This window comes from Buteo buteo, chromosome 2 (genome assembly GCF_964188355.1).
Source record: "Buteo buteo chromosome 2, bButBut1.hap1.1, whole genome shotgun sequence".
Taxonomy (NCBI): domain Eukaryota; kingdom Metazoa; phylum Chordata; class Aves; order Accipitriformes; family Accipitridae; genus Buteo; species Buteo buteo.
This window is the reverse complement of record NC_134172.1, coordinates 68,515,131-68,582,535: the sequence shown is the minus strand read 5'-3', so window position 1 is coordinate 68,582,535 and position 67,405 is coordinate 68,515,131. Positions and strand designations below refer to the sequence as shown.

The following is a 67,405-nucleotide window of genomic DNA, read 5'->3' as shown; positions in this document are numbered from 1 at the left end:
AGGCAGCGGGAGTGCACTGGTGGGCAAAGCCCTTGTTTAATGGGTGTTTCTTGGCCGAATTTCCCTGCAGCTCCCCTGTGCCATCTCCGAGGTGGTGTTTGTGCTGCCAGCCAAGGAAAGGGTCCAGTGCCTGCTTCCCCGTCTGCTTCCTGGCCTCCTGGGTGAGATCAGCAAGGCGCTGGGTGAGGTGATGCTGCCTGCCCCTCTCAGATACCAGAGAGGGCTCTTCTTCAGCGCATCAAGGAGGGAAGACAAGCTGCGCAGGTAAGGAGCAGGAGGGGCAGGGAAGTTGGGGAGCTTTACTTCCCCAGCCAGCTGTGTTCATTTGTGGCGCTGAGGGAGCGCTTGGGCCTGCCCTGTTTCCTACGCGTGGCAGCAGGTTGCCAGGGCTGGCTCGACTTCTCTTCTTTCCTGGAGAAATGTCCGTTCCCAGAGAGGAAGGAGTCACGGGGTTGGCATCGCCGGTTGCTCTCGTCCTGCCTGGTGTGCAACCCCGGTGGCAGGGCGTCCTTCTTCTCCCTCCGCGGACTGGGGAGAGACCCTGCGTGGGAATGGTCGGGCCGAGCAGCCTGCGGATGGGGGAGAAGACCCTTCCCGGCCCGGGGGCTGTGGCCCAGCTCTGGCCATGGCCGTCTGTGGTTTGGCATGGTGGAGACTTAGCTCGTGTAATCTGTGGCCTGGCAGCGTGTGGCCGCAGGGCTTGGCTGCAGCAGTGGTGTTCCTGCCTTTAAAATTTATAGGCGGACGGAGCCGTTGTGTCGCGTCCTCGTAGCGCCAGGCAGGCTCTGCCCCTGCTCCTGGTCCTCCAGGGTTGGGGGAAACTGGGGCTGTCTCATAGAATGCTGGTAAGAAGAGCCCTTAGGGAGCACCTTGGGCATCTGGCATCGAGGGAGCACGGGGACCCTGGGTTTCCTCCTGCTGTCAGTGGCCTGAGGCATGGCAAAGGATGAAAATGTCCATTTTCATGGGCGTGGAGTTTGGGATGAGTGAACCAACACCTGCCGAGGCAGCGGAGCCTTTTAGCTCTGCTACAGACAAATCTTCCCTGGACGTGCTGCAACCTGAGATGTCTTTGGGCTTGCTTTTTCCCAGCCCTTACTGTGAGGCTCTAGAGCTGGTGCTGAGCAGATGCATGGAGAAGAGATGGCTGCTGCTGCTATGGAGGCAGGGAGCGTGGGTATTCCTCAGAAACCCACAGGCTCACGCTGATGGCGTGTGTCTCCTGACGAGGTGAGGTCCTCTTCTTGCGTCTCACCTTCTTGTGGGTGTCTGTGCCCGGGGAAATGGCTGCCAGGGCCATTCCCATGTGTGCAGGGAGCTGGGGAAGTTTGGGGTCGTGGCCGGCGTCCTTGCCGCGTGACCGTGAGTTGCCTTCTCTGTGTGCAGTGTCCTGCTTCGCAACCAGCTGGTCACAAGGGGTGTGATATGGGCCCTCTCCCAGTGGCTGAACTCCCCCTCGGAAAACCTGCAGCTCACAGCGACAGCTTTCTTTGCTGAGGTGAGGCAACAGGAGGGGAAGGAAGGGTGCAGAGGGCTTCTCTCAGAAAACTGCTGCTTGGGACGCCTCTTTCTGAAGGAAGAAGGTGCCAGAAGAGAGCGTCACCATCCAAGGGATCCAACGGATCCTCGTTTCTACGAAGCCCGTTCGCGTGGAGTGCCTCGACTTAGGTGGCACTCACGGGCATATTGCTTTATTGCAGCTGATGGAGGATCCGGCAGTCATGGAGAAGTCGTCCCTGGAAAGGGTCCTAGGTGTCTTGCTGGAGAAATCCCAGCACGGAATCGGCGCCGTGCGGCAGATGGCAGTGAGAGGCCTGGGCAACGCCGTCAGGGGAGCACCCAAGGAGGTGAGACCAACTTTTGCCCTTTCTGACTGCAGCCCCTCACCGGCAAGAGCCTGGTGAAGAGCGGCAAGGGGCTTCGGCAGCTTGGGCAGGCTAGTAAAGGCAAACGGGGCTCTTTCCTGAGACCACACTCCTTCGCCTGATGTCAACAGGGTGGCAAGGGGGAAACCTGGTGCCCAACAAGGCTTGCTGGGCTGAGATGGCCTCTGAGCGGGTTTCTAGCCACTGCAGCCCTTGGCTGCTGAAGGGATCCTGACCAAAGCCCATTGCCCGCCGAGGAGTTTAGAGAGCCACCTAACAGTTGACCTGAGGAGACCCAAGCCTGTGCTGCTCTGTGCACATCCCGTCCCTTGGCCTCAGGAGGAGCTTAGCAAGCTCGCTGCGACCGAGGAGCCTGCGGGCAGCTCCCCCATGTACCAGCGACTATGCCGCCTGCATGGCCTCGTAGGAAAATCCTGTAACAGCTCAAATGGCCAAAATGGCCTTACCCTTCCCATAGGCGGTGTCTGCACAGCACCCTGCGTCGGGATTGGAGGGGCATTCGGTGCTGTTTTGCAGGGTTCCTAGCATCTGAAGGGACTATCTATATTAGTCTTTCTTTCTAGCGCTAGCTCTGATAAATATCGATGTTGAGAGGTATTTCACAGAGTCTGAGTGCCTTTGTGAGGGGCTCATGACGGGACAGCACCTCCTGGTGCAAAACATCAGCCATGGTAAAGAGAAGCCATTCGGGTCAGGACTAGCGAGAAGCCTGTGGGTGTCTTTGGCTTTGCAGGTGCAGAAGCACAAGGCGGCCATCCTGGAGGTGCTGCAGAGGGGCCTGGAGAACACCACGTGTCCTGTGGTGGCTGCCGAGAGCATGCTGGCGCTGGCGGAGGCGGTGAGGAAGCTGAAGGCAGAGGGCTTGGGGTCTGCCTTCAAAGATATTGCCAGGTCCACCAAGATGTTCTTTGAGGCGGTGAGTGAAATAACTTTCTCCTGCTTGTCTGAGAGGTAGTGGGGTGGGCTGGGACCTCCCCATGCTGCGGGGAGGGTCTCTGCTGGCGGAATGTCTGCTTCGAGCCTTTTTCCCCAGTGTTGCGCGGGTAGGGTGGGTTGTGCTGTGAAGTGCCCGTGTTTCCCCCAGGACAACAGGGTCTCTCACGTGCCCCTGTGGTTTCTCGGGCTTTAGACAGCTCCCCTGCCAGAAAGGATGCTCGGGTGCCCTGAGACTCCCCGTAGATTGGGAGTCACACTCGGACTCACGACCTACGTGGCAGGGAAGGAGTCTGGATGAGGCAACCTTCTTTCCAAACCTGGGTCCCGAAACATAGTTTTCCAAAGAACTGTATTCAAGCGCACTGACTTAGTGATCAGTGATTCTTGTTTCGGTTCTTTACATACTGGCTTCTTGAGGGTGGGAATGCGCGGACGACAGCTATTTCTTGGGCTGCCATCCGCCACGGGCAGCGTGCGATTGTTGATGTGGTAGGAGGTGCCCTCGTTACCCAGCTGACAGATGGGGTCTGTGAATTGCAGGAGCCAGATGTCCTTCGCTTCTCAGCCTTCAGCCTCTACGCTGCCCTGGCCGCCGCCGCCTCCGCCTCCGGGAGAAGATCCTTCTTCACCAGAGAAGTGGGGGAAACCTGGGTCAGCCTTCTCTTGCACCTCCGGGATCCCGTCCCTGAAGTTTCCAATGTAAGAGCTGCCAGCTCTTCTTTGCAAAACTGTCGAAAGCCACAGAAAGCTGCCTGGCGAACTGCTGCAGGCAGTGCCCTCCCCGCCTGGAGACTGCGCCTGGGGCAGCCCCCTCTGCTAGGGAGAGCTCAGCAGCGCTCGGCTGGATGAGCTTCCTGGGAAGGACCCCGGCCACTCCAGCGGGGGAGGAACAACGTGGCACGACTCTCTTTTTTCAGGTGTGCAGGACCACCCTCTACCTCTGCGCTCCGTTCCTGGTGCCGGCGCAGGTGCAGGAGACCGTCGTCACCTCCATCGGGCTGAGCGCAGCCCAGCTGCAGGACGAGGTTGGCCATTGCCTGGTGAGTGAGCTGTGTCCCGGGGGGGAGACGTCGCAGCCGCAGGGCTGTTCCCCCGAACCGAGAAGGGAGCGTGAGGCGACACGCCAAGGGTGGGCAGGATGGGAGCCGGGCAGGATGGGAGCCGGGCAGCTGGTGCTGAGACACGGCCTGCCCTCCTGGCTACCTGCTCGCTCTTTCTCCTTCCCCTCGTGGCCGAGCCAGCTCGACCGGCCGTGGGTCAGCGGAGCGACCTTTTTGGCCAGCGAAGAAATCGTGCCGCTTTGCTTCCCCCAAGGTCAGAGATGCCCCTGCTATGTTGGAGAGGCTCCACGGCATCGCCAGGAGCCGCCGCCTGGAGAACGGCCGAGCGCTGCACTCTGCCGCCAGCGCAGTCCTAGGTGAGAGTCAGGGCTGGAGCCCGAAGCTGCGCTCCCCGCAGAGACAGCCGCAGGGGACTGCGCTTTCCCCGTCCGCCCAGGGAGACCGGGGCCAGCCTTGGCAGGGCAGCCGCAGAAGGGTTCGCTCAGGGCTCGGCGCGAGCGGAGGAGAAGGCGACAGCGTGCAGAGCCGGCGCCGGTGGGGTGGCCGGGCCCCGCACGAAGCGATGCTCGGCTCTGCCTGCTGCTACGTCCCGACTGTAAAGTTCTGATCTTTCCAGCCTTCCCCTCCAGCTCCCCGAGCATGTCCCAGGCGTAGGGGAGGGCCGCGAGACAGGGCTGGAGGGCAACGCTCTGACCTTTGCCTCTTTGCCTTAGGAGACATCCTGGAAAAAACAAGAGGCTTTGGCGGCTCTTGGCAGCAGCAGCAGGAATGAGGCTCCTCTCCTCAGGTAGGTTGGAGCGGAGCTGAGCTCTGGCTCTGCAGGTCAGGGAGGAGGTCAGAGGCTTGGCAGCCAAAAGCCTGGCTTGGAGCAGAAGGGGAGCACGCAGCAAGGCCAGCTCCTCATCACCCCTCCTGTGTCACTGCAGCTTTCCATCATCGCCTGCGGCCGGGGGCAGACAGCATCTTCTGCGACTGCGGACCACGACGGGCACGGGGTTCTGGTGGCAATAAATTTGCTTTCACGGTCACACCGATGGAGAGTTGATCTTTCTTTCCTAGAGACGGGGGGGCCGGGATGGGGCCATGCCAAGGCCTGAGGGCATCCACCCACGGGTGCTGAGGGAGCTGGCTGACGGGACCATGAGGCTGCTCTCAATGATCTCGGAAGTGTTGCAGCAATGGGGAAAGGTTCCCGAGGACTGGGAGAAAGCAAATGTGGCTCCTGTCTTGGGGAAGGGCCAGAAAGGAGATCGGAGGCAGCACAGGCTGGTCGGCCTTGCTTTGGTCCTTTGGAAGAGGATGGAGCAGAACATGCTGGGAACAGGGGAGACCAAAGGATGTTGTTTACTTTGGGTTTAGTTAGCATTTTGACACCACCTCCCATTAACGCCCTGGCTGACGAGGTGACAAAGACTGAGTCCAATAAGAGGCTGCAGAGGGCCACCGAAAACAGTTCTCATGCCTGCTGTATTGGCTTTGTGTGGCAAGGTTTTGGTAGTGGGGGGGGGTTACAGGGGTGGCTTCTGGAAGAAGCTGCTGGAAGCTTCCCCTGTGTTCGAGAGAGAGCCCATACCAGCCGGCTCTAAGACGGACCCGCTGCCGGCCAAGGCCGAGCCCATCAGCGATAGTGGTAACGCCTCTGTGATAACATTTTTAAGAAGGAAAAAAAACGTTGGGACAGACGGAAAACGGCAGCCGGAGAGAGGAGTGAGAACATGTAAGAGAAACAACCCTGCGGACACCAAGGTCAGTGCAGAAGGAGGGGGAGGAGATGCTCCAGGTGCCGGAGCAGAGATTCCCCTGCAGCCCGTGGGGAAGACCGTGGTGAGGCAGGCTGTCCCCCCGCAGCCCATGGAGGTCCACGGTGGAGCAGATCTCCACCTGCAGCCCGGGGAGGACCCCACGCCGGAGCAGGGGGGTTCCCGAAGGAGGCTGTGACCCCGTGGGAACCCCGCGCTGGAGCAGGCTCCTGGCAGGACCTGTGGATCTGTGGAGAGAGGAGCCCACGGAGCAGGTTTTCTGGCAGGACTTGTGAGCCCGTGGGGGACCCACGCGGGAGCAGTGTGCTCCTGAAGGACTGCACGCTGTGGAAAGGACCCACGCTGGAGCAGTTTGTGCAGGACTGTAGCCCGTGGGAAGGACCCACGTTGGAGAAGTTCGTGGAGGACTGTCTCCCGTGGGTGGGACCCCACGTTGGAGCAGGGGAAGAGTGTGATGAGCCCTCTCCCTGAGGAGGATGAAGCGGCAGAAAATAACGTGTGATGACCGTGAACCCCATTCCCCATCCCCCTGTGCCGCTGGGGGGGTTTGGCAGAGAATCCGGGAGTGAAGTTGTGCCCGGGAAGAAGGGAGGGGTGGAGGGAAGGTGTTCTGAGATTTGGTTTTATTTCTCATTACCCTACTCTGGTTGATTTGTAATAAATTGAGTTAATTTTCCCCAAACTGAGTCTGTTTTGCCCCTGACAGTAATTGGTGAGTGATCTCTCCTGTCCTTATCACGACCCACAAGCTCTTTGTTATATTTTCTCTCCCCTGTCCACTTGAGGAGGGGGAGTGATAGAATGGCTTTGGTGGGCACCTGGCATCTGGCCAGGGTCAACTCACCACAACTTAATATACTGAAATCACAATATAGTGAAATGACAACAGAAAAAGAACGGAGGGATGGTATTATACAGCTGCATCAGAAGGCAAATATGATTCCCATTACCTATCATCTCTCCACGCTTAGCGCCAGGATGCTGGGTGTCCCCAGTTGCCTGGCAGGAGTACATGGGTTGAGCTAAGGGCCATTTCTCTCTTCCAAGTACATTTTTCTGTGTGTACTGTAAAATTTTCTGGTACTGTAAAATACTGTCTTCCAAAGAGAAATTTAAAATCTTCCGTCTTTTTTTTTTTTTTTATGACTAGCTGACAAATGAATAGCTGACATGACAGCTGAAGCAGCGCGTATGCCAAAGACAGAGAAGAACAGTGGCTCAAGCAAAATCTGTTTTCACTGCATGCTGCGATCCCTCGAGCTGCTTGCTGAGGAGCATGAAAGCAGTCTTACAGCAAACCTCCACGCACGGGCATCTGTCCGCAGACCTGGTCGGGGAAAGCCGAAACATGGTTCTTTTGGCACTAGTCCAGGCTGCGGTCTTCTCCTTACTTCATGGCATCAGAGGTTCAGGGAACGTGGATGATCTGACGGAGTCACTGGGAACCGTGCTATCCACCGAGAAATGTGAAAATGGCCGAGGTTTTCCTGGATCACGTAATTCAGACGGAGAGCCCCACAGTCAGTGGAAGAACGTGCAGTGGCTGGCGACTTCAGGACTTTCTTTCCTTCTTTTTTTCCTTCTTTCCTTCTTTTTTTCCTTCTTTCCTTCTTTCTTTCCTTCTTTCTTTCCTTCTTTCCTTCCTTCTTTCCTTCTTTCTTTCTTTCCTTCTTTCCTTCCTTCTTTCTTTCTTTCTTTCCGTCTTTCCTTCCTTCTTTCCTTCTTTCTTTCTTTCCTTCTTTCCTTCTTTCTTTCCTTCTTTCCTTCTTTCTTTCTTTCCTTCTTTCCTTCCTTCTTTCTTTCTTTCCTTCTTTCTTTCTTTCTTTCCTTCTTTCCTTCTTTCTTTCCTTCTTAGTTTCTTTCTTTCCTTCTTTCCTTCTTTCTTTCTTTCTCTCTTTCCTTCTTTCTTTCTTTCCTTCTTTCCTTCTTTCCTTCTTTCTTGCTTCTTTCCTTCTTTCTTTCTTTCCTTCTTTCCTTCCTTCTTTCCTTCTTTCCTTCCTTCTTTCCTTCTTTCCTTCTTTCTTTCTTTCTTTCCTTCTTTCTTTCTTTCCTTCTTTCCTTCTTTCCTTCTTTCTTGCTTCTTTCCTTCTTTCTTTCTTTCCTTCTTTCCTTCCTTCTTTCCTTCTTTCCTTCTTACTTTCTTTCCTTCTTTCCTTCTTTCCTTCTTTCTTTCTTTCCTTCTTTCCTTCTTTCTTTCTTTCCTTCTTTCCTTCCTTCTTTCCTTCTTACTTTCTTTCCTTCTTCTTTCCTTCTTTCCTTCTTTCTTTCTTTCCTTCTTTCTTTCCTTCTTTCTTTCTTCTTTCCTTCTTTCCTTGTTTCCTTTCTTCTTTCCTTCTTTCCTTTCTTCTTTCCTTCTTTCCTTCTTTCTGTCTTTCCTTTTTTCTTTCCTTCTTTCTGTCTTTCCTTCTTTCTTGCCTTCTTTCCTTCCTTCTTTCTTTCTCTCCTTCTTTCTTTCTTTCTTTCCTTCTTTCCTTCTTTCTTTCCTTCTTAGTTTCTTTCTTTCCTTCTTTCCTTCTTTCTTTCTTTCTCTCTTTCCTTCTTTCTTTCTTTCCTTCTTTCCTTCTTTCCTTCTTTCTTGCTTCTTTCCTTCTTTCTTTCTTTCCTTCTTTCCTTCCTTCTTTCCTTCTTTCCTTTCTTCTTTCCTTCTTTCCTTCTTTCTTTCTTTCTTTCCTTCTTTCCTTCTTTCCTTTCTTCTTTCCTTCTTTCCTTCCTTCTTTCCTTCTTTCTTTCCTTCTTTCCTTCTTTCCTTCCTTCTTTCCTTCTTTCTTCCCTTCTTTCTTTCTTTCTTTCCTTCCTTCTTTCCTTCTTACTTTCTTTCCTTCTTTCTTTCCTTCTTTCCTTCTTTCTTTCTTTCCTTCTTTCCTTCTTTCTTTCTTTCCTTCTTTCCTTCCTTCTTTCCTTCTTACTTTCTTTCCTTCCTTCTTTCCTTCTTTCCTTCTTTCTTTCTTTCCTTCTTTCTTTCTTCTTTCTTTCTTCTTTCCTTCTTTCCTTGTTTCCTTTCTTCTTTCCTTCTTTCCTTTCTTCTTTCCTTCTTTCCTTCTTTCCTTCTTTCCTTCTTTCTGTCTTTCCTTTTTTCTTTCCTTCTTTCTGTCTTTCCTTCTTTCTTGCCTTCTTTCCTTCCTTCTTTCTTTCTCTCCTTCTTTCTTTCTTTCTTTCCTTCTTTCCTTCTTTCTTTCCTTCTTAGTTTCTTTCTTTCCTTCTTTCCTTCTTTCTTTCTTTCTCTCTTTCCTTCTTTCTTTCTTTCCTTCTTTCCTTCTTTCCTTCTTTCTTTCCTTAGTTTCTTTCCTTCTTTCATTCTTTCCTTCTGTCTTTCTTTCTTTCTCTCCTTCTTTCCTTCTTTCTTTCCTTCTTTCCTTCCTTCTTTCCTTCTTTCTTCCCTTCTTTCTTTCTTTCTTTCCTTCCTTCTTTCCTTCTTTCCTTCTTTCCTTCTTTCTTTCTTTCTCTCCTTCTTTCTTTCTTTTTTCCTTCTTTCTTTCCTTCTTTCTTTCCTTCTTTCCTTCTTTCTTTCTTTCTTTCTTCCTTTCTTCCTTTCTTTCTTTTGTTCTTTCTTTCTGTCTTTCTGTCTTTCTGTCTTTCTTTCTTTCTTTCTGTCTGCTTTCCCGGCCACTCACAGTTATCTGCGTTAGTGTTTAGACAGCTTTGTGTGTAAAATAAGACACATAATGGGTTGTGTGATGAGAACTGTCTAATATGCTTTAACCCTGTCTGTTCCCTTCCAGCCGTGGCCCTCATGGTCGGAATAATGGATCCTTACCCTACAAGTCCAGAGGCAGCCCACTTGCTTCCCGTGAAAAGCACCCTTTGTCAACACTGTGCAAAGAACAGCCGAGTCCTGCTAACATCTGTCAGAATTTTGGGGCTTCTTCAGCCAGCAGCGGCAACTCAGCCTCGTGCAAAGGAAGCGGCAGCGGTCCAGCGATGAGGCTAGTCTTGATTTCAGCATCCCCGGGTCCAGCACACTGACTTATCTTTTCCGCACTGTAATGTGGCATCAGCTGTCTGAGTTGCCGAGCGGGTCACTGTGCTTCTCAGCATAGGTGTGACTCCTCGTATTGGTGGCTCGACAGTCAGCAGCGTGCTCCAACCCATGCAAAAACCTTTCTTGTTTCAGCACTGTGAAATTCAAGGTTACTTCTAGTCAAAGCCCTTTGTAGTTGGTTTTCGCTCCAAGGCAGCAAGCTCCTTCCTGTGGTTTCACGCCATCAGTTCTCGTGTGGATTTACTGGTTCTTTCGTATGAGGGTCCTTTCACTTTGGAGAGAGTTGGGTGGGGTAGTATGGAAAATATTACACATTCGGGTGAAACCGACCCTGCCCAGCCATAGGCACCTCCCTGTGCAGTTTCCCGTACAGGAAAGAAAACCCGCCAGAGCACGCGACACATATTGCGGAGAAGAAATTGCCTCCACGCTGCTGCTGTTTCCCTCTCTCGGGCAAGTCAACAGCCAAGGCCGTCAGATACGCACCTAAAGCGAGGTAGGGTGAACCTAGGTGTCAGGGTGCTCAGCCTCATGACTCACGCGTGGAGCTGAACTCACTCCGTACGCTACCTCACGTGGCTGTGTCTGCAGCCGGGCCACTGGCTGAGGCAAACCTGCGCTCCTCTTCTCCTCTGGCTAATGAAGCCTGGTCCCTGTCCCCAGCGGCTCTTAATGAATCCAGTGGCTTTAAATGTAAAGGTCCAAGGACGCACCCTCAGACCCTGTACAGGGTTGGGCTTTTCTTGTTCCTCTGTGTCTCCTTCCCCCAAGAGTGGGGCTTTAAGGTTAGGCTTAGTCTTCCTCAGCCTCTTCAGAAGAGGCCTGACCCTGTTTATCAGACTGGTGGTTTTCTGCTTGTGGATTCTGAGACGGAGTTCATGGATTGTCAGCTTGTCAGCAGATGCTCTGGAGGCAAAGATTAACTGAGCAGCAGCACCGGTGCTGGAGGGCAGCCGTCCCAGACTATCATCTCCCTCCTCTTCTGGAGGTTTCTCCACTGGTTTTCTCTCCCTCTGCTGCACCGTTTCCCCAGAGGCGGACACCGCAGTCCCTCCCTGTGCTTTTTGCTGGTTTTCCCTTCCTACGGCCGCCTCGCCTGGTCCCAGCGGTCACTGCTCACAGCCCCCCCCGAGCCATGGGACCAGCGACGGCAGTGTCTCTGTCTCTACACCCGCCTGCCCCTCCCGGTGCCGGTGCTCTCCGCAGAGCAGCCCTGGACAGGCAGGGTCCCCGGCAGCAACAGGCACCATCAGGGGTGTGGGGGGGACACCCACGCTCGCGGCCCCACCAGTGGTGGTGGTGGAGCAGTGCCAGAACCCACAAGAACCCCGCAACCTCGGGGGCCGTGGGGCAAAGGGGCCACAGGACCGCAGGGCTGTGACGTGAGCGAGGCACACGCAGGGGGATCTGGTTATAAGGGGAAAAATACCGACCAGAAGAAGATGTTTGCGGAAATACCGGCAGGGACAATGCCTGCCAGCCTGGGAACCGTGATCCTGTGCACGCCGCTGGGGACGAGAAGCATCCTTGAGCAGCGCGGCTGGTATCTCTGAAGCGCAGCTCAGCACCGAGAAACCAAAGGCATCCTGGCATACTTTAATACTTTAATAGTGAGTCCAGCCATCCTCAGGGTACTCCGCCCCCTGAGCTGGAAGGCGAGGATGAAGAGCAGAACATACCCCCCTCAATCCAGGAGGAATTAGTTAGGGACCTGCTACGCCATCTGGACACTCACAAATCTGTGGGACCTGATGGGATCCATCCAAGAGTACTGAGGGAACTGGCAGAGGTCCTTGCCAAGCCACTCTCTGTCGTCTATCAGCGATCCTGGTCAGCAGGGGAGGTCCCAGAGGACTGGAGGCTTGCCAGCGTGACGCCCATTTATAAGAAGGGTCGGAGGGAGGATCCGGGGAACTACAGGCCTGTCAGCCTGACCTCGGTGCCGGGGAAGATTATGGAACGGTTTGTCTTGAGAGCGCTCACATGGCAAGCCCAGGATAAGGAGGGGATCAGGCCCAGTCAGCCTGGGTTTACGACAGGCAGGTCCTGCTTGACCGGCCTGATCTCCTTCTGTGACCAGGTGACCCGCCTAGTGGATGAGGGAAAGGCTGTGGATGTTGTCTACCTCGACTTCAGCAAGGCCTTTGACACTGTCTCTCATGGCACACTCCTTGAGCAGCTGGCGTCTCGCGGCCTGGACAAGTGCACCCTTCACTGGCTGAAAAACTGGCTGGCTGGCCGGGCCCAGAGGGTTGTGGTGAATGGGGTGAAATCCAGTGGGCGGCGGGTCACAAGTGGTGTTCCTCAGGGCTCGGTGTTAGGCCCCGTTCCGTTTAATATCTCTATCGATGATTTGGACGAGGGGATCGAGGGCACCCTCAGCAAGTTTGCAGACGACACCAAGCTGGGAGGCAGGGTCGATCTGCTGGAGGGTAGGGAGGCCCTACAGAGAGACCTGGACAGGCTGGATCGATGGGCCGAGGCCAACTGTATGAGGTTCAAGAGGGCCAAGTGCCGGGTCCTGCACTTGGGTCACGGCAACCCCGTGCAGCGCTACGGGCTTGGGGAAGAGCGGCTGGAAAGCTGCCCGGCAGAGAAAGACCTGGGGGTGCTGGTTGGCAGCCGGCCGAATGTGAGCCAGCAGTGTGCCCGGGTGGCCAAGGAGGCCAACGGCCTCCTGGCCTGCATCAGAAATAGTGTGGCCAGCCGGAGCAGGGAGGTGGTTGTTCCCCTGTACTGGGCACTGGTGAGGCCGCCCCTCGAGTCCTGTGTTCAGTTTTGGGCCCCTCACTACAGGAAAGACGTGGAGGTGCTGGAGCGTGTCCAGAGGAGGGCAACCGAGCTGGTGAGGGGCCTGGAGCACAAGTCTGATGAGGAGCGGCTGAGGGAGCCGGGGCTGTTGAGTCTGGAGAAAAGGAGGCTGAGGGGAGACCTGATCGCTCCCTACAACTACCTGCAGGGGGGCTGTAGTGAGGTGGGTGCTGGTCTCTTCTGTCAGGTGGCTGGAGATAGGACGAGAGGAAATGGCCTCAAGGTGAGGCAAGGGAGATTTAGGTTAGATATGAGGAAAAAATTTTTTACTGAGGGGGTTGTCAAACGTTGGAATGGGCTGCCCAGGGAAGTGGTTGAGTCACCATCCCTGAAGATATTGAAAAAGCGAGCGGACAGGGTACTTCAGGACATGGTTTAGGGGGCATGGTTGATGGTTGGACTCGGTGATCTTGAAGGCCTTTTCCAGCCTAAATGATTCTATGCTTCTATACTGTGAAATGTGTTCATCTGATTCATGTCAATACAAACAATGCTCGGGCCGCATAATAGAATGTGACCCTCACTGTATATGTAATCTTTAACCTTTTTGTCGGTCCTCCTATAACCGCAGGCCGGGAGGAGACAGATGATATGTATATAGTTCTTTTTTTTTTTTTGCCAGCCCAAAACCAGTTTTGTTGTGAACTGCACAGTGTTAAACAAGAGATCCTAGGGCAGAACTGAGGCATTTATCATAGTATTAAGCGAGGTTATGAACGGGGTGATCTTTAGTATGTGTAAATAGAGGGTATGTATAAATAGAAGGTGTGTTGAAATGGCAGTGTGTAAGCAATTGTGATATGCATTTGTTAGAAGGGGAGTCTCTGTTGTGAGCTTGTTTGGGTTCTGGTGACCACAGCTGGTGTTGTGCAGGGTGTCGGCTATGGCACAGGATGTCTGCTGTCATGCCTGAGCAGTGCGGAGATTGGTCGGAGATACATTGCATGGAAGACCCCTCAGCCAATGGGGAGAGTTCGAGAAGTTTCTAGCATAACTACAGCACCTGCACAACCAGGAGGTGGAGAGTCTTTTGGAAGGACACGCCTAGTATGAATATGTAACTAATGCTAGACTATAAAAGAAGCTGGGTTGTTTTTCACAGCGGGCGTCTTCCCTTCCAGGTTGCTGCCCGTGTGTAGGTCCCCCGTCAAGACCTATGCATCCCGGGGGCAGAAGCAGGGCGATGGGTTCCGTCCCTGCGGCTGGCCCCACCGTTGCTGCCGTTGCGACTTCTCTGTTGGAGCGTCTACAGGACAACGAGGTGAGACGGGGGCATCCCACTGTGCTGCCAGAGGCTTGAGGGCTTCCCCCCCCGAGCCCTGCCTTCCCTGCCCAGGAGAGGGCAAGTGCCGCACGTCCCGCGTGCGAACGTTCCCTCTGGCGCTGGGCTGTGTCCATAGGAGTGGTGGGTTTGGGGAGGACCTGGCCTGGCGTCGGTATGACCTCGGGTTGGGTGGCTGGTGCTCGGACACCGTCTGCAGGGCAGCTGCTCCCTCCGCTCCTTTCTGTCGCAGACACGAGCTGGGGGCACGAGGCCATGGTGCCGTTCGCAGGCTCTCCGGAGAGCAAGGGCTGGCAGCTCGCAGCTCCCCGGGAACGAGGGCAAAGTAAGTCTTAATTTCTCCCTTCCGTGGTCTGTCCTCAGGGTGACCGAGTGCAGAATTACCGCCAGCTGGAGAGCGCCTTGCAGGGAGGTGACGGCCGTTTGCCGAGCGGTCTCTTGAACCGCCTGATAGCTGAAGCGTCTGGCGACGTAAGAGCCGCCCAGGTGAGCTTGTTCTCTTTGAAGACGGAGGTTCCCCAATGCCCCTGTGAGAGCTCCTTCTCCTGGGGAGCCCTCCCCGTAGAGGAGAGACCGTATCCAGTTCCGCGCTGGGGTGCGTGTAGAGCCAGCGAGCCCCTCTGTGCGAGGCGACTGATGAGCCGTGCTTGGAGGATGGAGCTGGGACACACAGGCTCCCAATTCCAGCTGCTGGCAAGTCTTGGCTTAGGGAGAGGCTCTGGGGACTCGTTCTTGTGGGGCACTTGGTGAGGGCCTGTCGAGAGCGCCGGAGAGGGGCGGACGTGGTCTGCCTGGGGAGAGTTGGGTTCAAGTCTCTGTTGCCCGCCCTGCTCGCCTTCCCCGGGGCACAAAAAGCGGCAGATGCCTGGCCTGGGGCGCAGAGGTCCCCGTGGGGTCTTGCTGGGGAGACGGGACTGTCTCTCGGCTAGCCCTGAGGTCATTGCTGGCCGGTTTATCCCCGTCCGAGCGCCTCAGCCTTTTTCCCGCGGAGCGTTTCACCTATGGTGCTTTTTTAGGGTGTGAGCGATGACGTGAGGACAGCCGCTAGTGACATCCTGGTGGCGCTGGCTGGCTCCCACTTCCATTTCGTGATGTCCGAGCTGCAGGGACACCTGAAAGCCGTGGGGGGAACCTCCGAGGAATTCCTCTTTGTCACCCTGGGCAAACTGGCCAGCAGCTATGGTATGGAACCCTGGCCTCCTGCTTTGAGTGATGGTCCGTGATAACCGGGAGAGGGATCCTTCCCCCCCCAGATGCTGTGTCCCGAACCGGAGGGCTATGGGCTTGCGGTGCCTCCTTGCCAGGCTCCATTGCCAGGGCTGGGGCTGAGCGGGAGCTCTGCCTCACAGCCTCAATCGTGGTGCTCTGAGGGCAGGAACGTGTCAGGGACCAAACCTTCAGGGGCTCTGCCCCACACCATCCTCCCCATGCCCGCCAAAGCCCTTCCCTGCTCCCTCTCAGGAAAGCAGGAGCCCTCCCCATTGTCGGGGGCCTCCCCCATCCCTCAGATATCACTCATGTCCCCCTGGCCCTGCAGCACGTCCCCCCCATCCCAACACTCCTGGCCCTCCTGCTGGGCAGTGCCGTTGAGGGCTGGACCCCAGGCCCCCCCACGGCTCCGGCTGACTGCGTCCACGCTCTAGCCCTCTGCCCTGCCCTCTCTGCAGCCCTGCGATGCATCCCTTTTGCCGGAATGACGCTGCTCGCCCTCCGCGCCGTCCTGAGCCGAGTGGGGAGCGGACCGGTCCGGCGTGCCGTCTGCGGTGGTGAGTGTCGGACCCTCAGCCGTGGCCCTGAAGGCAGGGGAAGGGTACGGGCTGGCTCGCTCCGATCTCGGCGCGTCCGAGCCCGACCTCGCTATTTCGGCAATGCCAAACCGCCGTGAGCGTGTAGGAACGGCGGGTGAAGCGTCAGAGGTTTCTGGTGGGCAGGACGTGGAGACGCTGGGTACCTGCACAGAGGAACTCAGGGGTGCCTTTGGGCTGCCTGGTCCTGAGCCTTTCGACCGGCTTCACGTGCCTGTGCTGAAGGGCAAATATTTGGGCAGGGGAGGGCGAGGGATGCAGCGGGTATAGGCTGGAGGGGAACAGGCACGTGAGGAGGAGAAGCTGTGGTGGGGAGGAGAAGAGAAAGAGTGCAGACACCTCGAGCGCAGGGTTTGCGCCCCTGAATCCAGATGTGGCCTCAAGCCAAAAGCTGGCAAGCTGGGGGCTGTGCTGAAAGCAGGCTTGGGTGAGAGTGCGAGGTACCCTTCCCGCCGCAGGCGCCCACGTGCCCCTTTTTCCCTTCTTTTGGTGCAGTTCTGGAGCAATGGTCGGAAGGGGTGAAGACTTACTTCTGCTCCTGGGACAAATGCCCCTTCCCTCGCGTCGGGGAAGCGCAGCTCTGCAAACACGTTTACCCCCTCTATTGCTACGTGGTGCAAAACTGGCTGGGCTGCGAGGAGGAAGAGGTGAGGGCAGCTGCCTTTCCAGCCCAGGGACTGAGAAAGCCCCCCCCCAGGCCAGGAGTCTGCCAGTACCATGCCCAGGGCTGGTAGTATTTGGCTGACAAGAAGCAGCCAAATCCTGGGACCTTTTAGCAGCGGGGCGTTGGGTGCCAGCACGGGGAATTGCTTTTCGTCCTCCGGAGTGAGCCCTTCTCTCTGGGAGGGGTAGGACTCGTGGGCAGGGGTTGCTGAGCGCTCGGCAGATCTTCAGCCCTCCCTTCCCTCTCCAGGACAAGCAAGCTGCCCTCAGGGCGGTGGCTGCCATGATTGGCGTCCTCCTGCGCGAGGAGCAGCACCGGGAATACGCCTGGGATCAGCTCCTCCTGTACCAAGACACTTTCTGGGCGACCAAGGTCAGGCATGGCCGTGGGGTCTGTGCAAGTACCGCAAGGTGTCGGGGAGCTGCTGGGTGCCAGAGGAGCTAGGGAGCCTTTACTGAAGGAACAGGGAGAGCAGAGGAGCCCTGAGGCTTCTTTCAGGCAAGAGAAGAGCAACCCAGGAGGGAGCCAAGAGGCACTGGGGCTTCTCTCCTGTGGAAGGGATGCTCTGCCATCTCCCTGGGGCTCTGGTGTGCCTGAGGAGCTCTGCCCTGGTGCCCAGGGCCATGTCCAGCCCTGTCAGACACGGGGAGAGGTCTCACGGGTGGGAAGCCACGGCAGGTGATGAGGGCAGTTCTGGATTTCCTCAAGGAGCTGCTCAGCGCCAACGCCCGCGGCCGCTCAGCGTGGGATATACATGTGCTGCCTGTCTGCTCTGGCCCCACAAAACACGACCAGCCCCGCCAGTAGAAGCGTGCAAGCGTTTCTACGCAGGTCTGGCAGCAGAGCCTGTCCCCCGCAAAAAGCCTGTCCCCACCGCCCACTTTGTGTGTGTCTCTTGAACTTGCAGGAAGAGACAATGGAGGAGCCCTGGGACTCCACGGCGGCCCAAGTGTTTCTCGGTCTGGTGCAGTTGAGGTAAGGTCCACGGCCCGGACCCTCGGACTCACTCTGTTTCCCCACCCGGAGCCCTGTGACCTGTTGTTTTTCTCTTCCTTTTTTTTCTCTGGCCAGGAGGCTGAAGCCATCTTTGAGCAGGAAGAAAAGTTGCAGCCTGCTGGCTGAGTGCTGCCACACCATCTTGTCCTTTCCTTCCAAGGAGGAGATGGAAGGGAGAGGGAAGATAGCGAGGCAAACTGGGAACATACAGGTACCCGCCATCCTGGCGCTGCCCACCTCTTGGCCAGGATCCCCCCTCAGCGTGCCCTGGCAGCCCCCCGTGGTGCCAAACCTCAGTCCTCCTTGTCTTGCTTTCAGACCCTGCACACGCTGTGCTTGGAAGGTCTGGGCCGGATTTTAGCAGTCCTTCTCGAGGCGGAGGTGACCTCTACCTTCTTCAAGGATGTGGTCCATGTGAGCAGCCATGGGGTGATGGGGAAAGAGTCGCTCCGAAGCTGGGGCGGAGATTTGGGGGGGCTTAGAGAGCGGGGCTGCGAAGGCAGCACTGCCAGTGCTCGGTGGGTCTGGGGGCCGTGCCGAGCCGCAGGGCAGGCTGTCGAGGAAGGGTCCAGAGGAGGGAGACGGAGGGATGTCGGGGAGAGAAAGATGCTCGTCATGAGACAGGATAACCCCCTGCGCCAGGTCCTGCAGTGCTGGCTCACCTCGGCCAAAGCGTGGGAGCGGGAGAGGGCCTTGCAGGTCTGCGCCCAGCTGCTGGGTGACTGCGAGGAGCGATTCGAGGTCACGGTGAGTAGGGAGCTCCTGTGTGCCCCATGCCTCTCCCAGAAGAGAGCCCTGCTTGGCTGGGCGCTGGGTTTCAGGTCTTGCGGAGTGGCAGGGCAGCACCCCTGCCCTCTCCTCTGCCCGATCCCTGCTCCGGGCAGCATGGCCGGGAGAGGTGAGCGGGCACCGGGTCTCCCTGCGACCCTTTTGCCGCCTCTTGCCCCCGCAGAGAGGATGCGCTTGCAAGCAGTTTGGCTTCTTGGTGGGGCTGCTGGGACCTCTGACTACCGAATCCCTGGCCACGTCCCGCCGCTGGGCAGGGGTCTGCCTGGGTCACCTTCTGCAAATGCAAGGTGAGGACAGAGGGGGCTTGCCAGGCTTGGTCAGGAAAATCTGCCCAGGACCAGAGGGGAAATCAGTTAGCTGCCCAGAGTTTTGGAGCAGGGACTTCAGCTGCTGGCCCAGAGCGTGAGGTTGGGGAGGGGGTTCTGGTTAAACCCCTCTCCAGCCAGCCAAGAAATGCTCTCCGCAAGGGAGGAAGGTTGTAGACGGGGTGTTCTGTGGCCATACAAAATCACTGTCCCCGCAAAGAAACTGGTTAGAAGTGAGTTCTTGCCTGCGCTTCAGGGAGCAGCATCCCTCTGTGCTGAGGACGTTTCCTCCCTCCCAGAGCCATCCCCGTCACATCCCGCTGCGCCGAATTCCTGGCCCTTGCTGCCCCAACCCCGGGTCCTGCTTTTTCGATAGCTGGGGCTGATGGTTGGGTTCCTGTAAATGTGACTCTCCTTTTTACCTGGTGCTTCTCCCAGCCAAGACCAGGAAGGTGGCACCCGAGGCGGGTGACATTGCGTGCCTGCGTAAAGGGCTGGACACCACCGACGACGTGCCTCTGCTGGAGACCTCTTACGAAATAGCAAAGGTAACCGGCCCCGGTACGGGGCTTGGCGACTGGGCTCCTGCACATCCCCCTGCTCCCTCCAGGCTCCCACGCCATTTCCAGAGGGAGCTGTCATGCCAGCACCTCCGTTGTTGGCAAGTGGCAGGAGGCTCCGAGACGTGCCTGGCCTTTAGGCACGCTGTCAAAGGAGCGGATACCACGGCGTGTTTGTGTGTGTGTGTGTGTGCACGAGAGAGTGCTGTTGTCGGAAGACGAGCTTTGCAGATAAGCAAACGTGAGGGGAGGCACTTCTAAATCTCTTGGCTCCATAAAACAGAAATGGCAGGAGTGTACTGTGATTGCCCCTTCCATGACAGGCGACCCGCTGAACTTAAGAGTCCCTTCAAGGCTCCTTCCCGTTCTGCAGAGATGCAGAGTTGTGACCGGGTCTCTCCTCTTTCTGATTTCACTCCAGACTGTCTGCAAGTATTTCCCCCCACCAGAGGCCGCAGACTTCATGAGCACCATCACGGAAGGCCTGATGTGTACCAGAGAGGAGTGTGCATGGGCCGCTGAGATGTGGATGATAACCTTTCTGGAAAAATGTGGACAGCGAATATATCAGGAGGTAAGAGGGACATTTTTTGCGGCTCGGCTTTGACTTTTCTCTGTGGGCTGTTGCGCTACACCTCGCACAGTTGACGCAAGCTAAAGAAACGCAGCCTGTGTGCCGAGACGAAGGGTATCACCGGTCCGAGCTGCGTGTTAGCACCTCCTGCCACATTCTGCTCTGTGGAGCGGGGGGGCATGGGCACGGGCAGTCCAAAGTCTCCTGCTGGAGCAGGTCCTTGCCGTGAGACAGTTACCCCTGGGATGCACCGACCTTCCCGTTCCTGTCCTTTCACTGTGAGGCTTCTTCATGGGCTTGGAGCGTGGTTTTGGTTTTGATCTTGCATTGCCACAGCCCGCTGGGCGGTCAGGGTTACCCAGGCTGTTCGGTGAGAAACTTCTCCATCTCTTGGGTGTACGCAAAGTGCTCAGCCCCTGGCACCGCTGGGCCCAGGCAAGTGCAGCAACCGAGGGCACGTGCGTGTTTGCGTGCCAAGGGCACGCTCGCCCCGACCTGTGAGCCAGGGCTTGGGCAGAGCGGCACGGTGAAGTTTAGGAAGTTTAGGACTAGACCCTGACAGCGTGTCAAGGGAGCAGGCATTGCTCGTGAACTAATTGACCGTGCTTGCGTTCTGTAGAAGTACGGGGAAAGGACGCGTTGTGGCATTCTTTCTCGTCTTCTTCCTTTCAGGTGCCAGAAGTCCTGCACGTCCTTTACAGCCGCATGCAGACCGTGAAAAAGGACACCCACAGGCGCCTCCTGCTCCACGCAGTGTATCTCCTGGCCTGCTTTCACCACGAGCCTGTGGTCGAGAGCCTCCTCCAGAAGCGTCTGCCCATGGACAGGTCCGTGCACTCCCATCTTGCCCCTCTGTGATTAAACGTGGCTTGCCCGTGTTAAGAGGAATCCAAAGAAGAACAAAAAGTCGCTCGTCTCCCAAAAGGTCTGAGCATTGCAAGGCCATGTGCTCCCATCTCTGGAAAAAACCAGGCATCATAAGCCCCACTGCTGACAAGGAGAGAGTCTGGGCTCTGGTGAGGGCACCGCAGGTACCAAGGGCATGAGCTCAAGGGTGAATGTCTCTTGCCCTGCAGGGACACGATGGAGCTGTGGAGGATCCTGGGGAGAAGCAGCCTTGGGGTTCAGGTCCTGAAGTACTTAACACAGAAGTTGGAGGCAGCGGGAGAGAACAGCCCTGGGCCCCACTCCTCCGCTCACGAACCGGACCACAGCCAGGCTGCTCTGGAGCCCCTCATGGTACGCTCGATGGCAGAGGCGTTCCTGCAGCTTTGTGTCTGCTTTCAAGCAAATGCCTGGGGAGACTGCACAGGGGTAACGTGCTGGGGCATCTCAGCATTGGGGCTGTGAGGGGCCGGGACACATTTTTCTGGTCCTGGACCGCAAGGCTGTCCCTGGCATGAGACCTGCAGGCAGCAAAAGCTCCCCAAGGGAGGCAGCGGGAGTGCACTGGTGGGCAAAGCCCTTGTTTAATGGGTGTTTCTTGGCCGAATTTCCCTGCAGCTCCCCTGTGCCATCTCCGAGGTGGTGTTTGTGCTGCCAGCCAAGGAAAGGGTCCAGTGCCTGCTTCCCCGTCTGCTTCGTGGCCTCCTGGGTGAGATCAGCAAGGCGCTGGGTGAGGTGATGCTGCCTGCCCCTCTCAGATACCAGAGAGGGCTCTTCTTCAGCGCATCAAGGAGGGAAGACAAGCTGCGCAGGTAAGGAGCAGGAGGGGCAGGGAAGTTGGGGAGCTTTACTTCCCCAGCCAGCTGTGTTCATTTGTGGCGCTGAGGGAGCGCTTGGGCCTGCCCTGTTTCCTACGCGTGGCAGCAGGTTGCCAGGGCTGGCTCGACTTCTCTTCTTTCCTGGAGAAATGTCCGTTCCCAGAGAGGAAGGAGTCACGGGGTTGGCATCGCCGGTTGCTCTCGTCCTGCCTGGTGTGCAACCCCGGTGGCAGGGCGTCCTTCTTCTCCCTCCGCGGACTGGGGAGAGACCCTGCGTGGGAATGGTCGGGCCGAGCAGCCTGCGGATGGGGGAGAAGACCCTTCCCGGCCCGGGGGCTGTGGCCCAGCTCTGGCCATGGCCGTCTGTGGTTTGGCATGGTGGAGACTTAGCTCGTGTAATCTGTGGCCTGGCAGCGTGTGGCCGCAGGGCTTGGCTGCAGCAGTGGTGTTCCTGCCTTTAAAATTTATAGGCGGACGGAGCCGTTGTGTCGCGTCCTCGTAGCGCCAGGCAGGCTCTGCCCCTGCTCCTGGTCCTCCAGGGTTGGGGGAAACTGGGGCTGTCTCATAGAATGCTGGTAAGAAGAGCCCTTAGGGAGCACCTTGGGCATCTGGCATCGAGGGAGCACGGGGACCCTGGGTTTCCTCCTGCTGTCAGTGGCCTGAGGCATGGCAAAGGATGAAAATGTCCATTTTCATGGGCGTGGAGTTTGGGATGAGTGAACCAACACCTGCCGAGGCAGCGGAGCCTTTTAGCTCTGCTACAGACAAATCTTCCCTGGACGTGCTGCAACCTGAGATGTCTTTGGGCTTGCTTTTTCCCAGCCCTTACTGTGAGGCTCTAGAGCTGGTGCTGAGCAGATGCATGGAGAAGAGATGGCTGCTGCTGCTATGGAGGCAGGGAGCGTGGGTATTCCTCAGAAACCCACAGGCTCACGCTGATGGCGTGTGTCTCCTGACGAGGTGAGGTCCTCTTCTTGCGTCTCACCTTCTTGTGGGTGTCTGTGCCCGGGGAAATGGCTGCCAGGGCCATTCCCATGTGTGCAGGGAGCTGGGGAAGTTTGGGGTCGTGGCCGGCGTCCTTGCCGCGTGACCGTGAGTTGCCTTCTCTGTGTGCAGTGTCCTGCTTCGCAACCAGCTGGTCACAAGGGGTGTGATATGGGCCCTCTCCCAGTGGCTGAACTCCCCCTCGGAAAACCTGCAGCTCACAGCGACAGCTTTCTTTGCTGAGGTGAGGCAACAGGAGGGGAAGGAAGGGTGCAGAGGGCTTCTCTCAGAAAACTGCTGCTTGGGACGCCTCTTTCTGAAGGAAGAAGGTGCCAGAAGAGAGCGTCACCATCCAAGGGATCCAACGGATCCTCGTTTCTACGAAGCCCGTTCGCGTGGAGTGCCTCGACTTAGGTGGCACTCACGGGCATATTGCTTTATTGCAGCTGATGGAGGATCCGGCAGTCATGGAGAAGTCGTCCCTGGAAAGGGTCCTAGGTGTCTTGCTGGAGAAATCCCAGCACGGAATCGGCGCCGTGCGGCAGATGGCAGTGAGAGGCCTGGGCAACGCCGTCAGGGGAGCACCCAAGGAGGTGAGACCAACTTTTGCCCTTTCTGACTGCAGCCCCTCACCGGCAAGAGCCTGGTGAAGAGCGGCAAGGGGCTTCGGCAGCTTGGGCAGGCTAGTAAAGGCAAACGGGGCTCTTTCCTGAGACCACACTCCTTCGCCTGATGTCAACAGGGTGGCAAGGGGGAAACCTGGTGCCCAACAAGGCTTGCTGGGCTGAGATGGCCTCTGAGCGGGTTTCTAGCCACTGCAGCCCTTGGCTGCTGAAGGGATCCTGACCAAAGCCCATTGCCCGCCGAGGAGTTTAGAGAGCCACCTAACAGTTGACCTGAGGAGACCCAAGCCTGTGCTGCTCTGTGCACATCCCGTCCCTTGGCCTCAGGAGGAGCTTAGCAAGCTCGCTGCGACCGAGGAGCCTGCGGGCAGCTCCCCCATGTACCAGCGACTATGCCGCCTGCATGGCCTCGTAGGAAAATCCTGTAACAGCTCAAATGGCCAAAATGGCCTTACCCTTCCCATAGGCGGTGTCTGCACAGCACCCTGCGTCGGGATTGGAGGGGCATTCGGTGCTGTTTTGCAGGGTTCCTAGCATCTGAAGGGACTATCTATATTAGTCTTTCTTTCTAGCGCTAGCTCTGATAAATATCGATGTTGAGAGGTATTTCACAGAGTCTGAGTGCCTTTGTGAGGGGCTCATGACGGGACAGCACCTCCTGGTGCAAAACATCAGCCATGGTAAAGAGAAGCCATTCGGGTCAGGACTAGCGAGAAGCCTGTGGGTGTCTTTGGCTTTGCAGGTGCAGAAGCACAAGGCGGCCATCCTGGAGGTGCTGCAGAGGGGCCTGGAGAACACCACGTGTCCTGTGGTGGCTGCCGAGAGCATGCTGGCGCTGGCGGAGGCGGTGAGGAAGCTGAAGGCAGAGGGCTTGGGGTCTGCCTTCAAAGATATTGCCAGGTCCACCAAGATGTTCTTTGAGGCGGTGAGTGAAATAACTTTCTCCTGCTTGTCTGAGAGGTAGTGGGGTGGGCTGGGACCTCCCCATGCTGCGGGGAGGGTCTCTGCTGGCGGAATGTCTGCTTCGAGCCTTTTTCCCCACTGTTGCGCGGGTAGGGTGGGTTGTGCTGTGAAGTGCCCGTGTTTCCCCCAGGACAACAGGGTCTCTCACGTGCCTCTGTGGTTTCTCGGGCTTTAGACAGCTCCCCTGCCAGAAAGGATGCTCGGGTGCCCTGAGACTCCCCGTAGATTGGGAGTCACACTCGGACTCACGACCTACGTGGCAGGGAAGGAGTCTGGATGAGGCAACCTTCTTTCCAAACCTGGGTCCCGAAACATAGTTTTCCAAAGAACTGTATTCAAGCGCACTGACTTACTGATCAGTGATTCTTGTTTCGGTTCTTTACATACTGGCTTCTTGAGGGTGGGAATGCGCGGACGACAGCTATTTCTTGGGCTGCCATCCGCCACGGGCAGCGCGCGATTGTTGATGTGGTAGGAGGTGCCCTCGTTACCCAGCTGACAGATGGGGTCTGTGAATTGCAGGAGCCAGATGTCCTTCGCTTCTCAGCCTTCAGCCTCTACGCTGCCCTGGCCGCCGCCGCCTCCGCCTCCGGGAGAAGATCCTTCTTCACCAGAGAAGTGGGGGAAACCTGGGTCAGCCTTCTCTTGCACCTCCGGGATCCCGTCCCTGAAGTTTCCAATGTAAGAGCCGCCAGCTCTTCTTTGCAAAACTGTCGAAAGCCACAGAAAGCTGCCTGGCGAACTGCTGCAGGCAGTGCCCTCCCCGCCTGGAGACTGCGCCTGGGGCAGCCCCCTCTGCTAGGGAGAGCTCAGCAGAGCTCGGCTGGATGAGCTTCCTGGGAAGGACCCCGGCCACTCCAGCGGGGGAGGAACAACGTGGCACGACTCTCTTTTTTCAGGTGTGCAGGACCACCCTCTACCTCTGCGCTCCGTTCCTGGTGCCGGCGCAGGTGCAGGAGACCGTCGTCACCTCCATCGGGCTGAGCGCAGCCCAGCTGCAGGACGAGGTTGGCCATTGCCTGGTGAGTGAGCTGTGTCCCGGGGGGGAGACGTCGCAGCCGCAGGGCTGTTCCCCCGAACCGAGAAGGGAGCGTGAGGCGACACGCCAAGGGTGGGCAGGATGGGAGCCGGGCAGGATGGGAGCCGGGCAGCTGGTGCTGAGACACGGCCTGCCCTCCTGGCTACCTGCTCGCTCTTTCTCCTTCCCCTCGTGGCCGAGCCAGCTCGACCGGCCGTGGGTCAGCGGAGCGACCTTTTTGGCCAGCGAAGAAATCGTGCCGCTTTGCTTCCCCCAAGGTCAGAGATGCCCCTGCTATGTTGGAGAGGCTCCACGGCATCGCCAGGAGCCGCCGCCTGGAGAACGGCCGAGCGCTGCACTCTGCCGCCAGCGCAGTCCTAGGTGAGAGTCAGGGCTGGAGCCCGAAGCTGCGCTCCCCGCAGAGACAGCCGCAGGGGACTGCGCTTTCCCCGTCCGCCCAGGGAGACCGGGGCCAGCCTTGGCAGGGCAGCCGCAGAAGGGTTCGCTCAGGGCTCGGCGCGAGCGGAGGAGAAGGCGACAGCGTGCAGAGCCGGCGCCGGTGGGGTGGCCGGGCCCCGCACGAAGCGATGCTCGGCTCTGCCTGCTGCTACGTCCCGACTGTAAAGTTCTGATCTTTCCAGCCTTCCCCTCCAGCTCCCCGAGCATGTCCCAGGCGTAGGGGAGGGCCGCGAGACAGGGCTGGAGGGCAACGCTCTGACCTTTGCCTCTTTGCCTTAGGAGACATCCTGGAAAAAACAAGAGGCTTTGGCGGCTCTTGGCAGCAGCAGCAGGAATGAGGCTCCTCTCCTCAGGTAGGTTGGAGCGGAGCTGAGCTCTGGCTCTGCAGGTCAGGGAGGAGGTCAGAGGCTTGGCAGCCAAAAGCCTGGCTTGGAGCAGAAGGGGAGCACGCAGCAAGGCCAGCTCCTCATCACCCCTCCTGTGTCACTGCAGCTTTCCATCATCGCCTGCGGCCGGGGGCAGACAGCATCTTCTGCGACTGCGGACCACGACGGGCACGGGGTTCTGGTGGCAATAAATTTGCTTTCACGGTCACACCGATGGAGAGTTGATCTTTCTTTCCTAGAGACGGGGGGGCCGGGATGGGGCCATGCCAAGGCCTGAGGGCATCCACCCACGGGTGCTGAGGGAGCTGGCTGACGTGACCATGAGGCTGCTCTCAATGATGTCGGAAGCGTTGCAGCAATGGGGAAAGGTTCCCGAGGACTGGGAGAAAGCAAATGTGGCTCCTGTCTTGGGGAAGGGCCAGAAAGGAGACCGGAGGCAGCACAGGCTGGTCGGCCTTGCTTTGGTCCTTTGGAAGAGGATGGAGCAGAACATGCTGGGAACAGGGGAGACCAAAGGATGTTGTTTACTTTGGGTTTAGTTAGCATTTTGACACCACCTCCCATTAACGCCCTGGCTGACGAGGTGACAAAGACTGAGTCCAATAAGAGGCTGCAGAGGGCCACCGAAAACAGTTCTCATGCCTGCTGTATTGGCTTTGTGTGGCAAGGTTTTGGTAGTGGGGGGGGGTTACAGGGGTGGCTTCTGGAAGAAGCTGCTGGAAGCTTCCCCTGTGTTCGAGAGAGAGCCCATACCAGCCGGCTCTAAGACGGACCCGCTGCCGGCCAAGGCCGAGCCCATCAGCGATAGTGGTAACGCCTCTGTGATAACATTTTTAAGAAGGGAAAAAAACGTTGGGACAGACGGAAAACGGCAGCCGGAGAGAGGAGTGAGAACATGTAAGAGAAACAACCCTGCGGACACCAAGGTCAGGGAAGAAGGAGGGGGAGGAGATGCTCCAGGTGCCGGAGCAGAGATTCCCCTGCAGCCCGTGGGGAAGACCGTGGTGAGGCAGGCTGTCCCCCCGCAGCCCATGGAGGTCCACGGTGGAGCAGATCTCCACCTGCAGCCCGGGGAGGACCCCACGCCGGAGCAGGGGGGTTCCCGAAGGAGGCTGTGACCCTGTGGGAACCCCGCGCTGGAGCAGGCTCCTGGCAGGACCTGCGGATCTGTGGAGAGAGGAGCCCACGGAGCAGGTTTTCTGGCAGGACTTGTGAGCCCGTGGCGGACCCACGCGGGAGCAGTGTGCTCCTGAAGGACTGCACGCTGTGGAAAGGACCCACGCTGGAGCAGTTTGTGCAGGACTGTAGCCTGTGGGAAGGACCCACGTTGGAGAAGTTCGTGGAGGACTGTCTCCCGTGGGTGGGACCCCACGTTGGAGCAGGGGAAGAGTGTGATGAGCCCTCTCCCTGAGGAGGATGAAGCGGCAGAAAATAACGTGTGATGACCGTAAACCCCATTCCCCATCCCCCTGTGCCGCTGGGGGGGTTTGGCAGAGAATCCGGGAGTGAAGTTGTGCCCGGGAAGAAGGGAGGGGTGGAGGGAAGGTGTTCTGAGATTTGGTTTTATTTCTCATTACCCTACTCTGGTTGATTTGTAATAAATTGAGTTAATTTTCCCCAAACTGAGTCTGTTTTGCCCCTGACAGTAATTGGTGAGTGATCTCTCCTGTCCTTATCACGACCCACAAGCTCTTTGATATATTTTCTCTCCCCTGTCCACTTGAGGAGGGGGAGTGATAGAACGGCTTTGGTGGGCACCTGGCATCTAGCCAGGGTCAACTCACCACAACTTAATATACTGAAATCACAATATAGTGAAATGACAACAGAAAAACAATGGAGGGATGGTATTATACAGCTGCATCAGAAGGCAAATATGATTCCCATTACCTATCATCTCTCCACGCTTAGCGCCAGGATGCTGGGTGTCCCCAGTTGCCTGGCAGGAGTACATGGGTTGAGCTAAGGGCCATTTCTCTCTTCCAAGTACATTTTTCTGTGTGTACTGTAAAATTTTCTGGTACTGTAAAATACTGTCTTCCAAAGAGAAATTTAAAATCTTCCGTCTTTTTTTTTTTTTTATGACTAGCTGACAAATGAATAGCTGACGTGACAGCTGAAGTAGCGCGTATGCCAAAGACAGAAGAACAGTGGCTCAAGCAAAATCTGTTTTCACTGCATGCTGCGATCCCTCGAGCTGCTTGCTGAGGAGCATGAAAGCAGTCTTACAGCAAACCTCCACGCACGGGCATCTGTCCGCAGACCTGGTCGGGGAAAGCCGAAACATGGTTTTTTGGCACTAGTCCAGGCTGCGGTCTTCTCCATAACTTCATGGCATCAGAGGTTCAGGGAACGTGGATGATCTGACGGAGTCACTGGGAACCGTGCTATCCACAGAGAAATGTGAAAATGGCCGAGGTTTTCCTGGATCACGTAATTCAGATGGAGAGCCCCACAGTCAGTGGAAGAACGTGCAGTGGCTGGTGACTTCAGGACTTTCTTTCCTTCTTTTTTTCCTTCTTTCTTTCCTTCTTTTTTTGTTCTTTCCTTCTTTCCTTCCTTCTTTCCTTCTTTTCTTCCTTCTTTCCTTCTTTCCTTTCTTCTTTCCTTCTTTCTTTCCTTCTTTCCTTCTTTCTTTCTTTCCTTCTTTCTTTCTTTCCTTCTTTCCTTCCTTCTTTCCTTCTTTCTTTCTTTCCTTCTTTCCTTCTTTCTTTCCTTCTTTCCTTCTTTCTTTCTTTCTTTCTTTCTTTCTTTCCTTCTTTCCTTCTTTCTTTCCTTCTTTCCTTCTTTCCTTTCTTCTTTCCTTCTTTCTTTCTTCTTTCCTTCTTTCTTTCCTTCTTTCTTTCTCTCCTTCTTTCCTTCTTTCCTTCTTTCTTTCTTTCCTTCTTTCTTTCTTTCCTTCTTTCTTTCTTTCCTTCTTTCTTTCTTTCTGTCTTTCTTTCTTTCTGTCTTTCCTTCTTTCTTTCCTTCCTTCTTTCCTTCTCTCATGCCTTCTTTCCTTCTTTCTTTCCTTCTTTCCTTCTTTCTTTCTTTCTTTCCTTCTTTCCTTCTTTCCTTCCTTCTTTCCTTCTTTCCTTCTTTCTTTCCTTCTTAGTTTCTTTCTTTCCTTCTTTCCTTCTTTCTTTCTTTCCTTCTTTCCTTCTTTCTTTCCTTCTTAGTTTCTTTCTTTCCTTCTTTCCTTCTTTCTTTCTTTCCTTCTTTCCTTCTTTCTTTCTTTCTTTCTCTTTCCTTCTTTCTTTCTTTCCTTCTTTCCTTCTTTCTTTCTGTCTTTCCTTCTTTCTTTCTCTCCTTCTTTCTTTCCCTCTTTCTTTCCTTCTTTCCTTCTTTCTTTCCTTCTTTCTTTCTTTCCTTCTTTCCTTCTTTCTTTCCTTCTTTCCTTCTTTCTTTCCTTCTTAGTTTGTTTCTTTCTTTCTTTCCTTCTTTCTTTCCTTCTTTCCTTCTTTCCTTCTTTCTTTCTTTCTTCCTTGCTTCCTTTCTTTCTTTCGTTCTTTCTTTCTGTCTTTCTGTCTTTCCGTCTTTCTTTCTGTCTGCCTTTCCGGCCACTCACAGTTATCTGCCTTAGTGTTTAGACAGCTTTGTGTGTAAAATAAGACACATAATGGGTTGTGTGATGAGAACAGTCTAATATGCTTTAACCGTGTCTGTTCCTTTCCAGCCGTGGCCCTTATGGTCGGAATAATGGATCCTTACCCTACAAGTCCAGAGGCAGCCCACTTGCTTCCCGTGAAAAGCACCCTTTGTCAACACTGTGCAAAAAACAGCCGAGTCCTGCTAACGTCTGTCAGAATTTTGGGGCTTCTTCAGCCAGCAGCGGCAACTCAGCCTCGTGCAAAGGAAGCGGCAGCGGTCCAGCGATGAGGCAAGTCTTGATTTCAGCATCCCCGGGTCCAGCACACTGACTTATCTTTTCCGCACTGTAATGTGGCATCAGCTGTCTGGGTTGCCGAGCGGGTCACTGTGCTTCTCAGCATAGGTGTGACTCCTCGTATTGGTGGCTCGACAGTCAGCAGCGTGCTCCAACCCATGCAAAAACCTTTCTTGTTTCAGCACTGTGAAATTCAAGGTTACTTCTAGTCAAAGCCCTTTGTAGTTGGTTTTCGCTCCAAGGCAGCAAGCTCCTTCCTGTGGTTTCACGCCATCAGTTCTCGTGTGGATTTACTGGTTCTTTCGTATGAGGGTCCTTTCACTTTGGAGAGAGTTGGGTGGGGTAGTATGGAAAATATTACACATTCGGGTGAAAACGACCCTGCCCAGCCATAGGCACCTCCCTGTGCAGTTTCCCGTACAGGAAAGAAAACCCGCCAGAGCACGCGACACATATTGCGGAGAAGAAATTGCCTCCACGCTGCTGCTGTTTCCCTCTCTCGGGCAAGTCAACAGCCAAGGCCGTCAGATACGCACCTAAAGCGAGGTAGGGTGAACCTAGGTGTCAGGGTGCTCAGCCTCATGACTCACGCGTGGAGCTGAACTCACTCCGTACGCTACCTCCCGTGGCTGTGTCTGCAGCCGGGCCACTGGCTGAGGCAAACCTGCGCTCCTCTTCTCCTCTGGCTAATGAAGCCTGGTCCCTGTCCCCAGCGGCTCTTAATGAATCCAGTGGCTTTAAATGTAAAGGTCCAAGGAGGCACCCTCAGACCCTGTACAGGGTTGGGCTTTTCTTGTTCCTCTGTGTCTCCTTCCCCCAAGAGTGGGGCTTTAAGGTTAGGCTTAGTCTTCCTCAGCCTCTTCAGAAGAGGCCTGACCCTGTTTATCAGACTGGTGGTTTTCTGCTTGTGGATTCTGAGACGGAGTTCATGGATTGTCAGCTTGTCAGCAGATGCTCTGGAGGCAAAGATTAACTGAGCAGCAGCACCGGTGCTGGAGGGCAGCCGTCCCAGACTATCATCTCCCTCCTCTTCTGGAGGTTTCTCCACTGGTTTTCTCTCCCTCTGCTGCACCGTTTCCCCAGAGGCGGACACCGCAGTCCCTCCCTGTGCTTTTTGCTGGTTTTCCCTTCCTACGGCCGCCTCGCCTGGTCCCAGCGGTCACTGCTCACAGCCCCCCCCGAGCCATGGGACCAGCGATGGCAGTGTCTCTGTCTCTACACCCGCCTGCCCCTCCCGGTGCCGGTGCTCTCCGCAGAGCAGCCCTGGACAGGCAGGGTCCCCGGCAGCAACAGGCACCATCAGGGGTGTGGGGGGGACACCCACGCTCGCAGCCCCACCAGTGGTGGTGGTGGAGCAGTGCCAGAACCCACAAGAACCCCGCAACCTCGGGGGCCGTGGGGCAAAGGGGCCACAGGACCACAGGGCTGTGACGTGAGCGAGGCACACGCAGGGGGATCTGGTTATAAGGGGAAAAATACCGACCAGAAGAAGATGTTTGCGGAAATACCGGCAGGGACAATGCCTGCCAGCCTGGGAACCGTGATCCTGTGCACGCCGCTGGGGACGAGAAGCATCCTTGAGCAGCGCGGCTGGTATCTCTGAAGCGCAGCTCAGCACCGAGAAACCAAAGGCATCCTGGCATACTTTAATACTTTAATAGTGAGTCCAGCCATCCTCAGGGTACTCCGCCCCCTGAGCTGGAAGGCGAGGATGAAGAGCAGAACATACCCCCCTCAATCCAGGAGGAATTAGTTAGGGACCTGCTACGCCATCTGGACACTCACAAATCTGTGGGACCTGATGGGATCCATCCAAGAGTACTGAGGGAACTGGCAGAGGTCCTTGCCAAGCCACTCTCTGTCGTCTATCAGCGATCCTGGTCAGCAGGGGAGGTCCCAGAGGACTGGAGGCTTGCCAGCGTGACGCCCATTTATAAGAAGGGTCGGAGGGAGGATCCGGGGAACTACAGGCCTGTCAGCCTGACCTCGGTGCCGGGGAAGATTATGGAACGGTTTGTCTTGAGAGCGCTCACATGGCAAGCCCAGGATAAGGAGGGGATCAGGCCCAGTCAGCCTGGGTTTACGACAGGCAGGTCCTGCTTGACCGGCCTGATCTCCTTCTGTGACCAGGTGACCCGCCTAGTGGATGAGGGAAAGGCTGTGGATGTTGTCTACCTCGACTTCAGCAAGGCCTTTGACACTGTCTCTCATGGCACACTCCTTGAGCAGCTGGCGTCTCGCGGCCTGGACAAGTGCACCCTTCACTGGCTGAAAAACTGGCTGGCTGGCCGGGCCCAGAGGGTTGTGGTGAATGGGGTGAAATCCAGTGGGCGGCGGGTCACAAGTGGTGTTCCTCAGGGCTCGGTGTTAGGCCCCGTTCCGTTTAATATCTCTATCGATGATTTGGACGAGGGGATCGAGGGCACCCTCAGCAAGTTTGCAGACGACACCAAGCTGGGAGGCAGGGTCGATCTGCTGGAGGGTAGGGAGGCCCTACAGAGAGACCTGGACAGGCTGGATCGATGGGCCGAGGCCAACTGTATGAGGTTCAAGAGGGCCAAGTGCCGGGTCCTGCACTTGGGTCACGGCAACCCCGTGCAGCGCTACGGGCTTGGGGAAGAGCGGCTGGAAAGCTGCCCGGCAGAGAAAGACCTGGGGGTGCTGGTTGGCAGCCGGCCGAATGTGAGCCAGCAGTGTGCCCGGGTGGCCAAGGAGGCCAACGGCCTCCTGGCCTGCATCAGAAATAGTGTGGCCAGCCGGAGCAGGGAGGTGGTTGTTCCCCTGTACTGGGCACTGGTGAGGCCGCCCCTCGAGTCCTGTGTTCAGTTTTGGGCCCCTCACTACAGGAAAGACGTGGAGGTGCTGGAGCGTGTCCAGAGGAGGGCAACCGAGCTGGTGAGGGGCCTGGAGCACAAGTCTGATGAGGAGCGGCTGAGGGAGCCGGGGCTGTTGAGTCTGGAGAAAAGGAGGCTGAGGGGAGACCTGATCGCTCCCTACAACTACCTGCAGGGGGGCTGTAGTGAGGTGGGTGCTGGTCTCTTCTGTCAGGTGGCTGGAGATAGGACGAGAGGAAATGGCCTCAAGGTGAGGCAAGGGAGATTTAGGTTAGATATGAGGAAAAAATTTTTTACTGAGGGGGTTGTCAAACGTTGGAATGGGCTGCCCAGGGAAGTGGTTGAGTCACCATCCCTGAAGATATTCAAAAAGCGAGCGGACAGGGTACTTCAGGACATGGTTTAGGGGGCATGGTTGATGGTTGGACTCGGTGATCTTGAAGGCCTTTTCCAGCCTAAATGATTCTATGATTCTGTACTATCAATAAGCACAAAACCAAGGAACTGTGACGGTAACTTTATCATCTGAAAAGGTGAAAAATAGTCTGGAAAAAGGGGAAAAACATCCCGAGATAAAACCAGTGCTTGCAACTTGATTTTGCTCAAGTATTGCTGGGTTTCTCCTGGTCAAGGCACTGCCATGACATCAGCGCTCTGCTCAGCTTTAGGAAAGGCTTCCTTAGTGTTGCAGAAGTCCGGGCATAGCAGAATTACCAAACCCACCTCGGCTCACGACAGCCAACGGTCCTTGCTGTCTAAGCCCTTCTCTCCACGGCCAGGTGTGGACACATATTTAGCTAAGGGTCGCAAGAGCATTCCACACGCCTTTAGAAGGCCTCGAACAGAATAAACAAGAAGACAAAAAAAGAAAGATGCCAATTAGAAGAACACAGGTGCGCATTCCACGATAAAGGGAACTTGGCACAAAGAACCTCAATTCGGCAGTTTGTCTTGACCAATTAGACTGAGACAAGTTTCGCATGTTTTAGTAAGCATAACCAATTATGTCTTATGTTTATGTGCGTGTACAGTGTGGATATAACCAATCACTAAGTGTAACTAGGCGCGTGGACAGCACGTGGAGAATGTGTGTAACCAATAGTAAAATAGCTAAACGCATGTACGGATGTAAACAATGTATAAAATGATGTCTGATGCTCTAGTAAAGGGTCTTCAACTATGATCATATTGATCTGTCCTTGACTCCACGATTATGCTCTCGCACCCAGGCCTGTGTGGGTAAAGGCAATGACGTGCTGGCTGCTATAATGTGCTGTGGTTGGAAACATGCACGTTAGCAGTGGCGCTGGCAAGGTTGTGACCGATATATCCTTCTGTTTTGGTGTTTTTGCCAGCTTCGAGCTGGCGTTCTGTTCTAGACTGTCCTCATTCTGTTCTAGACAGGGGAGAGTGGCGCTCGATGTTCTCTCTGCTGATCAGCTTTGTCTCAGCCTACCATTTTCTATCCTAATATAGAGGGAAAAGACACCTTTAGGGAGAGAGAGAGAGACGGCGTCATTTGCCTGGACCAAAATTACATCAGTGATTATCAACGGAAAGGTGTCTGCAGGGAAAAGGGGGAGGTCTCCCGCAGGTAACACAGAAGAATAGCAGCTCCTGGAGCGAACCCAGCCGCTATCAGAAAGGAACGAGCAGGGATTTAAAGTATTGATGAGTAACCACAACTCCAGCTAAAGTCGGTGGGAAGTGGCAGCTACTCTTTCCCCCAAGCCCACAAAGGGCTGCAGTGACACGGGGCCAGGGGCCATGCTGCGGGGCCCTGCAGCGCAGGGTTTCCCCGTTCCCTACGGCTTGAATTTGCCTGTAGCCCGCAAATGGTTTTGAGCAATAGCTTTCTCGAAAGGCCCATCCTCGCCCCGGGTCCGTGCTGTTCCCCCTTGCAGGGACCCAAGGTGAAGTGTTGTCTGAGGGACAGCCGGGTTACGTGATGATGTCACAATGTTCGGTTCTGATGTTCCATTCTGATGTTGCGGCTCCAGCGTCCCTCCCTGGGCCAGTTGCTCCCAGCTTTCACAGGAGGAAGACCTGGAGAGACCAGTCTGTCCATCCAGGGAATCCTGCTGCGATGAGGAGGCTGAGAGTGCTTGAAGGTGAGGGGCTGGCAGGGGGCTAAAGCACGCTGGAGGCAGGACCCATCGCGGTCATCTGCGGTGGACCGAGTCCCCTCGAAGTCTGAGCATCTCCAAGGACGGAGAGCCCACCGGTGGCCTCGCTGGCCTCTCGTGACTCTTGCTGCAAATGTCCGCCCTGGATGTCTAATGGGGATTGACCTCCAGCTTGTCTCCATCCACGCCGTCGCCGGGCCCCTCCGAAAGCTGTTGGATTCTTCCCTTCCAGGTTGCTGCCCGTGTGTAGGTCCCCCGTCAAGACCTACGCATCCCGGGGGCAGAAGCAGGGCGATGGGTTCCCTCCCTGCGGCTGGCCCCACCGTTGCTGCCGTTGCGACTTCTCTGTTGGAGCGTCTACAGGACAACGAGGTGAGACGGGGGCATCCCACTGTGCTGCCAGAGGCTTGAGGGCTTCCCCCCCCCAGCCCTGCCTTCCCTGCCCAGGAGAGGGCAAGTGCCGCACGTCCCGCGTGCGAACGTTCCCTCTGGCGCTGGGCTGTGTCCATAGGAGTGGTGGGTTTGGGGAGGACCTGGCCTGGCGTCGGTATGACCTCGGGTCGGTGGCTGGTGCTCGGACACCGTCTGCAGGGCAGCTGCTCCCTCCGCTCCTCTCTGTCGCAGACACGAGCTGGGGGCACGAGGCCATGGTGCCGTTCGCAGGCTCTCCGGAGAGCAAGGGCTGGCAGCTCGCAGCTCCCCGGGAACGAGGGCAAAGTAAGTCTTAATTTCTCCCTTCCGTGGTCTGTCCTCAGGGTGACCGAGTGCAGAATTACCGCCAGCTGGAGAGCGCCTTGCAGGGAGGTGACGGCCGTTTGCCGAGCGGTCTCTTGAACCGCCTGATAGCTGAAGCGTCTGGCGACGTAAGAGCCGCTCAGGTGAGCTTGTTCTCTTTGAAGACGGAGGTTCCCCAATGCCCCTGTGAGAGCTCCTTCTCCTGGGGAGCCCCCCCCGTAGAGGAGAGACCGTATCCAGTTCCGCGCTGGGGTGCGTGTAGAGCCAGCGAGCCCCTCTGTGCGAGGCGACTGATGAGCCGTGCTTGGAGGATGGAGCTGGGACACACAGGCTCCCAATTCCAGCTGCTGGCAAGTCTTGGCTTAGGGAGAGGCTCTGGGGACTCGTTCTTGTGGGGCACTTGGTGAGGGCCTGTCGAGAGCGCCGGAGAGGGGCGGACGTGGTCTGCCTGGGGAGAGTTGGGTTCAAGTCTCTGTTGCCCGCCCTGCTCGCCTTCCCCGGGGCACAAAAAGCGGCAGATGCCTGGCCTGGGGCGCAGAGGTCCCCATGGGGTCTTGCTGGGGAGACGGGACTGTCTCTCGGCTAGCCCTGAGGTCATTGCTGGCCGGTTTATCCCCGTCCGAGCGCCTCAGCCTTTTTCCCGCGGAGCGTTTCACCTATGGTGCTTTTTTAGGGTGTGAGCGATGACGTGAGGACAGCCGCTAGTGACATCCTGGTGGCGCTGGCTGGCTCCCACTTCCATTTCGTGATGTCCGAGCTGCAGGGACACCTGAAAGCCGTGGGGGGAACCTCCGAGGAATTCCTCTTTGTCACCCTGGGCAAACTGGCCAGCAGCTATGGTATGGAACCCTGGCCTCCTGCTTTGAGTGATGGTCCGTGATAACCGGGAGAGGGATCCTTCCCCCCCCAGATGCTCTGTCCCGAACTGGAGGGCTATGGGCTTGCGGTGCCTCCTTGCCAGGCTCCATTGCCAGGGCTGGGGCTGAGCGGGAGCTCTGCCTCACAGCCTCAACCGTGGTGCTCTGAGGGCAGGAACGTGTCAGGGACCAAACCTTCAGGGGCTCTGCCCCACACCATCCTCCCCATGCCCGCCAAAGCCCTTCCCTGCTCCCTCTCAGGAAAGCAGGAGCCCTCCCCATTGTCGGGGGCCTCCCCCATCCCTCAGATATCACTCATGTCCCCCTGGCCCTGCAGCACGTCCCCCCCATCCCAACACTCCTGGCCCTCCTGCTGGGCAGTGCCGTTGAGGGCTGGACCCCAGGCCCCCCCACGGCTCCGGCTGACTGCGTCCACGCTCTAGCCCTCTGCCCTGCCCTCTCTGCAGCCCTGCGATGCATCCCTTTTGCCGGAATGACGCTGCTCGCCCTCCGCGCCGTCCTGAGCCGAGTGGGGAGCGGACCGGTCCGGCGTGCCGTCTGCGGTGGTGAGTGTCGGACCCTCAGCCGTGGCCCTGAAGGCAGGGGAAGGGTACGGGCTGGCTCGCTCCGATCTCGGCGCGTCCGAGCCCGACCTCGCTATTTCGGCAATGCCAAACCGCCGTGAGCGTGTAGGAACGGCGGGTGAAGCGTCAGAGGTTTCTGGTGGGCAGGACGTGGAGATGCTGGGTACCTGCACAGAGGAACTCAGGGGTGCCTTTGGGCTGCCTGGTCCTGAGCCTTTCGACCGGCTTCACGTGCCTGTGCTGAAGGGCAAATATTTGGGCAGGGGAGGGCGAGGGATGCAGCGGGTATAGGCTGGAGGGGAACAGGCACGTGAGGAGGAGAAGCTGTGGTGGGGAGGAGAAGAGAAAGAGTGCAGACACCTCGAGCGCAGGGTTTGCGCCCCTGAATCCAGATGTGGCCTCAAGCCAAAAGCTGGCAAGCTGGGGGCTGTGCTGAAAGCAGGCTTGGGTGAGAGTGCGAGGTACCCTTCCCGCCGCAGGCGCCCACGTGCCCCTTTTTCCCTTCTTTTGGTGCAGTTCTGGAGCAATGGTCGGAAGGGGTGAAGACTTACTTCTGCTCCTGGGACAAATGCCCCTTCCCTCGCGTCGGGGAAGCGCAGCTCTGCAAACACGTTTACCCCCTCTATTGCTACGTGGTGCAAAACTGGCTGGGCTGCGAGGAGGAAGAGGTGAGGGCAGCTGCCTTTCCAGCCCAGGGACTGAGAAAGCCCCCCCTCAGGCCAGGAGTCTGCCAGTACCATGCCCAGGGCTGGTAGTATTTGGCTGACAAGAAGCAGCCAAATCCTGGGACCTTTTAGCAGCGGGGCGTTGGGTGCCAGCACGGGGAATTGCTTTTCGTCCTCCGGAGTGAGCCCTTCTCTCTGGGAGGGGTAGGACTCGTGGGCAGGGGTTGCTGAGCGCTCGGCAGATCTTCAGCCCTCCCTTCCCTCTCCAGGACAAGCAAGCTGCCCTCAGGGCGGTGGCTGCCATGATTGGCGTCCTCCTGCGCGAGGAGCAGCACCGGGAATACGCCTGGGATCAGCTCCTCCTGTACCAAGACACTTTCTGGGCGACCAAGGTCAGGCATGGCCGTGGGGTCTGTGCAAGTACCGCAAGGTGTCGGGGAGCTGCTGGGTGCCAGAGGAGCTAGGGAGCCTTTACTGAAGGAACAGGGAGAGCAGAGGAGCCCTGAGGCTTCTTTCAGGCAAGAGAAGAGCAACCCAGGAGGGAGCCAAGAGGCACTGGGGCTTCTCTCCTGTGGAGGGGATGCTCTGCCATCTCCCTGGGGCTCTGGTGTGCCTGAGGAGCTCTGCCCTGGTGCCCAGGGCCATGTCCAGCCCTGTCAGACACGGGGAGAGGTCTCACGGGTGGGAAGCCACGGCAGGTGATGAGGGCAGTTCTGGATTTCCTCAAGGAGCTGCTCAGCGCCAGCGCCTGCGGCCGCTCAGCATGGGATATACATGTGCTGCCTGTCTGCTCTGGCCCCACAAAACACGACCAGCCCCGCCAGTAGAAGCGTGCAAGCGTTTCTACGCAGGTCTGGCAGCAGAGCCTGTCCCCCGCAAAAAGCCTGTCCCCACCGCCCACTTTGTGTGTGTCTCTTGAACTTGCAGGAAGAGACAATGGAGGAGCCCTGGGACGCCACGGCGGCCCAAGTGTTTCTCGGTCTGGTGCAGTTGAGGTAAGGTCCACGGCCCGGACCCTCGGACTCACTCTGTTTCCCCACCCGGAGCCCTGTGACCTGTTGTTTTTCTCTTCCTTTTTTTTCTCTGGCCAGGAGGCTGAAGCCATCTTTGAGCAGGAAGAAAAGTTGCAGCCTGCTGGCTGAGTGCTGCCACACCATCTTGTCCTTTCCTTCCAAGGAGGAGATGGAAGGGAGAGGGAAGATAGCGAGGCAAACTGGGAACATACAGGTACCCGCCATCCTGGCGCTGCCCACCTCTTGGCCAGGATCCCCCCTCAGCATGCCCTGGCAGCCCTCCGTGGTGCCAAACCTCAGTCCTCCTTGTCTTGCTTTCAGACCCTGCACACGCTGTGCTTGGAAGGTCTGGGCCGGATTTTAGCAGTCCTTCTCGAGGTGGAGGTGACCTCTACCTTCTTCAAGGATGTGGTCCATGTGAGCAGCCATGGGGTGATGGGGAAAGAGTCGCTCCGAAGCTGGGGCGGAGTTTTGGGGGGGCTTAGAGAGCGGGGCTGCGAAGGCAGCACTGCCAGTGCTCGGTGGGTCTGGGGGCCGTGCCGAGCCGCAGGGCAGGCTGTCGAGGAAGGGTCCAGAGGAGGGAGACGGAGGGATGTCGGGGAGAGAAAGATGCTCGTCATGAGACAGGATAACCCCCTGCGCCAGGTCCTGCAGTGCTGGCTCACCTCGGCCAAAGCGTGGGAGCGGGAGAGGGCCTTGCAGGTCTGCGCCCGGCTGCTGGGTGACTGCGAGGAGCGATTCGAGGTCACGGTGAGTAGGGAGCTCCTGTGTGCCCCATGCCTCTCCCAGAAGAGAGCCCTGCTTGGCTGGGCGCTGGGTTTCAGGTCTTGCGGAGTGGCAGGGCAGCACCCCTGCCCTCTCCTCTGCCCGATCCCTGCTCCGGGCAGCATGGCCGGGAGAGGTGAGCGGGCACCGGGTCTCCCTGCGACCCTTTTGCCGCCTCTTGCCCCTGCAGAGAGGATGCGCTTGCAAGCAGTTTGGCTTCTTGGTGGGGCTGCTGGGACCTCTGACTACCGAATCCCTGGCCACGTCCCGCCGCTGGGCAGGGGTCTGCCTGGGTCACCTTCTGCAAATGCAAGGTGAGGACAGAGGGGGCTTGCCAGGCTTGGTCAGGAAAATCTGCCCAGGACCAGAGGGGAAATCAGTTAGCTGCCCAGAGTTTTGGAGCAGGGACTTCAGCTGCTGGCCCAGAGCGTGAGGTTGGGGAGGGGGTTCTGGTTAAACCCCTCTCCAGCCAGCCAAGAAATGCTCTCCGCAAGGGAGGAAGGTTGTAGACGGGGTGTTCTGTGGCCGTACAAAATCACTGTCCCCGCAAAGAAACTGGTTAGAAGTGAGTTCTTGCCTGCGCTTCAGGGAGCAGCATCCCTCTGTGCTGAGGACGTTTCCTCCCTCCCAGAGCCATCCCCGTCACATCCCGCTGCGCCGAATTCCTGGCCCTTGCTGCCCCAACCCCGGGTCCTGCTTTTTCGATAGCTGGGGCTGATGGTTGGGTTCCTGTAAATGTGACTCTCCTTTTTACCTGGTGCTTCTCCCAGCCAAGACCAGGAAGGTGGCACCCGAGGCGGGTGACATTGCGTGCCTGCGTAAAGGGCTGGACACCACCGACGACGTGCCTCTGCTGGAGACCTCTTACGAAATAGCAAAGGTAACCGGCCCCGGGACGGGGCTTGGCGACTGGGCTCCTGCACATCCCCCTGCTCCCTCCAGGCTCCCACGCCATTTCCAGAGGGAGCTGTCATGCCAGCACCTCCGTTGTTGGCAAGTGGCAGGAGGCTCCGAGACGTGCCTGGCCTTTAGGCACGCTGTCAAAGGAGCGGATACCACGGCGTGTTTGTGTGTGTGTGTGTGTGTGTGTGTGTGTGTGTGTGCACGAGAGAGTGCTGTTGTCGGAAGACGAGCTTTGCAGATAAGCAAACGTGAGGGGAGGCACTTCTAAATCTCTTGGCTCCATGAAACAGAAATGGCAGGAGTGTACTGTGATTGCCCCTTCCATGACAGGCGACCCGCTGAACTTAAGAGTCCCTTCAAGGCTCCTTCCCGTTCTGCAGAGATGCAGAGTTGTGACCGGGTCTCTCCTCTTTCTGATTTCACTCCAGACTGTCTGCAAGTATTTCCCCCCACCAGAGGCCGCAGACTTCATGAGCACCATCACGGAAGGCCTGACGTGTACCAGAGACGAGTGTGCATGGGCCGCTGAGATGTGGATGATAACCTTTCTGGAAAAATGTGGACAGCGAATATATCAGGAGGTAAGAGGGACATTTTTTGCGGCTCGGCTTTGACTTTTCTCTGTGGGCTGTTGCGCTACACCTCGCACAGTTGACGCAAGCTAAAGAAACGCAGCCTGTGTGCCGAGACGAAGGGTATCACCGGTCCGAGCTGCGTGTTAGCACCTCCTGCCACATTCTGCTCTGTGGAGCGGGGGGGCATGGGCACGGGCAGTCCAAAGTCTCCTGCTGGAGCAGGTCCTTGCCGTGAGACAGTTACCCCTGGGATGCACCGACCTTCCCGTTCCTGTCCTTTCACTGTGAGGCTTCTTCATGGGCTTGGAGCGTGGTTTTGGTTTTGATCTTGCATTGCCACAGCCCGCTGGGCGGTCAGGGTTACCCAGGCTGTTCGGTGAGAAACTTCTCCATCTCTTGGGTGTACGCAAAGTGCTCAGCCCCTGGCACCGCTGGGCCCAGGCAAGTGCAGCAACCGAGGGCACGTGCGTGTTTGCGTGCCAAGGGCACGCTCGCCCCGACCTGTGAGCCAGGGCTTGGGCAGAGCGGCACGGTGAAGTTTAGGAAGTTTAGGACTAGACCCTGACAGCGTGTCAAGGGAGCAGGCATGGCTCGTGAACTAATTGACCGTGCTTGCGTTCTGTAGAAGTACGGGGAAAGGACGCGTTGTGGCATTCTTTCTCGTCTTCTTCCTTTCAGGTGCCAGAAGTCCTGCACGTCCTTTACAGCCGCATGCAGACCGTGAAAAAGGACACCCACAGGCGCCTCCTGCTCCACGCAGTGTATCTCCTGGCCTGCTTTCACCACGAGCCTGTGGTCGAGAGCCTCCTCCAGAAACGTCTGCCCATGGACAGGTCCGTGCACTCCCATCTTGCCCCTCTGTGATTAAACGTGGCTTGCCTGTGTTAAGAGGAATCCAAAGAAGAACAAAAAGTCGCTCGTCTCCCAAAAGGTCTGAGCATTGCAAGGCCATGTGCTCCCATCTCCGGAAAAAACCAGGCATCATAAGCCCCACTGCTGACAAGGAGAGAGTCTGGGCTCTGGTGAGGGCACCGCAGGTACCAAGGGCATGAGCTCAAGGGTGAATGTCTCTTGCCCTGCAGGGACACGATGGAGCTGTGGAGGATCCTGGGGAGAAGCAGCCTTGGGGTTCAGGTCCTGAAGTACTTAACACAGAAGTTGGAGGCAGCGGGAGAGAACAGCCCTGGGCCCCACTCCTCCGCTCACGAACCGGACCACAGCCAGGCTGCTCTGGAGCCCCTCATGGTACGCTCGATGGCAGAGGCGTTCCTGCAGCTTTGTGTCTGCTTTCAAGCAAATGCCTGGGGAGACTGCACAGGGGTAACGTGCTGGGGCATCTCAGCATTGGGGCTGTGAGGGGCCGGGACACATTTTTCTGGTCCTGGACCGCAAGGCTGTCCCTGGCATGAGACCTGCAGGCAGCAAAAGCTCCCCAAGGGAGGCAGCGGGAGTGCACTGGTGGGCAAAGCCCTTGTTTAATGGGTGTTTCTTGGCCGAATTTCCCTGCAGCTCCCCTGTGCCATCTCCGAGGTGGTGTTTGTGCTGCCAGACAAGGAAAGGGTCCAGCGCCTGCTTCCCCGTCTGCTTCCTGGCCTCCTGGGTGAGATCAGCAAGGCGCTGGGTGAGGTGATGCTGCCTGCCCCTCTCAGATACCAGAGAGGGCTCTTCTTCAGCGCATCAAGGAGGGAAGACAAGCTGCGCAGGTAAGGAGCAGGAGGGGCAGGGAAGTTGGGGAGCTTTACTTCCCCAGCCAGCTGTGTTCATTTGTGGCGCTGAGGGAGCGCTTGGGCCTGCCCTGTTTCCTACGCGTGGCAGCAGGTTGCCCGGGCTGGCTCGACTTCTCTTCTTCCCTGGAGAAATGTCCGTTCCCAGAGAGGAAGGAGTCACGGGGTTGGCACCGCCGGTTGCTCTCGTCCTGCCTGGTGTGCAACCCCGGTGGCAGGGCGTCCTTCTTCTCCCTCCGCGGACTGGGGAGAGACCCTGCGTGGGAATGGTCGGGCCGAGCAGCCTGCGGATGGGGGAGAAGACCCTTCCCGGCCCGGGGGCTGTGGCCCAGCTCTGGCCATGGCCGTCTGTGGTTTGGCATGGTGGAGACTTAGCTCGTGTAATCTGTGGCCTGGCAGCGTGTGGCCGCAGGGCTTGGCTGCAGCAGTGGTGTTCCTGCCTTCAAAATTTATAGGCGGACGGAGCCGTTGTGTCGCGTCCTCGTAGCGCCAGGCAGGCTCTGCCCCTGCTCCTGGTCCTCCAGGGTTGGGGGAAACTGGGGCTGTCTCATAGAATGCTGGTAAGAAGAGCCCCTAGGGAGCACCTTGGGCATCTGGCATCGAGGGAGCACGGGGACCCTGGGTTTCCTCCTGCTGTCAGTGGCCTGAGGCATGGCAAAGGATGAAAATGTCCATTTTCATGGGCGTGGAGTTTGGGATGAGTGAACCAACACCTGCCGAGGCAGCGGAGCCTTTTAGCTCTGCTACAGACAAATCTTCCCTGGACGTGCTGCAACCTGAGATGTCTTTGGGCTTGCTTTTTCCCAGCCCTTACTGTGAGGCTCTAGAGCTGGTGCTGAGCAGATGCATGGAGAAGAGATGGCTGCTGCTGCTATGGAGGCAGGGAGCGTGGGTATTCCTCAGAAACCCACAGGCTCACGCTGATGGCGTGTGTCTCCTGACGAGGTGAGGTCCTCTTCTTGCGTCTCACCTTCTTGTGGGTGGCTGTGCCCGGGGAAATGGCTGCCAGGGCCATTCCCATGTGTGCAGGGAGCTGGGGAAGTTTGGGGTCGTGGCCGGCGTCCTTGCCGCGTGACCGTGAGTTGCCTTCTCTGTGTGCAGTGTCCTGCTTCGCAACCAGCTGGTCACAAGGGGTGTGATATGGGCCCTCTCCCAGTGGCTGAACTCCCCCTCGGAAAACCTGCAGCTCACAGCGACAGCTTTCTTTGCTGAGGTGAGGCAACAGGAGGGGAAGGAAGGGTGCAGAGGGCTTCTCTCAGAAAACTGCTGCTTGGGACGCCTCTTTCTGAAGGAAGAAGGTGCCAGAAGAGAGCGTCACCATCCAAGGGATCCAACGGATCCTCGTTTCTACGAAGCCCGTTCGCGTGGAGTGCCTCGACTTAGGTGGCACTCACGGGCATATTGCTTTATTGCAGCTGATGAAGGATCCGGCAGTCATGGAGAAGAAGTCCCTGGAAAGGGTCCTAGGTGTCTTGCTGGAGAAATCCCAGCACGGAATCGGCGCCGTGCGGCAGATGGCAGTGAGAGGCCTGGGCAATGCCGTCAGGGGAGCACCCAAGGAGGTGAGACCAACTTTTGCCCTTTCTGACTGCAGCCCCTCACCGGCAAGAGCCTGGTGAAGAGCGGCAAGGGGCTTTGGCAGCTTGGGCAGGCTAGTAAAGGCAAACGGGGCTCTTTCCTGAGACCACACTCCTTCGCCTGATGTCAACAGGGTGGCAAGGGGGAAACCTGGTGCCCAACAAGGCTTGCTGGGCTGAGATGGCCTCTGAGCGGGTTTCTAGCCACTGCAGCCCTTGGCTGCTGAAGGGATCCTGACCAAAGCCCATTGCCCGCCAAGGAGTTTAGAGAGCCACCTAACAGTTGACCTGAGGAGACCCAAGCCTGTGCTGCTCTGTGCACATCCCGTGCCTTGGCCTCAGGAGGAGCTTAGCAAGCTCGCTGCGACCGAGGAGCCTGCGGGCAGCTCCCCCATGTACCAGCGACTATGCCGCCTGCATGGCCTCGTAGGAAAATCCTGTAACAGCTCAAATGGCCAAAATGGCCTTACCCTTCCCATAGGCGGTGTCTGCACAGCACCCTGCGTCGGGATTGGAGGGGCATTCGGTGCTGTTTTGCAGGGTTCCTAGCATCTGAAGGGACTATCTATATTAGTCTTTCTTTCTAGCGCTAGCTCTGATAAATATCGATGTTGAGAGGTATTTCACAGAGTCTGAGTGCCTTTGTGAGGGGCTCATGACGGGACAGCACCTCCTGGTGCAAAACATCAGCCGTGGTAAAGAGAAGCCATTCGGGTCAGGACTAGCGAGAAGCCTGTGGGTGTCTTTGGCTTTGCAGGTGCAGAAGCACAAGGCGGCCATCCTGGAGGTGCTGCAGAGGGGCCTGGAGAACACCACGTGTCCTGTGGTGGCTGCCGAGAGCATGCTGGCGCTGGCGGAGGCGGTGAGGAAGCTGAAGGCAGAGGGCTTGGGGTCTGCCTTCAAAGATATTGCCAGGTCCACCAAGATGTTCTTTGAGGCGGTGAGTGAAATAACTTTCTCCTGCTTGTCTGAGAGGTAGTGGGGTGGGCTGGGACCTCCCCATGCTGCGGGGAGGGTGTCTGCTGGCGGAATGTCTGCTTCGAGCCTTTTTCCCCAGTGTTGCGCGGGTAGGGTGGGTTGTGCTGTGAAGTGCCCGTGTTTCCCCCAGGACAACAGGGTCTCTCACGTGCCCCTGTGGTTTCTCGGGCTTTAGACAGCTCCCCTGCCAGAAAGGATGCTCGGGTGCCCTGAGACTCCCCGTAGATTGGGAGTCACACTCGGACTCACGACCTACGTGGCAGGGAAGGAGTCTGGATGAGGCAACCTTCTTTCCAAACCTGGGTCCCGAAACATAGTTTTCCAAAGAACTGTATTCAAGCGCACTGACTTAGTGATCAGTGATTCTTGTTTCGGTTCTTTACATACTGGCTTCTTGAGGGTGGGAATGCGCGGACGACAGCTATTTCTTGGGCTGCCATCCGCCACGGGCAGCGCGCGATTGTTGATGTGGTAGGAGGTGCCCTCGTTACCCAGCTGACAGATGGGGTCTGTGAATTGCAGGAGCCAGATGTCCTTCGCTTCTCAGCCTTCAGCCTCTACGCTGCCCTGGCCGCCGCCGCCTCCGCCTCCGGGAGAAGATCCTTCTTCACCAGAGAAGTGGGGGAAACCTGGGTCAGCCTTCTCTTGCACCTCCGGGATCCCGTCCCTGAAGTTTCCAATGTAAGAGCCGCCAGCTCTTCTTTGCAAAACTGTCGAAAGCCACAGAAAGCTGCCTGGCGAACTGCTGCAGGCAGTGCCCTCCCCGCCTGGAGACTGCGCCTGGGGCAGCCCCCTCTGCTAGGGAGAGCTCAGCAGAGCTCGGCTGGATGAGCTTCCTGGGAAGGACCCCGGCCACTCCAGCGGGGGAGGAACAACGTGGCACGACTCTCTTTTTTCAGGTGTGCAGGACCACCCTCTACCTCTGCGCTCCGTTCCTGGTGCCGGCGCAGGTGCAGGAGACCGTCGTCACCTCCATCGGGCTGAGCGCAGCCCAGCTGCAGTACGAGGTTGGCCATTGCCTGGTGAGTGAGCTGTGTCCCGGGGGGGAGACGTCGCAGCCGCAGGGCTGTTCCCCCGAACCGAGAAGGGAGCGTGAGGTGACACGCCAAGGGTGGGCAGGATGGGAGCCGGGCAGGATGGGAGCCGGGCAGCTGGTGCTGAGACACGGCCTGCCCTCCTGGCTACCTGCTCGCTCTTTCTCCTTCCCCTCGTGGCCGAGCCAGCTCGACCGGCCGTGGGTCAGCGGAGCGACCTTTTTGGCCAGCGAAGAAATCGTGCCGCTTTGCTTCCCCCAAGGTCAGAGATGCCCCTGCTATGTTGGAGAGGCTCCACGGCATCGCCAGGAGCCGCCGCCTGGAGAACGGCCGAGCGCTGCACTCTGCCGCCAGCGCAGTCCTAGGTGAGAGTCAGGGCTGGAGCCCGAAGCTGCGCTCCCCGCAGAGACAGCCGCAGGGGACTGCGCTTTCCCCGTCCGCCCAGGGAGACCGGGGCCAGCCTTGGCAGGGCAGCCGCAGAAGGGTTCGCTCAGGGCTCGGCGCGAGCGGAGGAGAAGGCGACAGCGTGCAGAGCCGGCGCCGGTGGGGTGGCCGGGCCCCGCACGAAGCGATGCTCGGCTCTGCCTGCTGCTACGTCCCGACTGTAAAGTTCTGATCTTTCCAGCCTTCCCCTCCAGCTCCCCGAGCATGTCCCAGGCGTAGGGGAGGGCCGCGAGACAGGGCTGGAGGGCAACGCTCTGACCTTTGCCTCTTTGCCTTAGGAGACATCCTGGAAAAAACAAGAGGCTTTGGCGGCTCTTGGCAGCAGCAGCAGGAATGAGGCTCCTCTCCTCAGGTAGGTTGGAGCGGAGCTGAGCTCTGGCTCTGCAGGTCAGGGAGGAGGTCAGAGGCTTGGCAGCCAAAAGCCTGGCTTGGAGCAGAAGGGGAGCACGCAGCAAGGCCAGCTCCTCATCACCCCTCCTGTGTCACTGCAGCTTTCCATCATCGCCTGCGGCCGGGGGCAGACAGCATCTTCTGCGACTGCGGACCACGACGGGCACGGGGTTCTGGTGGCAATAAATTTGCTTTCACGGTCACACCGATGGAGAGTTGATCTTTCTTTCCTAGAGACGGGGGGGCCGGGATGGGGCCATGCCAAGGCCTGAGGGCATCCACCCACGGGTGCTGAGGGAGCTGGCTGACGTGACCATGAGGCTGCTCTCAATGATGTCGGAAGTGTTGCAGCAATGGGGAAAGGTTCCCGAGGACTGGGAGAAAGCAAATGTGGCTCCTGTCTTGGGGAAGGGCCAGAAAGGAGACCGGAGGCAGCACAGGCTGGTCGGCCTTGCTTTGGTCCTTTGGAAGAGGATGGAGCAGAACATGCTGGGAACAGGGGAGACCAAAGGATGTTGTTTACTTTGGGTTTAGTTAGCATTTTGACACCACCTCCCATTAACGCCCTGGCTGACGAGGTGACAAAGACTGAGTCCAATAAGAGGCTGCAGAGGGCCACCGAAAACAGTTCTCATGCCTGCTGTATTGGCTTTGTGTGGCAAGGTTTTGGTAGTGGGGGGGGGTTACAGGGGTGGCTTCTGGAAGAAGCTGCTGGAAGCTTCCCCTGTGTTCGAGAGAGAGCCCATACCAGCCGGCTCTAAGACGGACCCGCTGCCGGCCAAGGCCGAGCCCATCAGCGATAGTGGTAACGCCTCTGTGATAACATTTTTAAGAAGGAAAAAAACCGTTGGGACAGACGGAAAACGGCAGCCGGAGAGAGGAGTGAGAACATGTAAGAGAAACAACCCTGCGGACACCAAGGTCAGTGCAGAAGGAGGGGGAGGAGATGCTCCAGGTGCCGGAGCAGAGATTCCCCTGCAGCCCGTGGGGAAGACCGTGGTGAGGCAGGCTGTCCCCCCGCAGCCCATGGAGGTCCACAGTGGAGCAGATCTCCACCTGCAGCCCGGGGAGGACCCCACGCCGGAGCAGGGGGGTTCCCGAAGGAGGCTGTGACCCCGTGGGAACCCCGCGCTGGAGCAGGCTCCTGGCAGGACCTGCAGATCTGTGGAGAGAGGAGCCCACGGAGCAGGTTTTCTGGCAGGACTTGTGAGCCCGTGGGGGACCCACGCGGGAGCAGTGTGCTCCTGAAGGACTGCACGCTGTGGAAAGGACCCACGCTGGAGCAGTTTGTGCAGGACTGTAGCCCGTGGGAAGGACCCACGTTGGAGAAGTTCGTGGAGGACTGTCTCCCGTGGGTGGGACCCCACATTGGAGCAGGGGAAGAGTGTGATGAGCCCTCTCCCTGAGGAGGATGAAGCGGCAGAAAATAACGTGTGATGACCGTAAACCCCATTCCCCATCCCCCTGTGCCGCTGGGGGGGTTTGGCAGAGAATCCGGGAGTGAAGTTGTGCCCGGGAAGAAGGGAGGCGTGGAGGGAAGGTGTTCTGAGATTTGGTTTTATTTCTCATTACCCTACTCTGGTTGATTTGTAATAAATTGAGTTAATTTTCCCCAAACTGAGTCTGTTTTGCCCCTGACAGTAATTGGTGAGTGATCTCTCCTGTCCTTATCACGACCCACAAGCTCTTTGTTATATTTTCTCTCCCCTGTCCACTTGAGGAGGGGGAGTGATAGAACGGCTTTGGTGGGCACCTGGCATCTAGCCAGGGTCAACTCACCACAACTTAATATACTGAAATCACAATATAGTGAAATGACAACAGAAAAACAACGGAGGGATGGTATTATACAGCTGCATCAGAAGGCAAATATGATTCCCATTACCTATCATCTCTCCACGCTTAGCGCCAGGATGCTGGGTGTCCCCAGTTGCCTGGCAGGAGTACATGGGTTGAGCTAAGGGCCATTTCTCTCTTCCAAGTACATTTTTCTGTGTGTACTGTAAAATTTTCTGGTACTGTAAAATACTGTCTTCCAAAGAGAAATTTAAAATCTTCCGTCTTTTTTTTTTTTTTTTATGACTAGCTGACAAATGAATAGCTGACATGACAGCTGAAGCAGCGCGTATGCCAAAGACAGAGAAGAACAGTGGCTCAAGCAAAATCTGTTTTCACTGCATGCTGCGATCCCTCGAGCTGCTTGCTGAGGAGCATGAAAGCAGTCTTACAGCAAACCTCCACGCACGGGCATCTGTCCGCAGACCTGGTCGGGGAAAGCCGAAACATGGTTCTTTTGGCACTAGTCCAGGCTGCGGTCTTCTCCTTACTTCATGGCATCAGAGGTTCAGGGAACGTGGATGATCTGACGGAGTCACTGGGAACCGTGCTATCCACCGAGAAATGTGAAAATGGCCGAGGTTTTCCTGGATCACGTAATTCAGACGGAGAGCCCCACAGTCAGTGGAAGAACGTGCAGTGGCTGGCGACTTCAGGACTTTCTTTCCTTCTTTTTTTCCTTCTTTCTTTCCTTCTTTTTTTCCTTCTTTCCTTCTTTCCTTCCTTCTTTCCTTCTTTCCTTCCTTCTTTCCTTCTTTCCTTTCTTCTTTCCTTCTTTCTTTCCTTCTTTCCTTCTTTCTTTCTTTCCTTCTTTCCTTCTTTCTTTCTTTCCTTCTTTCCTTCTTTCTTTCTTCTTTCCTTCTTTCCTTCCTTCTTTCCTTCTTACTTTCTTTCCTTCTTTGTTTCTTTCTTTCTTTCCTTCTTTCTTTCTTTCCTTCTTTCCTTCTTTCCTTCTTTCCTTCCTTCTTTCCTTCTTTCCTTTCTTCTTTCCTTCTTTCTTTCTTCTTTCCTTCTTTCTTTCCTTCTTTCTTTCTCTCCTTCTTTCTTTCTTTCCTTCTTTCTTTCTTTCTTTCTTTCTTTCTTTCTTTCTTTCTGTCTTTCCTTCTTTCTTTCCTTCCTTCTTTCCTTCTTTCATGCCTTCTTTCCTTCTTTCTTTCTTTCCTTCTTTCCTTCCTTCCTTCTTTCTTTCCTTCTTTCCTTCTTTCCTTCCTTCTTTCCTTCTTTCCTTCTTTCTTTCCTTCTTAGTTTCTTTCTTTCCTTCTTTCCTTCTTTCTTTCTTTCTTTCCTTCTTTCTTTCCTTCTTTCCTTCTTTCCTTCCTTCTTTCCTTCTTTCCTTTCTTCTTTCCTTCTTACTTTCTTCTTTCCTTCTTTCTTTCCTTCTTTCTTTCCTTCTTTCTTTCCTTTATTCCTTCTTTCTTTCTTTCCTTCTTTCTTTCTTTCTTTCTTTCCTTCTTTCTGTCTTTCCTTCTTTCTTTCCTTCCTTCTTTCCTTCTTTCTTGCCTTCTTTCCCTCTTTCTTTCTTTCCCTCTTTCTTTCCTTCTTTCCTACTTTCTTTCCTTCTTTCTTTCTTTCCTTCTTTCCTTCTTTCTTTCCTTCTTTCCTTCTTTCTTTCCTTCTTAGTTTGTTTCTTTCTTTCTTTCCTTCTTTCTTTCCTTCTTTCCTTCTTTCTTTCTTTCTTCCTTGCTTCCTTTCTTTCTTTCGTTCTTTCTTTCCCTCTTTCCTTCTTTCTGTCTTTCTGTCTTTCTTTCTGTCTGCCTTCCCGGCCACTCACAGTTATCTGTGTTAGTGTTTAGACAGCTTTGTGTGTAAAATAAGACACATAATGGGTTGTGTGATGAGAACAGTCTAATATGCTTTAACCGTGTCTGTTCCCTTCCAGCCCTGGCCCTTATGGTCGGAATAATGGATCCTTACCCTACAAGTCCAGAGGCAGCCCACTTGCTTCCCGTGAAAAGCACCCTTTGTCAACACTGTGCAAAAAACAGCCGAGTCCTGCTAACATCTGTCAGAATTTTGGGGCTTCTTCAGCCAGCAGCGGCAACTCAGCCTCGTGCAAAGGAAGCGGCAGCGGTCCAGCGATGAGGCAAGTCTTGATTTCAGCATCCCCGGGTCCAGCACACTGACTTATCTTTTCCGCACTGTAATGTGGCATCAGCTGTCTGGGTTGCCGAGCGGGTCACTGTGCTTCTCAGCATAGGTGTGACTCCTCGTATTGGTGGCTCGACAGTCAGCAGCGTGCTCCAACCCATGCAAAAACCTTTCTTGTTTCAGCACTGTGAAATTCAAGGTTACTTCTAGTCAAAGCCCTTTGTAGTTGGTTTTCGCTCCAAGGCAGCAAGCTCCTTCCTGTGGTTTCACGCCATCAGTTCTCGTGTGGATTTACTGGTTCTTTCGTATGAGGGTCCTTTCACTTTGGAGAGAGTTGGGTGGGGTAGTATGGAAAATATTACACATTCGGGTGAAAACGACCCTGCCCAGCCATAGGCACCTCCCTGTGCAGTTTCCCGTACAGGAAAGAAAACCCGCCAGAGCACGCGACACATATTGCGGAGAAGAAATTGCCTCCACGCTGCTGCTGTTTCCCTCTCTCGGGCAAGTCAACAGCCAAGGCCGTCAGATACGCACCTAAAGCGAGGTAGGGTGAACCTAGGTGTCAGGGTGCTCAGCCTCATGACTCACGCGTGGAGCTGAACTCACTCCGTACGCTACCTCCCGTGGCTGTGTCTGCAGCCGGGCCACTGGCTGAGGCAAACCTGCGCTCCTCTTCTCCTCTGGCTAATGAAGCCTGGTCCCTGTCCCCAGCGGCTCTTAATGAATCCAGTGGCTTTAAATGTAAAGGTCCAAGGAGGCACCCTCAGACCCTGTACAGGGTTGGGCTTTTCTTGTTCCTCTGTGTCTCCTTCCCCCAAGAGTGGGGCTTTAAGGTTAGGCTTAGTCTTCCTCAGCCTCTTCAGAAGAGGCCTGACCCTGTTTATCAGACTGGTGGTTTTCTGCTTGTGGATTCTGAGACGGAGTTCATGGATTGTCAGCTTGTCAGCAGATGCTCTGGAGGCAAAGATTAACTGAGCAGCAGCACCGGTGCTGGAGGGCAGCCGTCCCAGACTATCATCTCCCTCCTCTTCTGGAGGTTTCTCCACTGGTTTTCTCTCCCTCTGCTGCACCGTTTCCCCAGAGGCGGACACCGCAGTCCCTCCCTGTGCTTTTTGCTGGTTTTCCCTTCCTACGGCCGCCTCGCCTGGTCCCAGCGGTCACTGCTCACAGCCCCCCCCGAGCCATGGGACCAGCGACGGCAGTGTCTCTGTCTCTACACCCGCCTGCCCCTCCCGGTGCCGGTGCTCTCCGCAGAGCAGCCCTGGACAGGCAGGGTCCCCGGCAGCAACAGGCACCATCAGGGGTGTGGGAGGGACACCCACGCTCGCGGCCCCACCAGTGGTGGTGGTGGAGCAGTGCCAGAACCCACAAGAACCCCGCAACCTCGGGGGCCGTGGGGCAAAGGGGCCACAGGACCGCAGGGCTGTGACGTGAGCGAGGCACACGCAGGGGGATCTGGTTATAAGGGGAAAAATACCGACCAGAAGAAGATGTTTGCGGAAATACCGGCAGGGACAATGCCTGCCAGCCTGGGAACCGTGATCCTGTGCACGCCGCTGGGGACGAGAAGCATCCTTGAGCAGCGCGGCTGGTATCTCTGAAGCGCAGCTCAGCACCGAGAAACCAAAGGCATCCTGGCATACTTTAATACTTTAATAGTGAGTCCAGCCATCCTCAGGGTACTCCGCCCCCTGAGCTGGAAGGCGAGGATGAAGAGCAGAACATACCCCCCTCAATCCAGGAGGAATTAGTTAGGGACCTGCTACGCCATCTGGACACTCACAAATCTGTGGGACCTGATGGGATCCATCCAAGAGTACTGAGGGAACTGGCAGAGGTCCTTGCCAAGCCACTCTCTGTCGTCTATCAGCGATCCTGGTCAGCAGGGGAGGTCCCAGAGGACTGGAGGCTTGCCAGCGTGACGCCCATTTATAAGAAGGGTCGGAGGGAGGATCCGGGGAACTACAGGCCTGTCAGCCTGACCTCGGTGCCGGGGAAGATTATGGAACGGTTTGTCTTGAGAGCGCTCACATGGCAAGCCCAGGATAAGGAGGGGATCAGGCCCAGTCAGCCTGGGTTTACGACAGGCAGGTCCTGCTTGACCGGCCTGATCTCCTTCTGTGACCAGGTGACCCGCCTAGTGGATGAGGGAAAGGCTGTGGATGTTGTCTACCTCGACTTCAGCAAGGCCTTTGACACTGTCTCTCATGGCACACTCCTTGAGCAGCTGGCGTCTCGCGGCCTGGACAAGTGCACCCTTCACTGGCTGAAAAACTGGCTGGCTGGCCGGGCCCAGAGGGTTGTGGTGAATGGGGTGAAATCCAGTGGGCGGCGGGTCACAAGTGGTGTTCCTCAGGGCTCGGTGTTAGGCCCCGTTCCGTTTAATATCTCTATCGATGATTTGGACGAGGGGATCGAGGGCACCCTCAGCAAGTTTGCAGACGACACCAAGCTGGGAGGCAGGGTCGATCTGCTGGAGGGTAGGGAGGCCCTACAGAGAGACCTGGACAGGCTGGATCGATGGGCCGAGGCCAACTGTATGAGGTTCAAGAGGGCCAAGTGCCGGGTCCTGCACTTGGGTCACGGCAACCCCGTGCAGCGCTACGGGCTTGGGGAAGAGCGGCTGGAAAGCTGCCCGGCAGAGAAAGACCTGGGGGTGCTGGTTGGCAGCCGGCCGAATGTGAGCCAGCAGTGTGCCCGGGTGGCCAAGGAGGCCAACGGCCTCCTGGCCTGCATCAGAAATAGTGTGGCCAGCCGGAGCAGGGAGGTGGTTGTTCCCCTGTACTGGGCACCGGTGAGGCCGCCCCTCGAGTCCTGTGTTCAGTTTTGGGCCCCTCACTACAGGAAAGACGTGGAGGTGCTGGAGCGTGTCCAGAGGAGGGCAACCAAGCTGGTGAGGGGCCTGGAGCACAAGTCTGATGAGGAGCGGCTGAGGGAGCCGGGGCTGTTGAGTCTGGAGAAAAGGAGGCTGAGGGGAGACCTGATCGCTCCCTACAACTACCTGCAGGGGGGCTGTAGTGAGGTGGGTGCTGGTCTCTTCTGTCAGGTGGCTGGAGATAGGACGAGAGGAAATGGCCTCAAGGTGAGGCAAGGGAGATTTAGGTTAGATATGAGGAAAAAATTTTTTACTGAGGGGGTTGTCAAACGTTGGAATGGGCTGCCCAGGGAAGTGGTTGAGTCACCATCCCTGAAGATATTGAAAAAGCGAGCGGACAGGGTACTTCAGGACATGGTTTAGGGGGCATGGTTGATGGTTGGACTCGGTGATCTTGAAGGCCTTTTCCAGCCTAAATGATTCTATGCTTCTATACTGTGAAATGTGTTCATCTGATTCATGTCAATACAAACAATGCTCGGGCCGCATAATAGAATGTGACCCTCACTGTATATGTAATCTTTAACCTTTTTGTCGGTCCTCCTATAACCGCAGGCCGGGAGGAGACAGATGATATGTATATAGTTCTTTTTTTTTTTTTGCCAGCCCCAAACCAGTTCTGTTGTGAACTGCACAGTGTTAAACAAGAGATCCTAGGGCAGAACTGAGGCATTTATCATAGTATTAAGCGAGGTTATGAACGGGGTGATCTTTAGTATGTGTAAATAGAGGGTATGTATAAATAGAAGGTGTGTTGAAATGGCAGTGTGTAAGCAATTGTGATATGCATTTGTTAGAAGGGGAGTCTCTGTTGTGAGCTTGTTTGGGTTCTGGTGACCACAGCTGGTGTTGTGCAGGGTGTCGGCTATGGCACAGGATGTCTGCTGTCATGCCTGAGCAGTGCGGAGATTGGTCGGAGATACATTGCATGGAAGACCCCTCAGCCAATGGGGAGAGTTCGAGAAGTTTCTAGCATAACTACAGCACCTGCACAACCAGGAGGTGGAGAGTCTTTTGGAAGGACACGCCTAGTATGAATATGTAACTAATGCTAGACTATAAAAGAAGCTGGGTTGTTTTTCACAGCGGGCGTCTTGCCTTCCAGGTTGCTGCCTGTGAGTAGGTCCCCCGTCAAGACCTATGCATCCCGGGGGCAGAAGCAGGGCGATGGGTTCCGTCCCTGCGGCTGGCCCCACCGTTGCTGCCGTTGCGACTTCTCTGTTGGAGCGTCTACAGGACAACGAGGTGAGACGGGGGCATCCCACTGTGCTGCCAGAGGCTTGAGGGCTTCCCCCCCCAGCCCTGCCTTCCCTGCCCAGGAGAGGGCAAGTGCCGCACGTCCCGCGTGCGAACGTTCCCTCTGGCGCTGGGCTGTGTCCATAGGAGTGGTGGGTTTGGGGAGGACCTGGCCTGGCGTCGGTATGACCTCGGGTCGGTGGCTGGTGCTCGGACACCGTCTGCAGGGCAGCTGCTCCCTCCGCTCCTCTCTGTCGCAGACACGAGCTGGGGGCACGAGGCCATGGTGCCGTTCGCAGGCTCTCCGGAGAGCAAGGGCTGGCAGCTCGCAGCTCCCCGGGAACGAGGGCAAAGTAAGTCTTAATTTCTCCCTTCCGTGGTCTGTCCTCAGGGTGACCGAGTGCAGAATTACCGCCAGCTGGAGAGCGCCTTGCAGGGAGGTGACGGCCGTTTGCCGAGCGGTCTCTTGAACCGCCTGATAGCTGAAGCGTCTGGCGACGTAAGAGCCGCCCAGGTGAGCTTGTTCTCTTTGAAGACGGAGGTTCCCCAATGCCCCTGTGAGAGCTCCTTCTCCTGGGGAGCCCCCCCCGTAGAGGAGAGACCGTATCCAGTTCCGCGCTGGGGTGCGTGTAGAGCCAGCGAGCCCCTCTGTGCGAGGCGACTGATGAGCCGTGCTTGGAGGATGGAGCTGGGACACACAGGCTCCCAATTCCAGCTGCTGGCAAGTCTTGGCTTAGGGAGAGGCTCTGGGGACTCGTTCTTGTGGGGCACTTGGTGAGGGCCTGTCGAGAGCGCCGGAGAGGGGCGGACGTGGTCTGCCTGGGGAGAGTTGGGTTCAAGTCTCTGTTGCCCGCCCTGCTCGCCTTCCCCGGGGCACAAAAAGCGGCAGATGCCTGGCCTGGGGCGCAGAGGTCCCCATGGGGTCTTGCTGGGGAGACGGGACTGTCTCTCGGCTAGCCCTGAGGTCATTGCTGGCCGGTTTATCCCCGTCCGAGCGCCTCAGCCTTTTTCCCGCGGAGCGTTTCACCTATGGTGCTTTTTTAGGGTGTGAGCGATGACGTGAGGACAGCCGCTAGTGACATCCTGGTGGCGCTGGCTGGCTCCCACTTCCATTTCGTGATGTCCGAGCTGCAGGGACACCTGAAAGCCGTGGGGGGAACCTCCGAGGAATTCCTCTTTGTCACCCTGGGCAAACTGGCCAGCAGCTATGGTATGGAACCCTGGCCTCCTGCTTTGAGTGATGGTCCGTGATAACCGGGAGAGGGATCCTTCCCCTCCCAGATGCTGTGTCCCGAACCGGAGGGCTATGGGCTTGCGGTGCCTCCTTGCCAGGCTCCATTGCCAGGGCTGGGGCTGAGCGGGAGCTCTGCCTCACAGCCTCAACCGTGGTGCTCTGAGGGCAGGAACGTGTCAGGGACCAAACCTTCAGGGGCTCTGCCCCACACCATCCTCCCCATGCCCGCCAAAGCCCTTCCCTGCTCCCTCTCAGGAAAGCAGGAGCCCTCCCCATTGTCGGGGGCCTCCCCCATCCCTCAGATATCACTCATGTCCCCCTGGCCCTGCAGCACGTCCCCCCCATCCCAACACTCCTGGCCCTTCTGCTGGGCAGTGCTGTTGAGGGCTGGACCCCAGGCCCCCCCACGGCTCCGGCTGACTGCGTCCACGCTCTAGCCCTCTGCCCTGCCCTCTCTGCAGCCCTGCGATGCATCCCTTTTGCCGGAATGACGCTGCTCGCCCTCCGCGCCGTCCTGAGCCGAGTGGGGAGCGGACCGGTCCGGCGTGCCGTCTGCGGTGGTGAGTGTCGGACCCTCAGCCGTGGCCCTGAAGGCAGGGGAAGGGTACGGGCTGGCTCGCTCCGATCTCGGCGCGTCCGAGCCCGACCTCGCTATTTCGGCAATGCCAAACCGCCGTGAGCGTGTAGGAACGGCGGGTGAAGCGTCAGAGGTTTCTGGTGGGCAGGACGTGGAGACGCTGGGTACCTGCACAGAGGAACTCAGGGGTGCCTTTGGGCTGCCTGGTCCTGAGCCTTTCGACCGGCTTCATGTGCCTGTGCTGAAGGGCAAATATTTGGGCAGGGGAGGGCGAGGGATGCAGCGGGTATAGGCTGGAGGGGAACAGGCACGTGAGGAGGAGAAGCTGTGGTGGGGAGGAGAAGAGAAAGAGTGCAGACACCTCGAGCGCAGGGTTTGCGCCCCTGAATCCAGATGTGGCCTCAAGCCAAAAGCTGGCAAGCTGGGGGCTGTGCTGAAAGCAGGCTTGGGTGAGAGTGCGAGGTACCCTTCCCGCCGCAGGCGCCCACGTGCCCCTTTTTCCCTTCTTTTGGTGCAGTTCTGGAGCAATGGTCGGAAGGGGTGAAGACTTACTTCTGCTCCTGGGACAAATGCCCCTTCCCTCGCGTCGGGGAAGCGCAGCTCTGCAAACACGTTTACCCCCTCTATTGCTACGTGGTGCAAAACTGGCTGGGCTGCGAGGAGGAAGAGGTGAGGGCAGCTGCCTTTCCAGCCCAGGGACTGAGAAAGCCCCCCCCCAGGCCAGGAGTCTGCCAGTACCATGCCCAGGGCTGGTAGTATTTGGCTGACAAGAAGCAGCCAAATCCTGGGACCTTTTAGCAGCGGGGCGTTGGGTGCCAGCACGGGGAATTGCTTTTCGTCCTCCGGAGTGAGCCCTTCTCTCTGGGAGGGGTAGGACTCGTGGGCAGGGGTTGCTGAGCGCTCGGCAGATCTTCAGCCCTCCCTTCCCTCTCCAGGACAAGCAAGCTGCCCTCAGGGCGGTGGCTGCCATGATTGGCGTCCTCCTGCGCGAGGAGCAGCACCGGGAATATGCCTGGGATCAGCTCCTCCTGCACCAAGACGCGTTCTGGGCCACCAAGGTCAGGCGTGGCCGTGGGGTCTGTGCAAGTACCGCAAGGTGTCGGGGAGCTGCTGGGTGCCAGAGGAGCTAGGGAGCCTTTACTGAAGGAACAGGGAGAGCAGAGGAGCCCTGAGGCTTCTTTCAGGCAAGAGAAGAGCAACCCAGGAGGGAGCCAAGAGGCACTGGGGCTTCTCTCCTGTGGAGGGGATGCTCTGCCATCTCCCTGGGGCTCTGGTGTGCCTGAGAAGCTCTGCCCTGGTGCCCAGGGCCATGTCCAGCCCTGTCAGACACGGGGAGAGGTCTCACGGGTGGGAAGCCACGGCAGGTGATGAGGGCAGTTCTGGATTTCCTCAAGGAGCTGCTCAGCGCCAGTGCCTGCGGCCGCTCAGCGTGGGATATACATGTGCTGCCTGTCTGCTCTGGCCCCACAAAACATGACCAGCCCCGCCAGTAGAAGCGTGCAAGCGTTTCTACGCAGGTCTGGCAGCAGAGCCTGTGCCCCGCAAAAAGCCTGTCCCCACCGCCCACTTTGTGTGTGTCTCTTGAACTTGCAGGAAGAGACAATGGAGGAGCCCTGGGACTCCGCGGTGTCCCAACTGTTTCTCGGTCTGGTGCAGTTGAGGTAAGGTCCTCAGCCCAGACCCTCGGACTCACTCTGTTTCCCCACCCAGAGCCCTGTGACCTTAACCGTAGTTCTGGGAGTAGCAGGGTCTGCGGGGTGGGACGGCGTTTCCCGTTTCTGATGTCTCTCCATGAGGACAAACCCAGTTGTCATTTGAGCCGCTCTGGAGACAGCTAGTGAGTCCCCATGTTGTTTTTCTCTTCCTTTTTTTTCTCTGGCCAGGATGCTGAAGCCATCTTTGAGCAGGAAGGAAAGTTGCAGCCTGCTGGCTGAGTGCTGCCTCATCTTCTTGTCCTTTCCTTCCAAGGAGGAGATGGAAGGGAGAGGGAAGATAGCGAGGCAAACTGGGAACATACAGGTACCCGCCATCCTGGCGCTGCCCGCCTCTTGGCCAGGATCCCCCCTCAGCATGCCCTGGCAGCCCTCTGTGGTGCCAAACCTCAGTCCTCCTTGTCTTGCTTTCAGACCCTGCACACGCTGTGCTTGGAAGGTCTGGGCCGGATTTTAGCAGTCCTTCTCGAGGCGGAGGTGACCTCTACCTTCTTCAAGGATGTGGTCCATGTGAGCAGCCATGGGGTGATGGGGAAAGAGTCGCTCCGAAGCTGGGGCGGAGATTTGGGGGGGCTTAGAGAGCGGGGCTGCGAAGGCAGCACTGCCAGTGCTCGGTGGGTCTGGGGGCCGTGCCGAGCCGCAGGGCAGGCTGTCGAGGAAGGGTCCAGAGGAGGGAGACGGAGGGATGTCGGGGAGAGAAAGATGCTCGTCATGAGACAGGATAACCCCCTGCGCCAGGTCCTGCAGTGCTGGCTCACCTCGGCCAAAGCGTGGGAGCGGGAGAGGGCCTTGCAGGTCTGCGCCCAGCTGCTGGGTGACTGCGAGGAGCGATTCGAGGTCACGGTGAGTAGGGAGCTCCTGTGTGCCCCATGCCTCTCCCAGAAGAGAGCCCTGCTTGGCTGGGCGCTGGGTTTCAGGTCTTGCGGAGTGGCAGGGCAGCACCCCTGCCCTCTCCTCTGCCCGATCCCTGCTCCGGGCAGCATGGCCGGGAGAGGTGAGCGGGCACCGGGTCTCCCTGCGACCCTTTTGCCGCCTCTTGCCCCTGCAGAGAGGATGCGCTTGCAAGCAGTTTGGCTTCTTGGTGGGGCTGCTGGGACCTCTGACTACCGAATCCCTGGCCACGTCCCGCCGCTGGGCAGGGGTCTGCCTGGGTCACCTTCTGCAAATGCAAGGTGAGGACAGAGGGGGCTTGCCAGGCTTGGTCAGGAAAATCTGCCCAGGACCAGAGGGGAAATCAGTTAGCTGCCCAGAGTTTTGGAGCAGGGACTTCAGCTGCTGGCCCAGAGCGTGAGGTTGGGGAGGGGGTTCTGGTTAAACCCCTCTCCAGCCAGCCAAGAAATGCTCTCCGCAAGGGAGGAAGGTTGTAGACGGGGTGTTCTGTGGCCGTACAAAATCACTGTCCCCGCAAAGAAACTGGTTAGAAGTGAGTTCTTGCCTGCGCTTCAGGGAGCAGCATCCCTCTGTGCTGAGGACGTTTCCTCCCTCCCAGAGCCATCCCCGTCACATCCCGCTGCGCCGAATTCCTGGCCCTTGCTGCCCCAACCCCGGGTCCTGCTTTTTCGATAGCTGGGGCTGATGGTTGGGTTCCTGTAAATGTGACTCTCCTTTTTACCTGGTGCTTCTCCCAGCCAAGACCAGGAAGGTGGCACCCGAGGCGGGTGACATTGCGTGCCTGCGTAAAGGGCTGGACACCACCGACGACGTGCCTCTGCTGGAGACCTCTTACGAAATAGCAAAGGTAACCGGCCCCGGGACGGGGCTTGGCGACTGGGCTCCTGCACATCCCCCTGCTCCCTCCAGGCTCCCACGCCATTTCCAGAGGGAGCTGTCATGCCAGCACCTCCGTTGTTGGCAAGTGGCAGGAGGCTCCGAGACGTGCCTGGCCTTTAGGCACGCTGTCAAAGGAGCGGATACCACGGCGTGTTTGTGTGTGTGTGTGTGTGCACGAGAGAGTGCTGTTGTCGGAAGACGAGCTTTGCAGATAAGCAAACGTGAGGGGAGGCACTTCTAAATCTCTTGGCTCCATAAAACAGAAATGGCAGGAGTGTACTGTGATTGCCCCTTCCATGACAGGCGACCCGCTGAACTTAAGAGTCCCTTCAAGGCTCCTTCCCGTTCTGCAGAGATGCAGAGTTGTGACCGGGTCTCTCCTCTTTCTGATTTCACTCCAGACTGTCTGCAAGTATTTCCCCCCACCAGAGGCCGCAGACTTCATGAGCACCATCACGGAAGGCCTGACGTGTACCAGAGACGAGTGTGCATGGGCCGCTGAGATGTGGATGATAACCTTTCTGGAAAAATGTGGACAGCGAATATATCAGGAGGTAAGAGGGACATTTTTTGCGGCTCGGCTTTGACTTTTCTCTGTGGGCTGTTGCGCTACACCTCGCACAGTTGACGCAAGCTAAAGAAACGCAGCCTGTGTGCCGAGACGAAGGGTATCACCGGTCCGAGCTGCGTGTTAGCACCTCCTGCCACATTCTGCTCTGTGGAGCGGGGGGGCATGGGCACGGGCAGTCCAAAGTCTCCTGCTGGAGCAGGTCCTTGCCGTGAGACAGTTACCCCTGGGATGCACCGACCTTCCCGTTCCTGTCCTTTCACTGTGAGGCTTCTTCATGGGCTTGGAGCGTGGTTTTGGTTTTGATCTTGCATTGCCACAGCCCGCTGGGCGGTCAGGGTTACCCAGGCTGTTCGGTGAGAAACTTCTCCATCTCTTGGGTGTACGCAAAGTGCTCAGCCCCTGGCACTGCTGGGCCCAGGCAAGTGCAGCAACCGAGGGCACGTGCGTGTTTGCGTGCCAAGGGCACGCTCGCCCCGACCTGTGAGCCAGGGCTTGGGCAGAGCGGCACGGTGAAGTTTAGGAAGTTTAGGACTAGACCCTGACAGCGTGTCAAGGGAGCAGGCATTGCTCGTGAACTAATTGACCGTGCTTGCGTTCTGTAGAAGTACGGGGAAAGGACGCGTTGTGGCATTCTTTCTCGTCTTCTTCCTTTCAGGTGCCAGAAGTCCTGCACGTCCTTTACAGCCGCATGCAGACCGTGAAAAAGGACACCCACAGGCGCCTCCTGCTCCACGCAGTGTATCTCCTGGCCTGCTTTCACCACGAGCCTGTGGTCGAGAGCCTCCTCCAGAAGCGTCTGCCCATGGACAGGTCCGTGCACTCCCATCTTGCCCCTCTGTGATTAAACGTGGCTTGCCCGTGTTAAGAGGAATCCAAAGAAGAACAAAAAGTCGCTCGTCTCCCAAAAGGTCTGAGCATTGCAAGGCCATGTGCTCCCATCTCTGGAAAAAACCAGGCATCATAAGCCCCACTGCTGACAAGGAGAGAGTCTGGGCTCTGGTGAGGGCACCGCAGGTACCAAGGGCATGAGCTCAAGGGTGAATGTCTCTTGCCCTGCAGGGACACGATGGAGCTGTGGAGGATCCTGGGGAGAAGCAGCCTTGGGGTTCAGGTCCTGAAGTACTTAACACAGAAGTTGGAGGCAGCGGGAGAGAACAGCCCTGGGCCCCACTCCTCCGCTCACGAACCGGACCACAGCCAGGCTGCTCTGGAGCCCCTCATGGTACGCTCGATGGCAGAGGCGTTCCTGCAGCTTTGTGTCTGCTTTCAAGCAAATGCCTGGGGAGACTGCACAGGGGTAACGTGCTGGGGCATCTCAGCATTGGGGCTGTGAGGGGCCGGGACACATTTTTCTGGTCCTGGACCGCAAGGCTGTCCCTGGCATGAGACCTGCAGGCAGCAAAAGCTCCCCAAGGGAGGCAGCGGGAGTGCACTGGTGGGCAAAGCCCTTGTTTAATGGGTGTTTCTTGGCCGAATTTCCCTGCAGCTCCCCTGTGCCATCTCCGAGGTGGTGTTTGTGCTGCCAGCCAAGGAAAGGGTCCAGTGCCTGCTTCCCCGTCTGCTTCCTGGCCTCCTGGGTGAGATCAGCAAGGCGCTGGGTGAGGTGATGCTGCCTGCCCCTCTCAGATACCAGAGAGGGCTCTTCTTCAGCGCATCAAGGAGGGAAGACAAGCTGCGCAGGTAAGGAGCAGGAGGGGCAGGGAAGTTGGGGAGCTTTACTTCCCCAGCCAGCTGTGTTCATTTGTGGCGCTGAGGGAGCGCTTGGGCCTGCCCTGTTTCCTACGCGTGGCAGCAGGTTGCCAGGGCTGGCTCGACTTCTCTTCTTTCCTGGAGAAATGTCCGTTCCCAGAGAGGAAGGAGTCACGGGGTTGGCATCGCCGGTTGCTCTCGTCCTGCCTGGTGTGCAACCCCGGTGGCAGGGCGTCCTTCTTCTCCCTCCGCGGACTGGGGAGAGACCCTGCGTGGGAATGGTCGGGCCGAGCAGCCTGCGGATGGGGGAGAAGACCCTTCCCGGCCCGGGGGCTGTGGCCCAGCTCTGGCCATGGCCGTCTGTGGTTTGGCATGGTGGAGACTTAGCTCGTGTAATCTGTGGCCTGGCAGCGTGTGGCCGCAGGGCTTGGCTGCAGCAGTGGTGTTCCTGCCTTTAAAATTTATAGGCGGACGGAGCCGTTGTGTCGCGTCCTCGTAGCGCCAGGCAGGCTCTGCCCCTGCTCCTGGTCCTCCAGGGTTGGGGGAAACTGGGGCTGTCTCATAGAATGCTGGTAAGAAGAGCCCTTAGGGAGCACCTTGGGCATCTGGCATCGAGGGAGCACGGGGACCCTGGGTTTCCTCCTGCTGTCAGTGGCCTGAGGCATGGCAAAGGATGAAAATGTCCATTTTCATGGGCGTGGAGTTTGGGATGAGTGAACCAACACCTGCCGAGGCAGCGGAGCCTTTTAGCTCTGCTACAGACAAATCTTCCCTGGACGTGCTGCAACCTGAGATGTCTTTGGGCTTGCTTTTTCCCAGCCCTTACTGTGAGGCTCTAGAGCTGGTGCTGAGCAGATGCATGGAGAAGAGATGGCTGCTGCTGCTATGGAGGCAGGGAGCGTGGGTATTCCTCAGAAACCCACAGGCTCACGCTGATGGCGTGTGTCTCCTGACGAGGTGAGGTCCTCTTCTTGCGTCTCACCTTCTTGTGGGTGTCTGTGCCCGGGGAAATGGCTGCCAGGGCCATTCCCATGTGTGCAGGGAGCTGGGGAAGTTTGGGGTCGTGGCCGGCGTCCTTGCCGCGTGACCGTGAGTTGCCTTCTCTGTGTGCAGTGTCCTGCTTCGCAACCAGCTGGTCACAAGGGGTGTGATATGGGCCCTCTCCCAGTGGCTGAACTCCCCCTCGGAAAACCTGCAGCTCACAGCGACAGCTTTCTTTGCTGAGGTGAGGCAACAGGAGGGGAAGGAAGGGTGCAGAGGGCTTCTCTCAGAAAACTGCTGCTTGGGACGCCTCTTTCTGAAGGAAGAAGGTGCCAGAAGAGAGCGTCACCATCCAAGGGATCCAACGGATCCTCGTTTCTACGAAGCCCGTTCGCGTGGAGTGCCTCGACTTAGGTGGCACTCACGGGCATATTGCTTTATTGCAGCTGATGGAGGATCCGGCAGTCATGGAGAAGTCGTCCCTGGAAAGGGTCCTAGGTGTCTTGCTGGAGAAATCCCAGCACGGAATCGGCGCCGTGCGGCAGATGGCAGTGAGAGGCCTGGGCAACGCCGTCAGGGGAGCACCCAAGGAGGTGAGACCAACTTTTGCCCTTTCTGACTGCAGCCCCTCACCGGCAAGAGCCTGGTGAAGAGCGGCAAGGGGCTTCGGCAGCTTGGGCAGGCTAGTAAAGGCAAACGGGGCTCTTTCCTGAGACCACACTCCTTCGCCTGATGTCAACAGGGTGGCAAGGGGGAAACCTGGTGCCCAACAAGGCTTGCTGGGCTGAGATGGCCTCTGAGCGGGTTTCTAGCCACTGCAGCCCTTGGCTGCTGAAGGGATCCTGACCAAAGCCCATTGCCCGCCAAGGAGTTTAGAGAGCCACCTAACAGTTGACCTGAGGAGACCCAAGCCTGTGCTGCTCTGTGCACATCCCATCCCTTGGCCTCAGGAGGAGCTTAGCAAGCTCGCTGCGACCGAGGAGCCTGCGGGCAGCTCCCCCATGTACCAGCGACTATGCCGCCTGCATGGCCTCGTAGGAAAATCCTGTAACAGCTCAAATGGCCAAAATGGCCTTACCCTTCCCATAGGCGGTGTCTGCACAGCACCCTGCGTCGGGATTGGAGGGGCATTCGGTGCTGTTTTGCAGGGTTCCTAGCATCTGAAGGGACTATCTATATTAGTCTTTCTTTCTAGCGCTAGCTCTGATAAATAGGATGTTGAGAGGTATTTCACAGAGTCTGAGTGCCTTTGTGAGGGGCTCATGACGGGACAGCACCTCCTGGTGCAAAACATCAGCCATGGTAAAGAGAAGCCATTCGGGTCAGGACTAGCGAGAAGCCTGTGGGTGTCTTTGGCTTTGCAGGTGCAGAAGCACAAGGCGGCCATCCTGGAGGTGCTGCAGAGGGGCCTGGAGAACACCACGTGTCCTGTGGTGGCTGCCGAGAGCATGCTGGCGCTGGCGGAGGCGGTGAGGAAGCTGAAGGCAGAGGGCTTGGGGTCTGCCTTCAAAGATATTGCCAGGTCCACCAAGATGTTCTTTGAGGCGGTGAGTGAAATAACTTTCTCCTGCTTGTCTGAGAGGTAGTGGGGTGGGCTGGGACCTCCCCATGCTGCGGGGAGGGTCTCTGCTGGCGGAATGTCTGCTTCGAGCCTTTTTCCCCAGTGTTGCGCGGGTAGGGTGGGTTGTGCTGTGAAGTGCCCGTGTTTCCCCCAGGACAACAGGGTCTCTCACGTGCCCCTGTGGTTTCTCGGGCTTTAGACAGCTCCCCTGCCAGAAAGGATGCTCGGGTGCCCTGAGACTCCCCGTAGATTGGGAGTCACACTCGGACTCACGACCTACGTGGCAGGGAAGGAGTCTGGATGAGGCAACCTTCTTTCCAAACCTGGGTCCCGAAACATAGTTTTCCAAAGAACTGTATTCAAGCGCACTGACTTAGTGATCAGTGATTCTTGTTTCGGTTCTTTACATACTGGCTTCTTGAGGGTGGGAATGCGCGGACGACAGCTATTTCTTGGGCTGCCATCCGCCACGGGCAGCGCGCGATTGTTGATGTGGTAGGAGGTGCCCTCGTTACCCAGCTGACAGATGGGGTCTGTGAATTGCAGGAGCCAGATGTCCTTCGCTTCTCAGCCTTCAGCCTCTACGCTGCCCTGGCCGCCGCCGCCTCCGCCTCCGGGAGAAGATCCTTCTTCACCAGAGAAGTGGGGGAAACCTGGGTCAGCCTTCTCTTGCACCTCCGGGATCCCGTCCCTGAAGTTTCCAATGTAAGAGCCGCCAGCTCTTCTTTGCAAAACTGTCGAAAGCCACAGAAAGCTGCCTGGCGAACTGCTGCAGGCAGTGCCCTCCCCGCCTGGAGACTACGCCTGGGGCAGCCCCCTCTGCTAGGGAGAGCTCAGCAGCGCTCGGCTGGATGAGCTTCCTGGGAAGGACCCCGGCCACTCCAGCGGGGGAGGAACAACGTGGCACGACTCTCTTTTTTCAGGTGTGCAGGACCACCCTCTACCTCTGCGCTCCGTTCCTGGTGCCGGCGCAGGTGCAGGAGACCGTCGTCACCTCCATCGGGCTGAGCGCAGCCCAGCTGCAGGACGAGGTTGGCCATTGCCTGGTGAGTGAGCTGTGTCCCGGGGGGGAGACGTCGCAGCCGCAGGGCTGTTCCCCCGAACCGAGAAGGGAGCGTGAGGCGACACGCCAAGGGTGGGCAGGATGGGAGCCGGGCAGGATGGGAGCCGGGCAGCTGGTGCTGAGACACGGCCTGCCCTCCTGGCTACCTGCTCGCTCTTTCTCCTTCCCCTCGTGGCCGAGCCAGCTCGACCGGCCGTGGGTCAGCGGAGCGACCTTTTTGGCCAGCGAAGAAATCGTGCCGCTTTGCTTCCCCCAAGGTCAGAGATGCCCCTGCTATGTTGGAGAGGCTCCACGGCATCGCCAGGAGCCGCCGCCTGGAGAACGGCCGAGCGCTGCACTCTGCCGCCAGCGCAGTCCTAGGTGAGAGTCAGGGCTGGAGCCCGAAGCTGCGCTCCCCGCAGAGACAGCCGCAGGGGACTGCGCTTTCCCCGTCCGCCCAGGGAGACCGGGGCCAGCCTTGGCAGGGCAGCCGCAGAAGGGTTCGCTCAGGGCTCGGCGCGAGCGGAGGAGAAGGCGACAGCGTGCAGAGCCGGCGCCGGTGGGGTGGCCGGGCCCCGCACGAAGCGATGCTCGGCTCTGCCTGCTGCTACGTCCCGACTGTAAAGTTCTGATCTTTCCAGCCTTCCCCTCCAGCTCCCCGAGCATGTCCCAGGCGTAGGGGAGGGCCGCGAGACAGGGCTGGAGGGCAACGCTCTGACCTTTGCCTCTTTGCCTTAGGAGACATCCTGGAAAAAACAAGAGGCTTTGGCGGCTCTTGGCAGCAGCAGCAGGAATGAGGCTCCTCTCCTCAGGTAGGTTGGAGCGGAGCTGAGCTCTGGCTCTGCAGGTCAGGGAGGAGGTCAGAGGCTTGGCAGCCAAAAGCCTGGCTTGGAGCAGAAGGGGAGCACGCAGCAAGGCCAGCTCCTCATCACCCCTCCTGTGTCACTGCAGCTTTCCATCATCGCCTGCGGCCGGGGGCAGACAGCATCTTCTGCGACTGCGGACCACGACGGGCACGGGGTTCTGGTGGCAATAAATTTGCTTTCACGGTCACACCGATGGAGAGTTGATCTTTCTTTCCTAGAGACGGGGGGGCCGGGATGGGGCCATGCCAAGGCCTGAGGGCATCCACCCACGGGTGCTGAGGGAGCTGGCTGACGGGACCATGAGGCTGCTCTCAATGATCTCGGAAGTGTTGCAGCAATGGGGAAAGGTTCCCGAGGACTGGGAGAAAGCAAATGTGGCTCCTGTCTTGGGGAAGGGCCAGAAAGGAGATCGGAGGCAGCACAGGCTGGTCGGCCTTGCTTTGGTCCTTTGGAAGAGGATGGAGCAGAACATGCTGGGAACAGGGGAGACCAAAGGATGTTGTTTACTTTGGGTTTAGTTAGCATTTTGACACCATCTCCCATTAACGCCCTGGCTGACGAGGTGACAAAGACTGAGTCCAATAAGAGGCTGCAGAGGGCCACCGAAAACAGTTCTCATGCCTGCTGTATTGGCTTTGTGTGGCAAGGTTTTGGTAGTGGGGGGGGGGTTACAGGGGTGGCTTCTGGAAGAAGCTGCTGGAAGCTTCCCCTGTGTTCGAGAGAGAGCCCATACCAGCCGGCTCTAAGACGG

The 67,405-nt window shown here is 57.3% G+C and overlaps 1 protein-coding gene and 4 long non-coding RNA genes across 5 annotated transcripts; all 5 read left to right on the top strand.

Annotated features, from left to right (window-relative positions):
* Positions 1 to 163: 163 nt before the first annotated feature.
* LOC142028714 (uncharacterized) lies at positions 164 to 1,481 on the top strand. The gene is made up of 3 exons (XR_012649672.1): positions 164 to 264; positions 1,093 to 1,230; positions 1,387 to 1,481. It is a non-coding gene; the product is annotated as an uncharacterized LOC142028714 (long non-coding RNA).
* A 13,900-nt stretch (positions 1,482 to 15,381) lies between these two features.
* Positions 15,382 to 17,126, top strand: LOC142028713 (uncharacterized). Its single transcript, XR_012649671.1, has 3 exons — positions 15,382 to 15,481; positions 16,434 to 16,556; positions 17,092 to 17,126. It is a non-coding gene; the product is annotated as an uncharacterized LOC142028713 (long non-coding RNA).
* Positions 17,127 to 21,056: 3,930 nt separating this feature from the next.
* LOC142028712 (uncharacterized) lies at positions 21,057 to 22,322 on the top strand. The gene is made up of 3 exons (XR_012649670.1): positions 21,057 to 21,105; positions 21,934 to 22,071; positions 22,228 to 22,322. It is a non-coding gene; the product is annotated as an uncharacterized LOC142028712 (long non-coding RNA).
* Positions 22,323 to 22,562: 240 nt separating this feature from the next.
* LOC142037674 (uncharacterized) lies at positions 22,563 to 25,769 on the top strand. The gene is made up of 6 exons (XM_075042159.1): positions 22,563 to 22,688; positions 23,461 to 23,643; positions 24,204 to 24,362; positions 24,581 to 25,080; positions 25,438 to 25,511; positions 25,651 to 25,769. The coding sequence occupies exons 1-6, from the start codon at positions 22,563 to 22,565 to the stop codon at positions 25,767 to 25,769; spliced, it is 1,161 nt and encodes a 386-aa protein (XP_074898260.1).
* Positions 25,770 to 62,094: 36,325 nt separating this feature from the next.
* LOC142028711 (uncharacterized) lies at positions 62,095 to 63,412 on the top strand. The gene is made up of 3 exons (XR_012649669.1): positions 62,095 to 62,195; positions 63,024 to 63,161; positions 63,318 to 63,412. It is a non-coding gene; the product is annotated as an uncharacterized LOC142028711 (long non-coding RNA).
* Positions 63,413 to 67,405: the final 3,993 nt, after the last annotated feature.

Excerpts from the sequence above, each read along its gene's own strand:
- LOC142037674 (XM_075042159.1), top strand. The coding sequence starts at position 22,563 with ATGGAGAAGTCGTCCCTGGAAAGGGTCCTAGGTGTCTTGCTGGAGAAA. Across the intron at positions 23,644-24,203 it reads CCAAGATGTTCTTTGAGGCG|GAGCCAGATGTCCTTCGCTT; the intron begins GTGAGTGAAATA and ends TGTGAATTGCAG. Across the intron at positions 25,081-25,437 it reads TGCCGCCAGCGCAGTCCTAG|GAGACATCCTGGAAAAAACA; the intron begins GTGAGAGTCAGG and ends TCTTTGCCTTAG.